The sequence below is a fragment of the Ranitomeya imitator genome, chromosome 1 (genome assembly GCF_032444005.1).
Source record: "Ranitomeya imitator isolate aRanImi1 chromosome 1, aRanImi1.pri, whole genome shotgun sequence".
NCBI classification, from domain to species: Eukaryota; Metazoa; Chordata; class Amphibia; order Anura; family Dendrobatidae; genus Ranitomeya; species Ranitomeya imitator.
In genome coordinates this window covers 994,968,596-995,040,684 of record NC_091282.1, presented here as the reverse complement: position 1 = coordinate 995,040,684, position 72,089 = coordinate 994,968,596, and the positions used below count along the sequence as shown (strand labels likewise).

The window sequence follows — 72,089 nt, the reverse complement described above, 5'->3', positions numbered from 1 at the left end:
TGCTGTGAGACTTTCCTACCTTCGTTTCCAAGAAATTGAAGACTTCACAAGCCTAGAAATGTGTGCTCACAGCAATGAGATGAACAGCAAAATGGCTAATGAGAGGAGGGAGGCAGGAAGACAAGTAGAAGCCACTCCCAGTTTGAATTAACTTAATTGACAGCAACATAAGTGACCAGTAACAACACTGAACAATAGATATCAGCATAACATTTGTAGCTGAATGAACTTTAGTTTCTGAAACCAAGTAAAGTCTTCCCACAGTGGAGGTATATGTGAAGGTACAATTGTACCTATGCAGCCTGTTAAGGTTGTAAAATTATGCAGCCTGACAAGGGTTAAACTGAGTGAATATTTGGGATATCCTTCCACAAGCTTCTCACAATAGTTGGTTGGAATTTGGGCCCATTCCTCCTGACAAAACTGGTGTCACTGATCCAGGTTTGCAGGTCACCTTGCTCACACCTGCCTTTTCAGCTTTGCCCATACATTTTCAATAGGATTGAGATCAGGGCTTTGTGATGGCCAGTCCAAAACATTGACTTTGTTACCTTGAAGCAACTTTGTTACCATTTTGGCAGTATGCTTCTGATCATTGTCCAATTGGAAGACCCATTTCTGCCCAAGCTTTAATTTGCTGGCTGATGTCTTCAGATGTTGCTTCAGTACTGCCACATAATCTTCTTTTCTCATGATGCCATCTATTTTGTGAAGTGCACCAGTCCCTCCTGCAGCACAACAACCCCACAACATGATGCTGCCACCCCCGTGTTTCACACTTGGGATGGTGTTCTTAGGCTTCCAAGCTTCTCCCGTTTTCCTTCAAATGTAACGATGGTAATTATGCTCAGAAAGTTCAATTTTTAGCTTCATGAGACCACAGGACATGTCTCCAAAAATTAAGGTCTTTGTTCCTGTGTGCATTTGCAAACATTAATCTGGCTTTTTTTTGTTTATTTTGCACTGATGGCCTCTTCCTGGCAGAGTGGCCATTCAGCCCATGTTGATACAGCACTCGTTTCACTGCTGATATTGTTACAATCTCACCAGCTTGCAACATCTTCACAAGGTCTTTTACTTTTGTCCTTCTGTTGACATGCACATGTCGGATCGAAGCATGTTCATCTCTGGGACATAGAACCTGTCTCCTTCCTAAGCGGTTTGATGGCTGGACATTCCCATCTTCTTTGTACTTGCATATAATTGTTTGTACAGATTAATGAGGCACCTTCAGGTATCTTGAAATTGTAACCAAGGATGAGCCAGATTTGTGCAAGTCCACAATACTCTTCCTGATATCTTGGCTGATTTCTTGAGACTTTCCCATGATGCTACACAAAAAAGAAGTGTGTTTCAGGTGTGAATTAAAATACATCCACAGGTGTGTCTCCAATTAATGCAGATGTTGACAAAAAACCTATCACAAACTTCCAAACACATGACATCATCATATGGGCTGTCCAGAATTGATTAAAGGCATAGTAATCTTAGTGTATGTAAACTTTTGACTTTGAGGTAAGTAATAAAAATATACAAATAACACTGGCACTCACCACTAGTACCCACTAAATACATAGTAACATAGTAACATAGTTAGTAAGGCCGAAAAAAGACATTTGTCCATCCAGTTCAGCCTATATTCCATCATAATAAATCCCCAGATCTACGTCCTTCTACAGAACCTAATAATTGTATGATACAATATTGTTCTGCTCCAGGAAGACATCCAGGCCTCTCTTGAACCCCTCGACTGAGTTCGCCATCACCACCTCCTCAGGCAAGCAATTCCAGATTCTCACTGCCCTAACAGTAAAGAATCCTCTTCTATGTTGGTGGAAAAACCTTCTCTCCTCCAGACGCAAAGAATGCCCCCTTGTGCCCGTCACCTTCCTTGGTATAAACAGATCAAATAAATGGGAATAAACTATAAAATCCCCCAGCTGCTGGTATACCCAGAAAAATGTGCCACTTCTGTAACAATCAGTACATCTAACAACTGATACCGCGCTTGGGTGATAATAAAAGACCAGCCCTATCTATAGGAATGCAGCCAAACAACAGGGATATATGCTGCAATCAATAATCACAACAACACGCTGCGCGTGGTAATCAATCCAACTTCCAACTGCTGTCTAGACCATAAACCTGCTCACTCCCAGGAGCATATACCGTACATCCAGATATATATGTATTCCATAGACGCATGTGGTGCCTGTACCAGGTAAACTAATACCACTAATAAGCTGCAATGAACTTAGCAATAACAGTTCTTACCATATGGAAGTGTAGTCTGTCGGATAGCATATATTGTGCTGGACTCCCGCCAAACTGCTCAAGGTGGGTACCGAAGGTGCTGTGCGTGTCTCACCGGTGGGATCGGGGGGTACGGGGACAAAGTGATCTGCAGGTGGTAGCGATCAGATGGGCGCACGTAAGCTGTTGCCGCCCTGACCGGTGCTAAGTGTTGCAGCTCAGTGTGGAGCCAGGAGACGTCCCGGCCGGAGGCGTCCCTGGTAACACTGAAGGGAAAAAAATGGCCGCCGCTGACAAGCAGCGTGTGACGTCACAGGCCAACGGAGCCTAGGAGGGACAAAAGGCTAACCAACGCGTTTCGAAGGTGAAACGTCCTTCTTTATCAGAGTTGAAGCCCTATCCAGGAGCTTCTCTATTATATACCTCCCCTACACAACTGTGCCTGCCCCCAGACCTCAAAAACCCGCCCCCCCAGCCTTACTCCATATATCTATAAAGAATATATGCCTCCTGTCAGCTGTTAGTCAGGCCTCTGGACAATACTACTAGCTATAAACGATATAAAAAATTATGTGTATACCATTAAAATTGTTAAAATTGTTAAATATATGTTTATTAATGCGAATGTGTATAAAAATGTATATAAAAATAACTACCTTTATTAACAAAAAGCTTAAAAATGTAAAATCGTACAATCTCCTTGGATTTTCACATTCGAAACGCGTTGGTTAGCCTTTTGTCCCTCCTAGGCCGGGACGTCTCCTGGCTCCACACTGAGCTGCAACACTTCGCACCGGTCAGGGCGGCAACAGCTTACGTGCGCCCACCTGACCACTACCACCTGCAGATCACTTTGTCCCCGTACCCCCCGATCCCACCGGTGAGACACGCAGACCACCTCCGGTACCCACCTCGAGCAGTTTGGTGGGAGTCCAGCACAATATATGCTATCCGACAGACTACACTTCCATATGGTAAGAACTGCTATTGCTAAGTTCATTGCAGCTTATTAGTGGTATTAGTTTACCCGGTACAAGCACCACATGCGTCTATGGAATACATATATATCTGGATGTATGGTATATGCTCCTGGGAGTGAGCAGGTTTAAGGTCTAGACAGCAGTTGGAAATTGGATTGATTACCACACGCAGCGTGTTGTTGTGATTATTGATTGCAGCATATATCCCTGTTGTTTGGCTGCATTCCTATAGATAAAGCTGGTCTTTTATTATCACCCAAGCTGTTATAAGTAATAAAAATACTTTAAAACATTCTCTCTCTCATTATTCTATAATTTAGCAAATATTAATATTCATGTTATTCATAATTGACCTAAAATGGGAAAGGTTTAATCTGATTTCATGTCAGATATTAAGAAAAACATACATATGTGTCTTTTTATACAGGGTGGGCCATGTATATGGATACACCTAAATAAAGTGGGAATGGTTGGTGATATCAACTTCCTGTTTGTGGCACATTAGTATATGGGAGGGGAAAACATTTCAAGATGGGTGGTGACCATGGCGGCCATTTTGAAGTCGGCCATTTTGGATCCAACTTTATTTTTTCCAAGGGAAGAGGGTCATGTGACCCCTAAATCTTACTGAGAATTTCACAAGAAAAACAATGGTGTGCTTGGTTTTAATGTAACTTTATTCTTTCATGAGTTATTTACAAGTTTCTCTTTGTTTACAGCCATTGACATGTCACAGAGGTTAACACATGAGGAGCCGATAGAAATTGTGCTGATGTCTGGTGAACGCAGTACCCGGGTCATTGCAGCAGATTTCAATGTGTTAAATATTAATTATTGGTTATTGATTTATTCTTATTACACTCACTTCTGTACTGAGCATATTGCCTCGTGGAAAGCTGACATTACATGTGCTATTTCTGTATATTTAGCTCAGAGTCGAAGTTAACACCATATAGAAAGAACACGTGCTCTGTGGGACATATATATCACATGATACACAAGAAGGGGGGCTCACTTCACACACCACACAGACTTCAGATGGAATGAACAGCTGGTATGTGAGTTAACCACGTGCTTCTTGATGAACCTCTACCATGCTTTTGACAGAGACAGACGCCATTTACCATTCAGAATCTCAGGAAAGATGGGGAACAATCTTTGATATGGACAAATGGACAATCTCTTTGTAACTATTTCACCTATTTTATGTTTTGCTGCAATGATGCTTTTTGGTGGACAATCCAATAAACCACTACATTTTTTATAAGAAATATCATTACATTTTCTTTAGAGTATCGCACCTGGGAAAAAGTCCAGAATAAATAAATATACAAAATAAGTATTTTTAACACAATGCAAGACATCCTATGCAATAAAACTGTCACCATTCCCATGTTATTTAGGTGTATCCATATAAATTGCCCACCCAAAAAAGTTTGCCTCATCACTGAACATAATGTTCTGTTTAAACTGAGGGTCCTGTTCCAAATTTTGTTTTGCCAATTCTGCAAATTCAGCTCGCCGATCTGGGTCATCCTCGTTGAGATGCTGCAGCAGCTGGATTTTGTAAGGGTTTTGCAGAATGGGCAAAACAAAAATTTGAACAGGACCCTCAGTTTGAACAGAACATTATGTTCAGTGATGAAGCAAACTTTTTTGGGTGGGCCATTTATATGGATACATTGGTATAGAAGAAGAAGAGCACTCACCCTCCGCAAACTTTTTCAGTCTTTATTCTGGCATCATACAAATAGCAGTAACATATAGGGAGAACAGTGGAACCAAAAGATGACGGCCGTTTCGGGCTGCCGCGCTTCTACGGGTCTAGGTGGCAATGACAGAGGGTGTTGTGAATTCTGTGGCAGAGCTCCCTCCTGTGGTCACAAGTGGTACTTCGGCTGATTCTCTCTGTGAGCTTCTGTTGGTGGAGGGAAGTGGTACTGCGGCTTCTGAGTTTCCTCCCTCAGGTGATCTGGTGAGGTCGTTAGGTGCTTCTCTACTTAACTCCACCTAATGCTTTGATCCTGGCTTCCTGTCAATGTTCCAGTGTTGGACTTGCTTTTCCCTGGATCATTCCTGTGGCCTGCTGCTCTGCATAGCTAAGTTCTTCTTTGCTATTTGTTTGCTATTTTTTCTGTTCAGCTTGTCTAATTTGTTGCTGGAAGCTCTGGGACGCAAAGGGTGTACCTCCGTGCCGTTAGTTCGGTACGGAGGGTCTTTTTGCCCCCTTTGCGTGGTTTTCTTTAGGGTTTTGTGTAGACCGCAAAGTTACCTTTTCTATCCTCGATCTGTTAAGAAAGTCGGGCCTCACTTTGCTGAATCTATTTCATCTCTACGTTTGTCTTTTCATCTTAACTCACAGTCATTATATGTGGGGGGCTGCCTTTTCCTTTGGGGTATTTCTCTGAGGCAAGGTAAGCTTATTTATTATCTTCAGGCTAGTTAGTTTCTCAGGCTGTGCCGAGTTGCATAGGCAGAGTTAGGCGCAATCCACGGCTGCCTCTAGTGTTGTTTGGAGAGGATTAGGGATTGCGGTCTGCAGAGTTCCCACGTCTCAGAGCTCATTCTATGATTTTGGGTTGTCAGATCACTGTATGTGCTCTGACCGCTATGTCCATTGTAGTACTGAATTGCCTTTCATAACAAGAGGGGGGCCTTTTAAACATATCCGCCCCAAAGTTACCACCCCTCTATCAGCGTCATCCACATCATAAAACATCCTACTAATCAGATAAAAACAATGATAAAAACATTGCAATGTAACAACAATGTGTGAACAACAAGAATAACAATAAAAAACTCTACACCGTGATAACCGATTAATATCACAAAAACACTGACATGTCAATTCTTTCGTTTAAACCCATAGGTCCCATAGCGTTAACCCTTAAGATCCACCTGCCTTCTCTTCTCAATAGCATTCTTTTATGATACCCTCCTTGCTCTGATAGATTAACTCTTTCCAACCCAGTAAACCGCAACAGAGGCGCATTACCTTCATCATATGTTCGCATGTGACTAATGAGGCAGGGAACTCCTTTACCCATACTGATTGATTTAAAATGCTTCCTGAACCTGACGAACAAGGGGCGGATGGTTTTACCGACATAGTAGAAACCGCACGGGCAAAATAATACGTATACTGTATAAGTGGTCCTGCAAGATATAAAATCTCGGACTTTATGTTGAACAGGGCCAATTGTAATTACCTTGTCCGTTATGTGGTACATACAATAATTGCAGTGACCACACTTAAAATTCCCTTGTGGTAACCCCTTTTGAAGCCAATTGCTACACTTAGTGTCTACTCTGTTACGCACCAAAACATCTTTTAGATTTTTACCTCTACGGCAAGCAAACTGCGGACCCCTGCTGGTGGCCTCGGATAAGGCCGGGTCCTTTTCCAAGATGTGCCAACTTTTCCTGATGGCCGATCTTATATAACTGTCCATGGGTCAGAATTTAAAACTAAACGTGAACTTTTTTGTGCTGATTTTTTACTCAATGCTCCAACCCCTTCATCAACCTCTGCTGATTCCCCCGCTCTAGCCAGGGCATTATCCAATACATTGCAAGGATAACTTCTTGCCCTAAATCAATTATATAGTTCTTGAGATTGTCTCTGACAGCCCTCCAGACTACTGTTGATCCTTTTAACTCTTAAAATTGGCTATAAGGGAGGGAGTTTTTAGTGTACTGTGGATGTGCGCTGTTGTAATGCAGTAAGGAATTGGTGGCTGAAGATTTTCGGAACACCTCCGTTTGTATTGACCCATTGCTGATCCATACCTTGACATCTAAAAACTCCAATCTTGACCCACGAAAACTGACGTAAAACTCATATTCATGGTATTGATCTGTCCCAAATATTCAACAAAAAGTCGGAACGTTTCTTGGTCACCATCCCAAACCATAAAAACATCATCCACAAATCTTATGTATAATTTTATGTGTTTCATGAAGGGATTATTGTCAGCATATACATATCAATTTTCAAAACCCGCCAAATAAAGGTCAGCCAAGGTACAAGCGACCGGTGTACCCATGGCGGTTCCCTCCGTTTGTAGAATTTATATGGATACACCTAAATAACATGGGAATGGTGACAGTTTTCTTGCGTAGGATGTCTTGCATTGAAATCTGCTGCAATGACCCGGATACTGCATTCACCAGACATCAACACAATTTATATCCGCTCCTCACGTGTTAACTTCTGCGACATGTCAATGGTTGTAAACAAAGAGAAACACGCTAATAACTCATGAAAGAATAAAGTTACATTAAAACCAAGTACAACATTGTTTTTCTGGTGAAATTCTCAATAAGCTTGATGTGTCATATGACCCTCTTCCCATTGGAAAAAATAAAGTTGAATCCAAAATGGCCAACTTCGAAATGGCCGCCATGGTCACCACCCATCTTGAAAAGTTTTCCCCCTCCTATATACTAATGTGCCAAAAACAGGAAGTTGATATCACCAACCATTCCCATTTTATTTAGGTGTATCCACATATGTGGCCCACCCTGTATAGTGTATGTAAACTTCTAGTTTAAACTGTATACACAAATGCAAATTCAATCCAGTACAGTAACAGGGATTCTGAACTGAACATTACTTTATATTATGGCTTATTTGCATGACTTTGTGTTAAGAAAGTGAATAATGATTAATGTGTGGTTGCTGGTCAGAAATGGTGTGTAAATGTGGTGGGTGCAATTACAGCATGGTATTGCTTGCTTGCCTGCTGAGACTGGAGTGTAGTATTCCCATGAATAACCAGTCCCACTTGTGGGCAGGACAAAAAGCAATGTCTGATTTTCATTTGTTGATATTCAGTAAATTTTAATTGAAAATTATTTTTGTCAGTTTCATGTTATTTCAGTGACCATGGTGGATTTTTCTTATTTTAATAGAAGGGTACCAACTTTTTTGCCCACAGTTCTTAACATATAAGTATTGTTTAAAAACCTGATTATGATCAGGTGCCATAAATTTGGTCCTGGGCTTCAATCCCCTGCCATTGTAAATGTATGGCATGGGGATAAAGCTCCTGCAATCTAGAGGACCTATTGATCACAGGGTATCTGCACTGATGGGTCCTAGCAGACCCAGAACAGCTATGCCAGTTACCCATGTCATTGTAACAGACTGTTTTTCTCTTAAAATTGATGGTTATATAGATGCCCCAATTACAGTTAAAAAAAGGACATTAAAATAATTAAAAATGTTCCCCGGAGATCTTTTGAGAATCAATTTATGCAAATAATACACATATATAAAATATTTGAAATATACTAAGAAAACAGATTCACTACATATAAAAAAAAGTTTTGCTATTTCTATATAAAACAAAAGTAACTACATACAGTTAGGGCCACAAATATTTGGACAGTGACACAATTTTCGCGAGTTGGGCTCTGCATGCCACCACATTGGATTTCAAATGAAACCTCTACAACAGAATTCAAGTGCAGATTGTAACGTTTAATTTGAAGGGTTGAACAAAAATATCTGATAGAAAATGTAGGAATTGTACACATTTCTTTACAAACACTCCACATTTTAGGAGGTCAAAAGTAATTGGACAAATAAACATAACCCAAACAAAATATTTTTATTTTCAATATTTTGTTGCAAATCCTTTGGAGGCAATCACTGCCTTAAGTATGGAACCAATGGACATCACCAAACGCTGGGTTTCCTCCTTTTTAATGCTTTGCCAGGCCTTTACAGCCGCAGCCTTCAGGTCTTGCTTGTTTGTGGGTCTTTCCGTCTTAAGTCTGGATTTGAGCAAGTGAAATGCATGCTCAATTGGGTTTAGATCTGGAGATTGACTTGGCCATTGCAGAATGTTCCACTTTTTGGCACTCATGAACTCCTGGGTAGCTTTGGCTGTATGCTTGGGGTCATTGTCCATCTGTACTATGAAGCGCCGTCCAATCAACTTTGCAGCATTTGGCTGAATCTGGGCTGAAAGTATATCCCGGTACACTTCAGAATTCATCCGGCTACTCTTGTCTGCTCTTATGTCATCAATAAACACAAGTGACCCAGTGCCATTGAAAGCCATGCATGCCCATGCCATCACGTTGCCTCCACCATGTTTTACAGAGGATGTGGTGTGCCTTGGATCATGTGCCGTTCCCTTTCTTCTCCAAACTTTTTTCTTCCCATCATTCTGGTACAGGTTGATCTTTGTCTCATCTGTCCATAGAATACTTTTCCAGAACTGAGCTGGCTTCTTGAGGTGTTTTTCTGCAAATTTAACTCTGGCCTGTCTATTTTTGGTATTGATGAATGGTTTGCATCTAGATGTGAACCCTTTGTATTTACTGTCATGGAGTCTTCTCTTTACTGTTGACTTAGAGACAGATACACCTACTTCACTGAGAGTGTTCTGGACTTCAGTTGATGTTGTGAACGGGTTCTTCTTCACCAAATTAAGTATGCGGCGATCATCCACCACTGTTGTCATCCGTGGACGCCCAGGCCTTTTTGAGTTCCCAAGCTCACCAGTCAATTCCTTTTTTCTCAGAATGTACCCAACTGTTGATTTTGCTACTCCAAGCATGTCTGCTATCTCTCTGATGGATTTTTTCTTTTTTTTCAGCCTCAGGATGTTCTGCTTCACCTCAATTGAGAGTTCCTTTGACCGCATGTTGTCTGCTCACAGCAACAGCTTCCAAATGCAAAACCACACACCTGGAATCCACCCCTGACCTTTTAACTACTTCATTGATTACAGGTTAACGAGGGAGACGCCTTCAGAGTTAATTGCAGCCCTTAGAGTCCATTGTCCAATTACTTTTGGTCCCTTGAAAAAGAGGACGCTATGCATTACAGAGCTATGATTCCTAAACCCTTTCTCCGATTTGGGTGTGGAAACTATCATATTGCAGCTGGGAGTGTGCACTTTCAGCCCATATTATATATATAATTGTATTTCTGAACATGTTTTTGTAAACAGCTAAAATAACAAAACTTGTGTCACTGTCCAAATATTTCTGGCCCTAACTGTATATTACAATTTCACATTACAGCAGTAACCTGGAAAATTCATTCAAGAGGATTTTTTGTTGTGGAAAAAATATATAAAATATATATGAAACAAAATCCGGTAGCTTTTTTCTATGCAAAAAAAACAAACTAAATTACACAATAATCTATAGGTATCAATGGCTGTTGAAAAGCCGGGGCAAATTGAAGAAAAATCAGCCAGTTATTAAGACCTTTTAAGTCTTAACCCCTTCATGACCCAGCCTATTTTGACCTTAAAGACCTTGCCGTTTTTTGCAATTCTGACCAGTGTCCCTTTATGAGGTAATAACTCAGGAACGCTTCAACGGATCCTAGCGGTTCTGAGATTGTTTTTTCATGACATATTGGGCTTCATGTTGATGGTAAATTTAGGTCAATAAATTATGCGTTTATTTGTGATAAAAACGGAAATTTGGCGAAAATTTTGAAAATTTCGCAATTTTCACATTTTGAATTTTTATTCTGTTAAACCAGAGAGTTATGTGACACAAAATAGTTAATAAATAACATTTCCCACATGTTTACTTTACATCAGCACAATTTTGGAAACAAAATTTTTTTTTGCTAGGAAGTTATAAGGGTTAAAATTTGACCAGCGATTTCTCATTTTTACAACGAAATTTACAAAACCATTTTTTTAGGGACCACCTCACATTTGAAGTCAGTTTGAGGGGTCTATATGGCTGAAAATACCCAAAAGTGACACCATTCTAAAAACTGCACCCCTCAAGGTACTCAAAACCACATTCCTGAAGTTTATTAACCCTTCAGGTGCTTCACAGCAGCAGAAGCAACGTGGAAGGAAAAAATGAACATTTAACTTTTTAGTCACAAAAATTAACTTTTAGCAACAATTTTTTATTTTCCCAATGGTAAAAGGAGAAACTGAACCATGTAAGTTGTTGTCCAATTTGTCCTGAGTACGCTGATACCTCATATGTGGGGGTAAACCACTGTTTGGGCGCACGGCAGGGCTTGGAAGGGAAGGAGCGCCATTTGACTTTTTGAATCAAAAATTGGCTCCACTCTTTAGCGGACACCATGTCACGTTTGGAGAGCCCCCGTGTGCCTAAAAATTGGAGCTCCCCCACAAGTGACCCCATTTTGGAAACTAGACGCCCCAGGGAACTTATTTAGATGCCTAGTGAGCACTTTAAACCCTCAGGTGCTTCACAAATTGATCTGTAAAAATGAAAAAGTACTTTTTTTTCACAAAAAAATTCTTTTCGCCTCCATTTTTTCATTATCACATGGGCAATAGGATAAAATGGATCATAAAATTTGTTGGGCAATTTCTCCCGAGTACGCCGATACCTCATATGTGGGGGTAAACCACTGTTTGGGCACTCGGCAGGGCTCGGAAGGGAAGGCACGCCATTTGACTTTTTGAATGGAAAATTAGCTCCAATTGTTAGCGGACACCATGTCGCGTTTGGAGAGCCCCTGTGTGCCTAAACATTGGAGCTCCCCCACAAGTGACCCCATTTTGGAAACTAGACCCCCCAAGGAACTTATCTAGATGCATATTGAGCACTTTAAACCCCCAGGTGCTTCACAGAAGTTTATAACGCAGAGCCATGAAAATAAAAAATAATTTTTCTTTCCTCAAAAATGATTTTTTAGCCTGGAATTTCCTATTTTGCCAAGGGTAATAGGAGAAATTGGACCCCAAATGTTGTTGTCGAGTTTGTCCTGAGTACGCTGATACCCCATATGTGGGGGTAAACCACTGTTTGGGCGCACAGCAGGGCTCGGAAGGGAAGGCACGCCATTTGGCTTTTTAAATGGAAAATTAGCTCCAATCATTAGCGGACACCATATCACGTTTGGAGAGCCCCTGTGTGCCTAAACATTGGAGATCCCCTAGAAATGACCCCATTTTGGAAACTAGTCCACCAAAGGAACTAATCTAGATGTGTGGTGAGGACTTTGAACCCCCAAGTGCTTCACAGAAGTATATAATGCAGAGCCGTGAAAATAATAAATACGTTTTCTTTCCTCAAAAATAATTATTTAGCCCAGAATTTTTTAATTTTCCCAAGGGTAACAGGAGAAATTTGACCCCAATATTTGTTGTTCAGTTTCTCCTGAGTACGCTGATACCCCATGTGTGGAGGTAAACCACTGTTTGGGCACACGTCGGGGCTCAGAAGGGAAGTAGTGACTTTTGAAATGCAGACTTTAATGGAATGGTCTGCGGGCGTCACGTTGCGTTTGCAGAGCCCCTGGTGTGCCTAAACAGTAGAAACCCCCCACAAGTGACCCCATTTTAGAAACTAGACCCCCCAAGGAACTTATCTAGATATGTGTTGAGCACTTTGAACCCCCAAGTGCTTCACAGACGTTTACAACGTAGAGCCGTGAAAATAATAAATCATTTTTCTTTCCTCAAAAATGATGTTTTAGCAAGCATTTTTTTATTTTCACAAGGGTAACAGGAGAAATTGGACCCCAGTAATTGTTGCGCAGTTTATCCTGAGTATGCTGGTACCCCATATGTGGGGGTAAACCACTGTTTGGGCACACGTCAGGGCTCGGAATTGAGGGAGCACCATTTGACTTTTTGAATACAAGATTGGCTGGAATCAATGGTGGCGCCATGTTGCGTTTGGAGACCCCTGATGTGCCTAAACAGTGGTAACCCCTCAATTCTACCTCCAACACTAACCCCAACACACCCCTAACCCTAATCCCAACTGTAGCCATAACCCTAATCACAACCCTAACCCCAACACACCCCTAACCACAACCCTAACCCCAACACACCCCTAACCCTAACCACAACCCTAATTCCAACCCTAACCACAACCCTAATTCCAACTGTAGCCATAACCCTAATCACAGCCCTAACCCTAACCCAAAACACATCCCTAACCCTAATCCCAACAGTAGCCATAACCCTAATCACAGCCCTAACCCTAACCCTAACCCCAACACACCCCTAACCCTAATCCCAACTGTAGCCATAACCCTAATCACAACCCTAACCACAACACACCCCTAACCACAACACTAATTCCAACCCTAACCCTGAGGTTATGTGCCCACATTGCGGATTCGTGTGAGATTTTTCAGCATCATTTTTTAAAAATCCGCGGATTTCCAGTGTTTTTTGTGCAGATTTCACCTGCGGATTCCTATTGAGGAACAGGTGTAAAACGCTGCGGAATCCGCACAAAGAATTGACATGCTGCGGAAAATACAACGCAGCGTTTCCGCGCGGTATTTTCCGCACCATGGGCACAGCGGATTTGGTTTCCATATGTTTACATGGTACTGTACACCTGATGGAACACTGCTGCGAATCCGCAGCGGCCAATCCACTGCGGATCCGCAGCCAAATCCGCACCGTGTGCACATGGCCTAATTCTAAAGGTATGTGCACACGCTGCGGAAAACGCTGCGGATCCGAAGCAGTTTCCCATGAGTTTACAGTTCAATGTAAACCTATGGGAAACAAAAATCGCTGTACACACGCTGCGGAAAAACTGCATGGAAACGCAGCGGTTTACATTCCGCAGCATGTCACTTCTTTGTGCGGATTCCGCAGCGGTTTTACAACTGCTCAAATAGAAAATCGCAGTTGTAAAACCACAGTGAAATGCGCAGAAAAAACGCGGTAAATCCGCCATAAATCCGCAGCGGTTTAGCACTGCGGATTTATCAAATCCGCAGCGGAAAAATCCGCAGAGGACCAGAATACGTGTGCACATACCGAAACCCTAACCCTACCCCTAACCCTACCCCTAACCCTACCCCTAACCCTAACCCTAGCCCTACCCCTAACCCTACCCCTAACCCTAGCCCTACCCCTAACCCTAACCCTACCCCTACCCCTAACCCTAACCCTAACCCTACCCCTACCCCTACCCCTAACCCTATTCTAACATTAGTGGAAAAAAAAAATTCTTTATTTTTTTTATTGTCCCTACCTATGGGGGTGACAAAGGGGGGGGGTCATTTATTATTTTTTTTATTTTGATCACTGAGATAGATTATATCTCAGTGATCAAAATGCACTTTGGAACGAATCTGCCAGCCGGCAGATTCGGCGGGCGCACTGCGAATGCGCCCGCCATTTTGGAAGATGGCGGCGCCCGGGGAGAAGACGGACGGACCCCGGCAGGATCGGTAAGTATGATAGGGTGGGGGGGAGCACGGGGAAGGGGATCGGAGCATGGGGGGGTGAATCAGAGCGCGGGAAGGGTGGAACGGAGCACGGGGGGGTAGAACGGAGCACGGGGGGTGGAACGGAGCACGGGGGGTGGAACGGAGCACAGAGGGGGGTGGATCGGAGTGCAGGGGGGTGATCGGAGCATGGGGGGGTGATTGAAGCACGGGGGGAGCGGACAAGAGCACGGGGGGGAGCGGAGCACAGGACAGAGGGGAGCCGGAGCAGTGTACCGGACAGATCGGGGGGCTGGGGGGGCGATCGGTGGGGTGAGGTGGGGGCACATTAGTATTTCCAGCCATGGCCGATGATATTGCAGCATCGGCCATGGCTGGATTGTAATATTTCACCCGTTATAATAGGTGAAATATTACAAATCGCTCTGATTGGCAGTTTCACTTTCAACAGCCAATCAGAGCGATCGTAGCCACGAGGGGGTGAAGCCACCCCCCCTGGGCTAAACTACCACTCCCCCTGTCCCTGCAGATCGGGTGAAATGGGAGTTAACCCTTTCACACGATCTGCAGGGACGCGATCTTTCCATGACGCCACATAGGCGTCATGGGTCGGATTGGCACCGACTTTCATGACGCCTACGTGGCGTCAAAGGTCGGGAAGGGGTTAAGAACTGAAAGACGTATGTTTGCACGATCCAGAGAAATGAGTATCTTATGCTGCAACCTTTCTTATGATGGTTAAGTAAGTAAAGGGCACTTTTATTTTACCTTTGAAGAATAATTGGATCTACATATAGGAACCCATTTTACCATGCTGAATGATAATAAGTAAATGACTACGTAAACTTGCTGTGATCAGGAGATAAAACACACAGAGCATAATGCCATCCTCGCTGTATACACATTCGGTCAGTATCAGGTTTATTATCTTTTATTAAGTAAATTCATTTTTGTCTTATTCAATTGTCGTGTGAGCATTTATTTATTCATCACAATTCTTTGAACAAAACAAGTGGTGTCAGAAGTGGGATTTGTGTCTTGAATAAAAATGTTTGCAAAATTGAATAAGTTTGTTAAGAATAGAAAAAGCAATTGAGAGTGTTAGATCCTTGCCAGAATGGGTGTTGTCAGGACCGTGGACCCCAATGGCACAGGAATGTAATAAATATATGGAGGGACAGCGTTTAGCAAATCCCCAGGATGTGGCTGAGAAATTTAATCTTTCAAGGTATGATGCAAAGGAGCAAAAAACAGCAGCGGCCATTGGATGGGTCTGTGTCCAGGCACTGCAAAGTTTGCAAGAGGAGATTGATAATTTGTGTTTAGAGCTGCATACAACTATAGAGCAAAGGATCAGCTTGCAAGTAGCTTTGAGAGATCAAGGGAAACAACATGACAAAATGCAAAAGAGTTTGGAAGAATATGTGATAAAAAATATGAGTAAGAATAAGCGCAGGAGGAGACAGCAGCCAGTGTCAGATATTTGTACTGCACATGTTAGAACCATGATTGCACATGAGAAATTGTCAGATTTGTTAGAATGTGATGACTAAGAAAATGAGGTAGAATTGCATGCCAGACCAATTGTAGCAACAAAGACCAGGAGAGAAGTTACTCAGCATAGGGGAGATAGGATGGATGCAGGAGATGCAGCTGTTGGCGCAGAATCCGCCATGATAGAAGAAACTAGAAATTATACGGCGGGGGAACTATCAGAATTAGCCATCAGATACCGACAAAAAGCAGGAGAGAATTTATTAACATGGATTCTCAGGTTATGGGATTTTGGAGCCGATACGATAATCCTGAACCATCTTGATGGCATAGGAATTGGGAGTATTTGCATTGATCCCATGGTGCGTTTAAAAATAAGATGTGCAAGGGGCACTACAGAGAATTTTTCCCTACTGCATTTGGTGAGGGATTCTGTGGCACAAGTGTATGATTCTCCTATTGAACTACCCTGTTTCCCCAAAAATAGGGCGCCCCCTGAAAGTAGGGCATGCTAGGGGGAGCACTGTGCCTGCTAATATAAGGCACCCCCCCCCCCCGAAAATATGCCATACCTTGTTCTGTGCATGGGGCATGTAGTTGTGTCTCGCTTCCGCTGTCCGGTGCCCGCCACTGCAGCCGCGCTGTTCGCAAGAGTTAATCACAGCCTCGGAGCTGTGTGCCGATCTCTGCCCATGACCCTGCACCAATCACAGCGCAGGAAACATGGGCCAGCTGACGTCATCCATAGCCTCTGATTGTTCCTGGGCTGTGATTGGCCCAGGGCTCCTGTGCTCTGATTGGCCCAGGGCTCATTTAAGGATAGTGCTATTGCTAGACATGAGAGATATGGGCCAATGATTCTGAAAGAATTGGAGTCACAAGAAATTCCACAGGAACTTCAAAGTTTGGATTGTTATGATGATGTTACAGAAGATGATGACATGGTTGTCATTGAATAAATCTTGTTTTGTGTTATTAAATATTGAGATCAGTAAATGAACCATTGTTCGTTGTTTTACACGTTGCACTTGGAAATCCCGTAATTATAAATTATACGGTAGTAACAAGAAATTCTTGATACAATTCACAGTTTTTTTGATTCTACTGTTTTGTGATGACTACTTTTCAGCATACGCTGGTATGTTCATAATTGTTCATTTTTTTGTTAAAAAAAATTTGTCAATAGTTTTTCTTGAGAAAATGAGAAACCTTCCCCCCCCCCCTTCCCGAAAATAAGACATGGTGCAACTTTCGGAGCAAAAAGTAATGTAAGACGGTGTCTTATTTTCAGGGAAACAGGGTAAAACCAAAAACACAATGGGAGTCTCTTGCAGATGGAGTGCAGAGACTGAGAGAAATCGCATGCATAGGTGGTATAACTCACAATCCTTTGCCAGATCATTTTGCTGTTGTCGAGGATTGGAAGGGGCCAGATGCTGCAGTGATGACAGTACTGATGAAAAATAAGTTCATAGAAGGTGCCCCAGCTGCTTACAAATCCCCATTATTCACCATGTTCAGTGCGCTCATGGGAAACTCCACTAATGTATATACAGCATGAGGTTTAATCTCCCAGTTATCTGCTCTGGAAAAATCAAAAGTGTCAAGAAAAGTGTTAGTAGACAGAGTAGATCAAGAGAGAAGGAAAGGCGATAATTCCCAAGTTAGAAAAAACAGATAGGAATTGTTTTGTGACCTTATAGCAAGCGGAGTTCCATTTCAATAGATAGATGGAATTTCTACATGTGACTTGTTCAGAAGATGGCAAGATCTGAGCAGAAATGGCAGATTGAAAATCGCCAGGCCCAGGAGGGTGGCGACAAATGAGATAGGAGTCTGGAAGGATAGAGGTGGGACACCTGATAACAAAGTCCCTACTGCACCCGCCCCTTTGACTCCTCCAATACCATGCCTGTATTCCCTCATGGACTAATCCAACACAGATCTTTAGATAAAAGTTGTGGAACATTCCATGAGCATTGTGATTGAACAGTTTTGCCATATTGTTTTGTGATATCTAATGATGATTTTAATAGTTTTAATAGTTTGATGCAAAGAAAAATCCTGTGAGCATATTATGACACATGCACTGGCTGAAATGATTGAGTTTGGTCTTGGTGGTGCATAAATATGCATTTCTCATTTGAGGGTTTGTAATGCCTTCCAATTGACAGTCCGCCATCATTAGGTGTTAGACCTTGGTGTTTTTAAATGGCAAAAGACCACAACAGATGCAAGATGACTGTATGTGGAAGCGATTGTGAAAAAGACACACAAGGAACAGAGGGTGTTAAAATTACAGACAATGATTAGTTAGATGACAAATAAAAATTATGGGGGGTTGACTGAAGTAATAGATGACATGACTTATTTGTTACATGTTTGTCACTGTATGTCGTTTGTGCAAATCCCTGTATTTGTCAAGGACATCCTTTGTTTAAATTGGCTTATAGCCAAAGAGAAAATCCACGTGGTATTTTTATTGATAATTTTTATTTTTATGAGCTCATTCTTTCAATTACAGTGATTAGTTGTTTTTTTAAGGAGCTATTTTCTCCTTTCAGCCCACCAAATGTTGGATTGGGGGGTGGGGGTGTGTTAATTAACCTTTTTGCTTGTTTGCAGGAATTGAAAGAAGAGACTTTGGCCATTCAATTACCATGTGTGCACTGTTTTGAGTTTTTTCAGGGTTTTATATTTTGGGAATTCTTGGGTTTTTGAAAAAATGTCAATGTTAAAAAGATATGATTTAAGTGAATGTTTGTTAAAATGTTTGTTTCTTGATTTGCATCTGCACTTCACTACAGAATTATTATGTAATACAAAGGTGTGGGTTACCCACAGTGTGATTTTCTTTGATTCATATGTAAATGAAAAAACTTTCCTGGGTAATGAATGAATGCATTGCTGAAAATTCAGGGACAGTGTGTGTATGTAATGTGCTTGTTATTGATGTAAATAATTAATTTGTTAAAATTGGGTTGGGTTGGCATATTGGTTTGGGTTATTGTTTTTAATGAAAAAATGTGGAAACATTTAATGACTGATACTGATTTTGATTATTACCATAATTTTGAAATTCCTTATTGATATTATTATACTTGTAATTATGATCATTATTATGCAAATTTGTTTCATATATATTTGATGCATTTAATAACTGTGTTTGATATTTTGGAGTTATGATATATTTTAATGTATAAGTCATGATATATAATTATGATACATGTTTTATTTAGATAGTTATTATTTAGTATTAGAAAAATGTTTGCTACCGTAGAAAAGTTCAAAGGTTGTTTTGGGCATATTTTATTGGACCAGGTATTTTTGTTTTATTCATTTGATGAAGGGGTGGAGAGACAAGCCACCAGGACCAGAACTTTTGAACTGAGTTATCATGGACCAAGTTAATACATCTTGGATTGTTGCTTTGGACTGAACTTTTTCAAGTGTCACTTTGAATTTCTTTCTAACAGTGCAGGCTGTATCTGTGTAAATGTCCAATTAAGTGCTGAGACCAAGCCCAGCTGCTGCTAAGCCGTGACGAGAGTGAACCTCAGAACCGCTAGCTGACGACAAGCAAGGGGGGGAACTAACCCTAGTAAGCCTGTGCCTGAATGTAAATGGTGTATAAAGTGAGGCCCTGACCAACTGCAGCAATAGAAGATGAAGGGACTCAGCCATGGACACCTGCACCCCCCCCCCTCACCCGTTGCTTTGAAGAAATGTGGGGTTAATGTCATAAGGGCAGGGACAGATTATTTTTTATGAGTCTGTCCTTTGGCCAACCAGGGGAAGCAGTGAAGTCATCTTGGCCTTTAGGCAATGATGATAAGGGCACAATAATCCCCTTGTTTCCCCTGCAACGTAGACCAATCTATATTAGTGGTCTAAAGAAGAAAAGAAGATTTTTTCAAAGACATTTCATTTTCCAGTAACCTTTGGTCCATTGTTTTGTTTTTTTATTTTTGATTTTTATGTCCATTGTTTTTTGTACCAACGTGGTTTTCTATTGGTAGCAAAGAGATAAATATATAGGGAACAATTATAATGGTTTATAAAGAATTTGAATAGTTTAGTGGTAGGATAATTATTTAAAGTGATTGAAATCAGGGGTGGAATGTGTTGTATGTTATATATTTATAATGATTTCAACACTCCAATTAATTAATACAAATGATAGAGATATTGATTGGCTTTATTATAAAATATGCATAGTATAACCTTAAGGTACCGTCACACTCAGCAACTTTGCAACGAGAACGACAAAGATCCGTGACGTTGCAGCGTCCTGGATAGCGATCTCGTTGTGTTTGACACGCAGCAGCGATCTGGATCCCGCTGTGCCATCGCTGGTCGGAGCTAGAAGTCCAGAACTTTATTTCGTCGCCAGGTCGGCGTGATTCGTCATGTTTGACAGCAAAAGCAACGATGCCAGCAATGTTTTACATGGAGCTAACAACCAGCGAGAACGATAAGTGAGTCGCCGTTACATCACTGGATCGCTCCTGCATCGTTCTGGAGTAATTGTGTTTGACGTCTCTACAGCGACCTAAACAGCAACGCTCCAGCGATTGGCTTGTTGTCTATATCACTGCAGCATCCGCGAGTGTGACGGTACTTTTAGGGTATGTACACACGTCAGGATTTCTTGCAGAAATTTCCTGAAGAAAACCGGAAATTTTCTGCAAGAAAACCTCTTTTTTTTTTTGCGTTTTTTTTCCCATTTTTTTCGCATTTTTTTAGCATTTGCAAGCGTAATTAGCTTGCAGAATGCTAAAGAAAACTGACTGACAGGTTGGTCACACTTGTCAAACATAGTGTTTGACAAGTGTGACCAACTTTTTACTATAGATGCTGCCTATGCAGCATCAATAGTAAAAGATAGAATGTTTAAAAATAATAAAAAAATAAAAAAAATGGTTATACTCACCTGCAAACAGCCGATCTCCTCAGCGGCGTCCGTTCCTATAGATGGTGTGTGTGTGCAGGACCTTCGATGACGTTGCGGTCACGTGAGCGGTCACATGAGCGGTCACGCGACCAATCACAAGATGGCGACGTCATCGCAGGTCCTTCACACACACCCTCTATAGGAACGGAAGTGGCAGCATGCACTGCTGAGAGGCGGGAAGAGTCCGGGGCCATCGAAGGTGAGTATATCACTATTTTTTATTTTAATTCTTTTTTTTTACCAATTATATCGTGCCCAGTCCGTGGAGTAGAGTCTCCTCTCCTCCACCCTGGGTACCAACTGCACATAATCTGCTTACTTCCCGCATGGTGTGCACATCCCCATGCGGAAAGTAAGCAGATCAATGCATTCCTAGGTGTGCGGAATCCCCGCTATACCGCAAATTTAATGAACATGTTGCTTTTTTTTCCGCAATGCGATTTTTTCGCGGAAAAAAAATGCAACATTTGCACAAGAAATGCGCAATACACTGTAAATAATAGGAGGCATATGTAAGCGTTTTTTCGTGTTTTTTCGCATTTTTATAGAGAAAAAACGCGAAAAAACCACAAAAAAAACTGAACGTGTGCACATGGCCTTACTGTATGGAGTCCACAGAAGGTTACATGTCAATTGTCCAGAATGTAAAGGTACAGTCACACATAACGATATCGTTAACGATATGGTTGCTTTTTGTGATGTAGCAACGATATCATTAACAAAATCGTTATGCGTGACAGCCGATTCAGCGATGTCTTCACTGGTAACCAGGGTAAACATCGGGTTACTAAGCGCAGGGCCGTGCTTAGTAACCCGATGTTTACCCTGGTTACCATTGTAAAAGTTAAAAAAAAAACACTACATACTTACATTCCTGTCACATCCCTCAGCGTCAGCTTCCCTGCATCCCCCCGATGTCAGCGCCGGCCGGCCATAAAGCAGAGCACGTCACCGCTCTGCTTTACGGATGGCGCTTACACAGTGCAGGGAAGCTGATGCTGGGGGACGCGACAGGAATGTAAGTATGTAGTGTTTTTTTTTTACTTTTACAATGGTAACCAGGGTAAACATCGGGTTACTAAGCGCGACCCTGCGCTTAGTAACCCGATGTTTACCCTGGTTACACGGGGATTTCGGCATCGTTGGTCGCTGGAGAGCTGTCTGTGTGACAGTGCAGCGCCACAGAGACCTGGTCGTTGCAGTATGATGCTCTGCCACTAAGGGGAGTGATGGTACGTCTGATGGCACTATAGGAGTTCTCCTGACCAGGTATCACCAGAACACATTACACTTCACACTCCGGCCACTAGGGGGAGAAAAAGGCTTTATTTATTGGGCCACTCCTCACACTGGTAAAACTAGGGGTTGGGGAGGAAGTTAGAAGCAGACTGGGTTGGATTCAGGCAACATCCCATGGCAGGGGGTGTTGCAGGGAGAAGACACAGGGGGGTCCCTGTCAGGCATGGGAACCTGGCAGGTGCCTAGCGAACAGAGCAGAACATAACGGAACCACGCCTGCACTACCTTGCAGCGGTATCCTAAGAAAGAGACACGAAGGGAAGGATATTGTGGAACAGTGTAAACAAGATCAAGCACAAAGGAGTACCAGTAGGAGTCGTGCCGTGAGACCGAGGCAACATCCTACTGAGGCGCGTAGCCGATGGCCGGAACACCGCGGGAGTAACTGACTCTAGGCCTTACTTCGAACTCCGCAGGACAGTTAATTATAGGTTGGCTGTCTACCTTAAATTTCCTACGAAGATATAGGGGGCAACAGTGGGAGAGGGGCGTCTCTAGGGTCCCGGAAGACCTCCAGGCCTTCCCGTCATACGGGTGCGTCCTAGCCATAACAAACTTGGGGGACGAGAAACTAGTAACACCTGGAACTAAAGAGAGATAGAGCTGTAGAGAATGAACGAACGAGAACAGCAGTTGTGAGGACTATTCCGAATGCTCAGCAGGGTAGGACTACAACACACAGGCGCTAGTGGTAGGCAACGATTTCCATCTGCGAGGGAAACTCTGGAAGTGCCCATCGGACCGGCCGGTCTCAGATAGCCCTGTTAAATGTGCTCTGGATTGAGGATCCTGAAGTCTTCAGTAAAGAGGTAAAGAGACTGCAACCTTGTGTCCTCGTTATTGACTGCACCTCACATCATCACCACCTACCTTACTGGGAAGCCCTGGGGACATACTTCACCTGTGGGAAGGTATACAGGTCCTTCTCAAAAAATTAGCATATAGTGTTAAATTTCATTATTTACCATAATGTAATGATTACAATTAAACTTTCATATATTATAGATTCATTATCCACCAACTGAAATTTGTCAGGTCTTTTATTGTTTTAATACTGATGATTTTGGCATACAACTCCTGATAACCCAAAAAACCTGTCTCAATAAATTAGCATATCAAGAAAAGGTTCTCTAAACTACCTATTACCCTAATCTTCTGAATCAACTAATTAACTCTAAACACATGCAAAAGATACCTGAGGCTTTTATAAACTCCCTGCCTGGTTCATTACTCAAAACCCCCATCATGGGTACGACTAGCGACCTGACAGATGTCAAGAAGGCCATCATTGACACCCTCAAGCAAGAGGGTAAGACCCAGAAAGAAATTTCTCAACAAATAGGCTGTTCCCAGAGTGCTGTATCAAGGCACCTCAATGGTAAGTCTGTTGGAAGGAAACAATGTGGCAGAAAACGCTGTACAACGAGAAGAGGAGACCGGACCCTGAGGAAGATTGTGGAGAAGGACCGATTCCAGACCTTGGGGAACCTGAGGAAGCAGTGGACTGAGTCTGGTGTGGAAACATCCAGAGCCACCGTGCACAGGCGTGTGCAGGAAATGGGCTACAGGTGCCGCATTCCCCAGGTAAAGCCACTTTTGAGCTACAGAGAAGCAGCACTGGACTGTTGCTAAGTGGTCCCAAGTACTTTTTTCTGATGAAAGCAAATTTTGCATGTCATTCGGAAATCAAGGTGCCAGAGTCTGGAGGAAGACTGGGGAGAAGGAAATGCCAAAATGCCTGAAGTCCAGTGTCAAGTACCCACAGTCAGTGATGGTGTGGGGTGCCATGTCAGCTGCTGGTGTTGGTCCACTGTGTTTCATCAAGGGCAGGGTCAATGCAGCTAGCTATCAGGAGATTTTGGAGCACTTCATGCTTCCATCGGCTGAAATGCTTTATGGAGATGAAGATTTCATTTTTCAGCACGACCTGGCACCTGCTCACAGTGCCAAAACCACTGGTAAATGGTTTACTGACCATGGTATTACTGTGCTCAATTGGCCTGCCAACTCTCCTGACCTGAACCCCATAGAGAATCTGTGGGATATTGTGAAGAGAAAGTTGAGAGACGCAAGACCCAACACTCTGGATGAGCTTAAGGCCGCTATTGAAGCATCCTGGGCCTCCATAACATCTCAGCAGTGTCACAGGCTCATTGCCTCCATGCCACGCCGCATTGAAGCAGTCATTTCTGCCAAAGGATTCCCGACCAAGTATTGAGTGCATAACTGAACATTATTATTTGTTGCTTTTTTTGTTTGTTATTAAAAAACACTTTTATTTGATTGGATGGGTGAAATATGCTAATTTATTGAGACAGGTTTTTTGGGTTATCAGGAGTTGTATGCCAAAATCATCAGTATTAAAACAATAAAAGACCTGACAAATTTCAGTTGGTGGATAATCAATCTATAATATATGAAAGTTTAATTGTAATCATTACATTATGGTAAATAATGAAATTTAACACTATATGCTAATTTTTTGAGAAGGACCTGTACTATCCAGCTGCCATTCCATCCCCCAGCGGACCCCACAGCAGCGTCGGTCACCCTGACCGAACACCACAGGTGGCGTCACGAACCCCTGACAGACTGCACCACCTTTATTGGACGCCCCTTAGCAGGGTCACGGACCGGGTCTAGCCACCGTGACAGCCTCAGAACCGAACCAGAGAGCCCGGTACCGAGAACTGTGGCAGGTAATGTGTACCCGCTTCTTATTTTATCCCCCGGATCTATTGAGGCGGCTGTGCCCTGTATATTGGCCCATTGATTGTGGCATATATATTTATTATACCAACCGTGAGTTGGTATTGTGTCAGCATTCCTTTGGACATAGAATTATTGTGTCAACCACTAGCAGGCATTTGCAGATGGTTGCTGTATACACATATATATACCTATACTCATTCTTGTTTTTTGTGGCGTCCCTTTGTACGGTATTTTTTTGCATTCATCAACTGTTTTGTTTTTATACTTATTTATAATAAAATATGATTTTATACCTTTATTGTGGGATCTCTTCTTGGTCCCATTGATATTTACATGGGATTTTGTGTTACATCATATAGCATTGCAATAAAGGAGATATACATGTTCAGAGTACGAGTATTTCAGTGTGAGATGCCAGGAAATAGTTTTGCAATAAATACAGCTGTCAGTTTATTTCTACATTTCCGATATTAAGTTGCAGCTTTCATTTCTATGAATCATTCTTATTGGATGTTGCAGTCACTTTTTGGTCTCTTCTTTTCCATTTATCACATCCTTTGCATATAACGCTCTATGAATGTATGTGAAATGCTGGGTAAATATTCTCTAAAACAGATTTTCCTAAAGTGATTGCAAGCACTGGTTTCTTTGGCCGACCTATGAGAAGTGGGAAATCAATTGAAAAAAAAAGTTAATTTCATCATTTATTGTACATAGCAATTTAACTGTTCAAATTTAATGCACGTTTAAATGAGCCTTGGGGAGATCATAAATAAGAGAAGCTCACTTTTAAACTATCCAATAACCGCAGCAATATTGTGCCGGACCCATGAATCACTTAGTGCAATTGCGGTTTAGCAGTTATCATGACATTAACTGTATCTTTGGCTATTTAATCTTTTTCATTAGAGTCGATTTGCTAAATACATTTCTATCATTTATCACATATTTAATTACAGAGATAGCATATACTTCGCAAATTCAATCTTTCACAAGTTAAGTTTGCAGAGCTTTTAATTCTCCAATGACCAACGTGCACATTTATTTGCATTTCTTCTGTAAGATGCATCCAACTATTTATTAAGCTGAGTCATCACATTTCTGGGGATCGTGTTCATTGATAATGGTTAGACTATTCGCATAACACAGAATGCCAGGAGAAGTTCCTTAGATCTGGTGATACGTGAATCACATTCCTTGGACAACAATGTGGAAGTGTTATTTCATTTAATATGCAAATTGTCTCATCAGAGAAAAAGAGGACTTGAACTCTATAATGCCACCAGTTGGAAGTAGCGATCCTACAAGTCACAATCAACCCTTTAACCCCTTAATCCCATATGACGTACTATCCCATCAAGGTGACCTAGGACTTAATTCCCAGTGACGGGATAGTACATCATATGCGATCGGCCGCGCTCACGGGGGGAGCGCGGCCGATCGTGGCCGGGTGTCAGCTGACTATCGCACATTAACCCCCGACACACCGCGATCAAACATGATTGCAGTGTTCCAGGGGCAAAGGGAAGCATCGTGCAGGGAGGGGGCTCCCTGCGTGCTTCCCTGAGACGATCGGTACAAGGCAATGTGCTCACCTTGTACCGAGCGTCTCCTCCCTGCAGGCCCCGGATCCAAAATGGCCGCGGGGCTACTTCTGGGTCCTGCAGGGACTACTTCCGGGTCCAGAGCAGGCGCTGGTAAGCAAGGAGCAGGGCACGCCAGATCGCTGATCTGACACAGTGCACAGGAAAGTGTCAGATCAGCGGTCTGTCACTATACAGTGACGTCCCCCCTGGGACAAAGTAAAAAAAAAAAAAATTTAGATGTGTAAAAAATTTTTTCAAAAATTCCTAAATAAAGAAAAAAAATATATATTGTTCCCATAAATACATTTCTTTATCTAAATAAAAAAAAACAATAAAAGTACACATATTTAGTATCGCCGCATCCGTAACGACCCGACCCATAAAACTGTCCACTAGTTAACCCCTTCAGTGAACACCGTAAACAAAACAAAAAAACGAGGCAAAAAACAACGCTTTATTATCATACCGCCGAACAAAAAGTGGAATAACACGCAATCAAAAAGACGGATATAAATAAACATTTAACAACAGATCCAGAGGAGGTTCCATCAGCACATTCACTCCCTTTAGACAGAGAACGCGGCGGGGAGGACGCAGGCATCGCAACAAGATCGCAAAGAAAAAGCAAAAGGAAGCAAGTCTCCTGGAAGCCAATGACTTAGATTTTGAGTCACCTAATACAGTGATAAACCTGACTGACCACACTCTAGATTCATCTCATCTCTCCGTGTTGTCAAAGGGTCTTAACTTTTGCCTTCCAGAACCATTTAACTTGGTTGACTTCAAGATTGACATGTATAAAGCGATAAGGAAAATACATCTATATAAAATGTTTAAAACTAATAGTAATAAAAATAATGTAGCATCATTGCCTGGAGAAATCCCGTGTCAAATAGGCCCATTGGGCTTCATGCCCTCAAACGGCCCAATAGATGACACGCGTGAGGATGCCCTTCTGCTGCTAGATCTCGCGGACCCCTTAGCAGAATCTATGCATAAACAAAAGTCTCCAATAGAGCCGTTTATGGGAGGCGTTAAATCCACATATGTTCCACAGGTTGCCCCAGGCAACCCCGTGGATATCTTTGAGGCTCAGGTTATCAAGGAAATGGAAGCGCTTTTGTATCGAACAATGCCATCAAATTTATCCTCTGTTGAAAATAAGGCTTTAAAAGAAATACAAAGCTGGCAGGATGTAGTGGTTCGGGCATCGGACAAAGGAGGCAATATTGTTCTTTTGACAAAAAACTATTATATGTCGGAGGCCCTTAGACAACTAACAGATAGTACAACATACGAGAAAATTGAGAGCAATCCTACACTAAAGTTTCATAATGATTTAAGATCTCTCTTGAGGTTATATGTTGAGGGGGAAGTACTTTCAAAGAGACAAGCAGAGAAACTAATACCAGATTCACCGAACAAGCCCCATTGGTACCATCTGCCTAAAGTTCACAAATCGTCTACTAAACCTCCAGGACGACCAATCGTCTCAGGGGTAGGCTCTCTCACAGAGCCCATGTCCAGGTATCTGGACTGGCTACTACGCCCCCTACTCCAAGACATGCCCTCTTATATCAAAGACACCAACCATCTATTACGAGTTATAAGGAATTTTACCTGGCAGGAAACTTTTAGTTTAGCTTCTATTGATGTAGAAAGCTTATACACCAGGATCCCACAAACTCTAGGGGTTAAAGTCATAAGAGAGATTTTACAAAAAACGCCAACAGACGCCCAGACCATCAATTTCATCTGTGACAGTTTGGAACATAATGCCTTTGTGTTTGACAACCAATGGTATGTGCAAAGGGAGGGCACAGCCATGGGTACGTCAGTCGCATGTACCTTGGCTAACCTGTATTTAGCATTCTTTGAGGACAATTATGTCTATTCAGATACCAATCCCTACTTGAAACATATAAAATTATTTATCAGATACGTGGATGACGTCTTGGTGGTCTGGGACGGCACGGCTGATGATTTCACTAATTTTGTACGTTACCTGTCTGAAAGTAATTCCATGAACATGAACTTCACTTCCCTGTATGGTAACCAAACTTTAGATTTTCTTGATGTCAAAATTTCCATAATAGAAGGTGAAATGAATACAGAAGTGTACCGCAAGCCCACCTCTTCCAATGCACTCCTCCATTTCCGAAGCGCTCACCCTTTTTACACAAAACAGGCTTTACCTTTCAGCCAATTTTTAAGAGTTAAAAGAATTAACAGTACAACAGGAGGTTTTAAAAAACAATCGCATTTGCTTTATAAGCGCTTCGAAAATCGAGGATATCCACGCCCCCTTCTTGATGTAGCCCTAGTGAGGGCAGAAAATGAGGTTCCCTGTCTCAAAAAAATCGGTGTCTCATACAATTGTTAGTGACGTTAAACCATTTGTTTTCAGCTTCAAATATGGCCCAATGGATACGTATATTAGGTCTATTATTAGGAAGAATTGGCACATCTTAGGAAAAGACGTGGATTTAACGGATAAACTCGAAAAGGGCCCATTGTTTGCAAGTCGCCGTAGTAAAAATTTGGGGGATATTTTGGTACGTAACCGAATCACCACTGACCATACTAATTGGCTCAGTAGAGATACCCCCAAGGGCAACTACAAATGTGGACAATGTAACATTTGTACACAGCATATAACGGGTAACACCGTCCAGATAGGGCCAATAAAGCATATTGTTAAAGATTTTATTTCCTGTAAAACTACCTATGTAGTATATGTCATCTTCTGTCAGTGCGGTTTTTACTATATAGGTAAGACTATTCGTCCTCTATACATTCGTATAAAGGAACATTTCTCTTCAGTGCGGACAGGGAAAGGAGTTCCCCAGCTGATTAACCACGTCAGACTAAGTCATGCAGGTAACACCAATACACTACGATTTGCTGGCATTGCACGGGTGCATCCACCGCCACAAGGTGGGAATTTGCATCAACTCCTTCTAAGATGTGAAGCCCGTTGGATAATGCGTACTAACGCCACTGGTCCAATGGGGCTAAATGAACGTATCGACATGTCAGTTTTCTTGTAATTTGTGTTGTGTTAAGTTTTTGTGCCTTCTCTCCTGCTTTTGCTTATTATGATTTCATTAAGCACATATCACGTTGTTTTTAAAGCATTGTTTTTATTGTGTGACAAGTACTCTTTATAGTGTTGTTTTTTTAACAATTGTATTGTATCACTCACTGTGCACGGAGAATGGAGAGAGGTAACTTCACTTGGGTAAGACTTTAAATCCCTCCTCCCCATTTCCGTCCGTCATTAGGACCTGTAGAAGCGCCTGCTGCGCGAAACAGCTGTAGTCCTTCATTTCCCAACACGTTTTCTCCCGCCCGCTTTTTTCTGTAAGATGTTCCAATAAAGTTTACTTTCTCCGTCCGGACCAAGGTGTGCGCTCCATCTTCTTCTCTTGAATTGGCGATACTGATCTTCTCTGGATGCAGCACCCTTATAGGACCGACTACTTTAAAGGTTGGAGTCTCGGCTTTTCTGACAAGCTTCACACACAAGGGGTGAGTGCATCTCAGCGGTGCTGTTTTCTTTCTTCGTTTTTTTGTGCCATAAATAAACATGGTACCGCTGAAAACATCATCTTGTCCCGCAAAAAACGAGCCGCCATTCAGCATCATCAGCGAAAAAATAAAAAAGTTACAGTCCTCAGAATAAAGAGATAGAAAAAATAATAATTTTTTCTATAAAATAGTTTTTATCGTATAAAAAGCTCCAAACATAGAAAAATGATGTAATTGAGGTATTGCTGTAATTGTATAGACCCGAAGAATAAAACTGCTTTATCCATTTTACCAAACGCGGAACGGTATAAAGTTCTGCCTCACAAAAATTGGAATAAAAAGCGATCAAAAAATGTCACATGCCCGAAAATGTTACCAATAAAAACGTCAACTCGTCCTGCAAAAAACAATACCTCACATGACTCTGTGGACCAAAATATGGAAAAATTATAGGTCTCAAAATGTGGTAACGCAAAAAATATTTTTTGCAATAAAAAGCGTCTTTTAGTGTGTGACGGCTGCCAAAAATAAAAATCCGCTAGAAAACCCTCTAGAAAAGTAAATCAAACCCCCCTTCATCACCCCGTTAGTTAGGGAAACATAAAAAAATTAAAAAAATGTATTTATTTCCATTTTTCCATTAGGGTTAGGGCTAGGGTTAGGGTTGGGGTTAGGGTTGGGGCTAGGGTCGGGGCTAGGGTTAGGGTAAGGGCTACAGTTAGGGTTGGGGCTAAAGTTAGGGTTAGGGCTAAAGTTAGAGTTAGGGTTGGGGCTAAAGTTAGGCTTACCGTTGGGGCTAAAGTTAGAGTTGGGGCTAAAGTTAGGGTTGGGGCTAAAGCTAGGGTTAGGGTTGGGCTAAAGCTAGGATTGGGGCTAAAGTTAGGGTTAGGGTTGGGGCTAAAGTTAGGGTTAGGGTTGGGGCTAAAGTTAGGGTTAGGGTTGGGGCTAAAGTTAGGGTTGGGGCTAAAGTTAGAGTTAGGGTTGGGGCTAAGGTTAGGGTTAGGGTTTGGATTACATTTATGGTTGGGATTAGGGTTAGGGGTGTGTCAGGGTTAGGGGTGTGGTTAGGGTTATGGTTGGGATTAGGGTTAGGGGTGTATTTGGCATAGGGTTTCAGTTAGAATTGGGGGTTTCCACTGTTTAGGCTTATCAGGGCTCTCCAAACGTGACATGGCGTCTGATCTCAATTCCAGCCAATTCTGCGTTTAAAAAGTATAACAGTGCTCCTTCCCTTCCGAGCTCTCCCGTGCACCCAAACAGGGGTTTACCCCAACATATGCAGAATCAGCATACTCAGGACAAATAGGACAACAACTTTTGGGGTCCAATTTCTTTTGTTACCCTTGGGAAAATAAAAATTTGGGGGTCTAAAAAATATTTTTGTGGGAAAAAAATAATTTTTATTTTCAAAACTCTGCGTTATAAACTGTAGTGAAACACTTGGGGGTTCAAAGCTGTCAAAGCACATCTAGATAAGTTCCTTGGGATGTCTAGTTTCCAAAATGGTGTCACTTGTGGGGGGTTTCTACTGTTTAGGTGCATCAGGGGCTCTGCAAATGCAACATGACGCCTGCAGACCAATCCATCTAAGTCTGCATTCCAAATGGCACTCCTTCCCTTCCAAGCTCTGCCATGCACCCAAACGGTGGTTCCCCCCCACATATGGGATATCAGCGTACTTGGAACAAATTGCACAACAACGTTTGGGGCCTAATTTCTCTTGTTACTCTTGGGAAAATAAAAATTTGGGGGGCTAAAAAAACATTTTTGTGGGAAAAAAAAATAATTTTTATTTTCACGACTCTGCGTTATAAACTGTAGTGAAACACTTGGGGGTTCAAAGCTGTCAAAACACATCTAGATAAGTTCCTTGGGGGGTCTAGTTTCCAAAATGGTGTCACTTTTTGGGGTTTCCACTGTTTAAGTGCATCAGGGGCTCTGCAAATGCAACGTGACGCCTGCAGACCAATCCATCTAAGTCTGCAATCCAAATGGCGCTTCTTCCCTTCCGAGCTCAGCCATGTGCCCAAACGGTGGTTCCCCCCCACATATGGGGTATCAGCATACTCACGACAAATTGGACAATAACTTTTGGGGTCCAATGTCTCCTGTTACCCTTAGAAAAATGCAAAACTGGGGGCTAATAAATAATTTTTGGGAAAAAAAATGATTTTTTATTTTCACGGCTCTGCGTTAAAAACTGTAGTGAAACACTTGGGGGTTCAAAGTTCTCACAACACATCTAGATAAGTTCCTTGCGGGGTCTAGTTTCCAAAATGGTGTCACTTCTGGGGGGTTTCTACTGTTTAGGTGCATCAGGGGCTCTGCAAATGCAACATGACGCCTGCAGACCAATCCATCTAAGTCTGCATTCCAAATGGCACTCCTTCCCTTCCAAGCTCTGCCATGCACCCAAACGGTGGTTCCCCCCCACATATGGGATATCAGCGTACTTGGAACAAATTGCACAACAACGTTTGGGGCCTAATTTCTCTTGTTACTCTTGGGAAAATAAAAATTTGGGGGGCTAAAAAAACATTTTTGTGGGAAAAAAAAATAATTATTTTCACGACTCTGCGTTATAAACTGTAGTGAAACACTTGGGGGTTCAAAGCTGTCAAAACACATCTAGATAAGTTCCTTGGGGGGTCTAGTTTCCAAAATGGTGTCACTTTTTGGGGTTTCCACTGTTTAAGTGCATCAGGGGCTCTGCAAATGCAACGTGACGCCTGCAGACCAATCCATCTAAGTCTGCAATCCAAATGGCGCTTCTTCCCTTCCGAGCTCAGCCATGTGCCCAAACGGTGGTTCCCCCCCACATATGGGGTATCAGCATACTCACGACAAATTGGACAATAACTTTTGGGGTCCAATGTCTCCTGTTACCCTTAGAAAAATGCAAAACTGGGGGCTAATAAATAATTTTTGGGAAAAAAAATGATTTTTTATTTTCACGGCTCTGCGTTAAAAACTGTAGTGAAACACTTGGGGGTTCAAAGTTCTCACAACACATCTAGATAAGTTCCTTGCGGGGTCTAGTTTCCAAAATGGTGTCACTTCTGGGGGGTTTCTACTGTTTAGGTGCATCAGAGGCTTTGCAAATGCAATGTGACGCCTTCAGACCAATCCATCTAAGTCTGTATTCCAAATGGCGTTCCTTCCCTTCCGAGCTCTGCCATGCGAACAAATGGTGGTTCCCCCCCACATATGGTATCAGCGTACTCAGGACAAATTGGATAACATTTGGGGTCGAATTTCTCCTGTTACCCTTGGGAAAATACAAAACTGGGGGCTAAAAAATCTGCATTATAAACTGTAGTGAAACACTTGGGGGTTCAAAGCTGTCAAAACACAGTTCTATAAGTTCCTTAGGGGGTCTACTTTCCAAAATGGTGTCACTTGTGGGGGGGGTTTCAATGTTTAGACCCATCAGGGGCTCTCCAAACGTGACATGGTGTTCGATTCCTCCTTAGTCCTTAGTGTACAAATCCCTAGTTAGACCGCACATGGAGTACTGTGTCCAGTTTTGGGCACCGGTGCTTAGGAAGGATATAATGGAACTAGAGAGAGTACAAAGGAGGGCAACAAAATTAATAAAGGGGATGGGAGAACTACAATACCCAGATAGATTAGCGAAATTAGGATTATTTAGTCTAGAAAAAAGACGACTTAGGGGCGATCTAATAACCATGTATAAGTATATAAGGGGACAATACAAATATCTCGCTGAGGATCTGTTTATACCAAGGAAGGTGACGGGCACAAGGGGGCATTCTTTGCGTCTGGAGGAGAGAAGGTTTTTCCACCAACATAGAAGAGGATTCTTTACTGTTAGGGCAGTGAGAATCTGGAATTGCTTGCCTGAGGAGTTGGTGATGGCGAACTCAGTCGAGGGGTTCAAGAGAGGCCTGGATGTCTTCCTGGAGCAGAACAATATTGTATCATACAATTATTAGGTTCTGTAGAAGGACGTAGATCTGGGGATTTATTATGATGGAATATAGGCTGAACTGGATGGACAAATGTCTTTTTTCGGCTTTACTAACTATGTTACTATGTTACTATGTTACTATGTTAGTCTTCTTCCGTCGTCTGTTAGAATTTCGTAAGACCGAGGTCCCAGTTTCTGGGCAACCTTTGCCTTTTGCCAGTGTTTGTCAAATGTGGTGCTTGGCTGCAGCCGAATGTAGTCATTTCTCTGGAGCTCAGGCAGATCCTTTGCAGATTTATTGTAATAGAAAGCTTGCCTAGCTTGATTCTTCTGTAATTTAGCTTCGATGTTTCCCAGCAGCTTTGGCTCTAACAGATGACACGCAGTTGGTACTAGTGTCTTTGTACGCCTACTCATGAGCCTCTGTGCCGGACTGCTGTCTGGGCCTTGGGTGGGTGTGTTTCTATGATCCAGTATAGACAGATATACATCAGCACCCGCCTGGTTTGCTTTCTGCATGAGTCTTTTGGCCGTTTTTACTGCTGACTCTGCTTTCCCATTACTTTGAGGATATCTTGGAGAAGACGTCTGGTGTTCAAATTCCCATTTCTTACTGAAAGTTTTGAATTCTTCTGACGTAAACTGTGCCGCATTGTCAGAGAAAACGATATCTGGAATGCCATACCTGGCAAAATGGGCCTTGAGTTTTTTAATCACTGTTCTCGCCCTTGTGTCCTGCACCAAATCAACCTCCCAGAAGTTAGAGAAATAGTCCACTGTAATCAGGTATTCTTTGTCATTCCATGTGAACAAGTCTGTTCCTATTTTTGACCAAGGCCTATGTGGAATTTCATGAGGTTGCAATGTCTCCTTTGGTTGCTTATCATTGCAGGATGCACATATTTCACATTGTGCTATGTAATTTTTTATGTGGTCATTCATTCCTGGCCAATAAACTGATTCTCGTGCACGACGTAGGCATCCTTCCATGCCTAAGTGAGAAGAGTGCAATGTCTTCAATATGCCTCTTCTGAGAACTTCAGGTATAACAGCCCTGTCTCCTTTAAAGATGATTCCTTGCTGCACTGACAATTCATCTCTTATGTGGAAGAATGGTGAGACTTCCCTCGGAGCATGCTGCTTGTATTTTGGCCAGCCCTGCAAGATGACAGTCTTTAAACTCTGGAGACTTTTATCCTTCTCTGTAAAAGTCTGGATTTGCTTGACCTTTTCTTTTGACACTGCAAGGTAGTTACACATATTGATGGTTTCAATGTCTTCCTCCTCATCATTTGTGGTAGGAAGGTAAGCTCTGCTTAGCGTATCTGCAATCAGTAAGTCTCTTCCTGGACAGTACCCGATGTCAACATCATATTTCTGAAGTCGCAACAGCATGCGCTGTAGTCTCTTTGGGGCATTTAGTAATGGTTTCTTTGTAATACTCTCCAATGGTTTGTGATCCGACTGCACTGTTACCCGTCGACCATAGGTGTACTGGTGAAACTTCTCCATCCCAAATACCACAGCCAGTAGTTCCTTCTCAATCTGCGCATATCCCTGCTCTGTTGTTGTAAGGGCTCTGCTTGCAAATGTAATTGGCTGTTTGTTCTGCATTAATGTGGCTCCAAGGCCTTTTTCCGAAGCATCACATTGTACCACCACTTCTCGATCTGGATCGAAATACTTTAGGGTTGCTGTATCTGCAATGGCATTCTTTACTGCTCGGAAAGCAGTCTCCTGGCTTTCTGTCCATTCCCAGCGCACATCTTTGTGGGTTAGCTTTCTCAGTGGCTCACACATGTCTGACAGATGTCTGCAAAATTTTGAGAGATAATTCACCATGCCCAAAAATCGTTGTACTCCAGAAACATCAGTAGGGGTAGGCAAATCTTGTATTGCTCTCACCTTTTCAGGATCCACTTTGACCCCAGTTGAAGTCAGTCGATGACCAATATAGGCCACTTCTGTAATTTTCAATTTGAATTTGTCCAAATTCAGCTTTATGTTTTTTTCTCTGCATCTGTCCAAAAATTGTATCATATTCTGATCGTGATCCTTGATTGCAGATTCCATATTTTCACCTTCTCCCACTACTAGGATATCATCCGCTATTGTCTTCACTCCAGTAAGTCCTTCCAAAGCCTGCATCAATTTCTGCTGGAATATCTCTGGAGCAGGTTTTAGTCCCATGGGCATTTTCAGCCATTTAAAGCGTCCAAATGGTGAAGAAAATGTTGTCAATAAACTTGAATCTTCAGTCAGGTCCACATGCCAGAATCCATTTTTTACATCACATACAGAAAATATTTTAGCCTTTGATAAATCTGGTAGAACATCATCTAATGTTGGGATTGGGTAATGATTTCGTTTCAGCGCCTTGTTGAGTGGCTTAGGATCAATACATATTCTTAACTTGCCCGATGGTTTCTGCACTATGACCAAACTGCTGATCCAATCTGTGCTCTTCTGGACTGGTGCTATCATGCCTCTTCTCTGTAGATCTTGCAGTTCTACTTTCAGCGGTTGCATTAAAGCTACAGGCACTCTTCTTATAGGTAATCTGGTGGGCTGCACTGTGTTGTCAATTTCTAGCCTATATTTACCTTCAAAGCATCCATCACCTTCAAATACATCAGCATACTCTGCTTTTATTTTCTGCATGTCCAAGTTGTGCTCTGCATTTAGTTTTGGATTTTGTATATCCTGGGCAACTTCAACAGACATAATGTTCTGAGACTGTACTTTTATTAAGTCCATTGCCTGAACTGCTTTTACTCCCAGTAATGGTACATGGTTACCACCCCGTAACACGGTAAATTCAACTCTATAACTCTTTCTGTTACATGGGTTTCGTATTTTTAGCTTACATGTACCCATTGGTTTCAGAACACTTTTGTTGTACATCACCAGTACCTTGTCAGTTGGCTCAATAGAAACCTGTTTGTTTAGCAGATCAAATGAAATTACATTGCAGCTTGCTCCACAATCCAGCTGAAATCTAATGGGCTTCTCATCCAACAAGAATGTTGCATAAAGCTGCTTGGCATCCTTCACTACTGACTGCCCGACTACATTGACTTTCTCTGTTGTAGACTGCATTTGTAGCCATGTAATGTCCTCTGCACTGTCAGTGTCTGGTGTCACAGTGTGGAGCTGTCTGTACTGTTTGCCTCTTCCTTGCCTGCAGACAGCAGAGGGATGATTCTTCTTGCCACATGACCTGCTGGTTTCCCCATATGCTGGACACTTGGTTTTGTCTCTCTCATGTCTTTTCCCACAATACTTGCAGTGGACAGTGTTTATAGGGTAGTCTGGTCCTGTCTTTCCTTTCATAGATACTGCATGTACCTTGTCATCATCATTCTCACTGGTGCCTGCCATCATCTTCAGGCTATGCTTTGTGAGCTCAGCAGCCCTGCAGATTTGCATACATTTTCTAAAGTCATGCCTTCCTCTCTCAGTAATCTTTCTTTGAGATGACTGTCCTTTATGCCACACACCATTCTGTCCTTGATTAGACTGTCCCTGATCTCTCCAAAGCCACATGTTTCTGCAAGTCTCCTCAGCTCTGTCAGATATCTGTCCACATTTTCACCATCCTCCTGATGTCTTGTGAAAAACTTATATCTTTCCACTGTCTCATTCTTCTTTGGGTCACAGTGCTTATCAAATGCCTGCACAATGTCTGCTAGGAGGAGGTTGTCTGTGTCTGGGAGCAAGGTGTGGGCTAATTCTCTGCCATTTTCCCCAATTAGGTAATAAAACAGCTTTACTTTCCGTTTGTCATCAGTGGGGCCCACAGTCAGATCCACATACAGTGTAAACTCTTCCTTCCAATGTCTCCAAGTCTGGGACAGATTACATGAAGTGACATCCAGTCTCTGAGGGGGCTTCAGACCAGTCTCCATTTTTCTGTACTGTCAGGGAATCTGTACTTACAGTTGCAGTGATCTGTACAGTTCCAGCCTCATATAAGCTCTAAGAATTTGCAGGTTCTGTGCCCGGCTGCCACCATGTTCTGTTTGATGGATCCTGTCATAAATCACACTCTGTGAGTATCTCCAGGCTCTTTATTCACATCTTGTCTCAACCTCCATTACATGAATTCCGAGTACAACAACCTCCAACAAGTTCCAAACAAAGAATATAGAACACACATAAAAGTAGTGAGACCCCTAGAGGCCACATGAACATATAACATATTGCTACAGTGTCCCATCTCAATTCCAGTCAATTTTGCATTGAAAAGTCAAACAGCGCTCCTTCCCTTCCGAGCTCTGCCAAGCGCCGAAACAGTGGTTTACCCCCACATGTGGGGTATCAGCATACTCAGAACAAATGGCACAACAACTTTTGGGGTCCAATTTCTTCTCTTACCCTTGGGAAAATAAAAAATTGGGGGTGAAAAGATCATATTTGTGAAAAAATATGATTTTTTATTTTTACGGCTCTGCATTATAAACTTCTGTGAAGCACTTGGTGGGTTAAAGTGCTCACCACACATATTGATAAGTTCCTTAGGGGGTCTACTTTCCAAAATGGTGTCACTTGTGGGGGGTTTCAATGTTTAGGCACATCAGGGGCTCTCCAAACGCAACATGGCATCCCATCTCAATTCCTGTCAATTTTGCATTGAAACATCAAACGGTGCTCCTTCCTTTCCGAGCTCTGCCGTGTGCCCAAACAGTGGATTACCCCCACATGCGGGGTATTGGCGTACTCAGAACAAATGGCACAACAAATTTTGGGGTCCAATTTCTTTTCTTACCCTTGGGAAAATTAAAACAATTTGGAGCTGAAGTAAATTTTTTGTGAAAAAAAAGTTAAATGTTAATTGTTTTTTAAACATTCCAAAAATTCCTGTAAAACACCTGAAGGGTTAATAAACTTCTTGAATGTGGTTTTGAGCACCTTGAGGGGTGCAGTTTTTAGAATGATATCACACTTGCTTATTTTCTATCATATAGACCCCTCAAAATGACTTCAAATGTGATGTGGTCCCAAAAAATATTGGTGTTGTAAAAATGAGACATTGCTGGTCAACTTTTAACCCTTATAACTTCCTAAAAAAAAAATTTTGGTTCCAAAATTGTGCTGATGTAAAGTAGACATGTGGGAAATGTTACTTATTAATTATTTTACATGACATATCTCTGTGATTTAAGGGCATAAAAATTCAAAGTTGGAAAATTGCAAAATTTTCAAAATTTTCACCAAATTTCCATTTTTTCACAAATAAACGCAAGTTTTATCAAAGAAATTTTACCACTCTTATGAAGTACAATATGTCACGAGAAAACAGTGTCAGAATCACCAAGATCCGTTGAAGCATTCCAGTGTTATAACCTCATAAAGGGACAGTGGTCAGAATTGTACAAATTGGCCCGGTCATCAACGTGCAAACCACCCTTGGAGCTTAAGGGGTTAACGAGTCTTGCAATATGACTTAGGATAATAGCCAAATCAATATCTCAATTTGTAGACACAGTGTTTTGGGCTGTTGGCCCTCGTCAGTGCGAAGCATGAGAACTGATTTGGCTAGATGAGAGGCTCTGGACTGAGGAATTTAGTGATAATAGCAGCTTACTTTTTGTTGCCGGAGGGTATGTGCACACAATCAGGAACTGGATGCGCTTTGGACGCAACACATGTCCGCTGGGTCCAAGCGCTGCCGGCTTTTGAACGCAGGTGAATCCACATGTGTTCATTGAACCGTGCGTAATCACCGCCTCCAATACATTAATACACTAATATGTCCTATTTAAAGTGGTAATCCCTTTAAATTAGGTGCCCACTCCCAATTTCAAGATTAAATTTAACACAGCATCCTAGGTAAATCAAACACCACTGAAGGAGTGAAGCTTATATAAATTCAAAAATTATCAAATTTTTATTGAATCAATCACATGATGAAATACAGAATAAAAATATTAATATTAAGAAAGGTGCAGAAAAAGGAAAGGAGGGACTTGGGACTCAAAATAGTGGAGTTTGCTACCTGGTAGATAGCATGACCAAAACTAAAAACTCATAGTAATGGAAATCCAATCACTGAGACCATAGTGGATTTTATGCTATAAATAATGAAAAATAATTGACACACCTTTAATGAATAAATAGTATATAAACTATCTAATATATAATTGTCTAAGGGTTACTTCCGTCTGTCTGTCCTTCTGTCTGTCCTTCTGTCTGTCACGGATATTCATTGGTCGCGGCCGCTGTCTGTCATGGAAATCCAAGTCGCTGATTGGTCGCGGCAAAACAGCCACGACCAATCAGCGATGGGCACAGTCCGGAAGAAAATGGTCGCTCCTTACTCCACGCAGTCAGTGCCCAGCGTCCGCATACTCCCCTTTGGTCAGCGCTCACACAGGGTTAATGGCAGCGTTGACCGCGGTGTAACGCACTCGGTTAATGCTGGTATTAACCTTGTGTGACCAACTTTTTACTATTCATGCTGCCTATGCAGCATGAATAGTAAAAATATTTAATGTTAAAAATAATTAAAAAAATAAAAAATAGTTACATACTCACCATCCGGAGCCCCCGGATCGAATCGGCCAGTTACCGATGCTCCTCGCAATGCCCCAGTGACCGCTCCATGCATTGCAGACTCGCGAGACCGCTACGTCATCATCTCGTGTCACCGCAATGCACTCTTCAGACCGGAGCACGCGAGGAGCGTCGGTAACCGGCCGCTTCGATCCGGAGGCTCCGGATGGTGAGTATGTAACTATTTTTTATTTGAATTCCTTTTTTTAACAGGGATATGGTGCATACTACGTTACTGGCCAATATACTACGTGACTGGGCAGTATACTACGTGTCTGTGCTGTATACTACGTGGCTCTGTGCTGTATACTATGTGGCTGGGCAATATACAATGTGGCTGGGCAATACACTATGTGGCTGGGCAATATACTATGTGGCTGGGCAATATACTACGTAACTAGGCAATATACTACGTAACTGGGCAATATACTACGTGGCTGGGCAATATACTCCGTGACTGGACAATATACTACGTGTCTGTGCTGTATACTACTGACAGAAAAAAGACTCGCACATCCAAACTAGTGTGAATAGGTGCATACCAGGAGCAGCTACCTCCATACATAAATATACAAAAAAGGTTGCACTCTATCGTGCAAAAGCATGTCTAATATGAAATATATGAAATATGAATAGCAAAATGGCTTATGAACATTAGGAAAATATTTAAGAGACGCTTTGCACAGAATTTGATATAATCAAATAGTGTGAGCCCATCAACCAATCGTCAAGGTGGTCTCATAAAACTGATGGGTCCCTGATCTCCCTGTCCAAATGTGAACACTTACCGAAGGCCAATGTCTGTATGCCTGGGTGAATGTGGATACCTCTGTTCAGCAAAGCCTACATATGGGTTGACCGGGACCAAGTGTGATGAGATGCAATTAAAAACCACATGGTGATGGGAGGACCTTGACGATTGGTTGATGGGGATGAGGACCTATGAGACCACCTTGACGATTGGTTGATGGGCTCACACTATTTGATTATATCAAATTCTGTGCAAAGCGTCTCTTAAATATTTTCCTAATGTTCATAAGCCATTTTGCTATTCATATTTCATATATTTCATATTAGACATGCTTTTGCACGATAGAGTGCAACCTTGTTTGTATATTTATGTATGGAGGTAGCTGCTCCTAGTATGCACCTATTCACACTAGTTTGGATGTGCGAGTCTTTTTTCTGTCATTTCTATGTTAGCTGACTGACTGCGCACTCCTCCCATCACCATGTGGTTTTTAATTGCATCTCATCACACTTGGTCCCGGTCAACCCATATGTAGGCTTTGCTGAACAGAGGTATCCACATTCACCCAGGCATACAGACATTGGCCTTCGGTAAGTGTTCACATTTGGACAGGGAGATCAGGGACCCATCAGTTTTATGAGACCACCTTGACGATTGGTTGATGGGCTCACACTATTTGATTATATCAAATTCTGTGCAAAGCGTCTCTTAAATATTTTCCTAATGTTCATAAGCCATTTTGCTATTCATATTTCATATATTTCATATTAGACATGCTTTTGCACGATAGAGTGCAACCTTGTTTGTATATTTATGTATGGAGGTAGCTGCTCCTGGTATGCACCTATTCACACTAGTTTGGATGTGCGAGTCTTTTTTCTGTCATTTCTATGTTAGCTGACTGACTGCGCACTCCTCCCATCACCATGTGGTTTTTAATTGCATCTCATCACACTTGGTCCCGGTCAACCCATATGTAGGCTTTGCTGAACAGAGGTATCCACATTCACCCAGGCATACAGACATTGGCCTTCGGTAAGTGTTCACATTTGGACAGGGAGATCAGGGACCCATCAGTTTTATGAGACCACCTTGACGATTGGTTGATGGGCTCACACTATTTGATTATATCAAATTCTGTGCAAAGCGTCTCTTAAATATTTTCCTAATGTTCATAAGCCATTTTGCTATTCATATTTCATATATTTCATATTAGACATGCTTTTGCACGATAGAGTGCAACCTTTTTTGTATATTTATGTATGGAGGTAGCTGCTCCTGGTATGCACCTATTCACACTAGTTTGGATGTGCGAGTCTTTTTTCTGTCATTTCTATGTTAGCTGACTGACTGCGCACTCCTCCCATCACCATGTGGTTTTTAATTGCATCTCATCACACTTGGTCCCGGTCAACCCATATGTAGGCTTTGCTGAACAGAGGTATCCACATTCACCCAGGCATACAGACATTGGCCTTCGGTAAGTGTTCACATTTGGACAGGGAGATCAGGGACCCATCAGTTTTATGAGACCACCTTGACGATTGGTTGATGGGCTCACACTATTTGATTATATCAAATTCTGTGCAAAGCGTCTCTTAAATATTTTCCTAATGTTCATAAGCCATTTTGCTATTCATATTTCATATATTTCATATTAGACATGCTTTTGCACGATAGAGTGCAACCTTTTTTGTATATTTATGTATGGAGGTAGCTGCTCCTGGTATGCACCTATTCACACTAGTTTGGATGTGCGAGTCTTTTTTCTGTCATTTCTATGTTAGCTGACTGACTGTGCACTCCTCCCATCACCATGTGGTTTTTAATTGAATCTCATCACACTTGGTCCCGGTCAACACATATGTAGGCTTTGCTGAACAGAGGTATCCACATTCACCCAGGCATACAGACATTGGCCTTCGGTAAGTGTTCACATTTGGACAGGGAGATCAGGGACCCATCAGTTTTATGAGACCACCTTGACGATTGGTTGATGGGCTCACACTATTTGATTATATCAAATTCTGTGCAAAGCGTCTCTTAAATATTTTCCTAATGTTCATAAGCCATTTTGCTATTCATATTTCATATATTTCATATTAGACATGCTTTTGCACGATAGAGTGCAACCTTTTTTGTATATGTGCTGTATACTACGTGACTGGGCAATATACTACATGGCTGGGCAATATACTACGTGGCTCTGTGCTGTATACTACGTGACTGGGCAATATATTATGTGGCTGGGCAATATACTACGTGACTGTGCTGTATACTACGCGTCTGTGCTGTATACTACGTGGCTCTGTGCTGTATACTACGTGGCTCTGTGCTGTATACTATGTCACTGGGCAATATACTATGTGACTGGGCAATATACTATGTGGCTGGGCAATATACTATGTGGCTGGGCAATATACTACGTGGCTGGGCAATATACTATGTGACTGGGCAATATACTACGTGACTCTGTGCTGTATACTACGTCACTGGGCAATATACTATGTGGCTGGGCAATATACTATGTGGCTGGGCAATATACTATGTGGTTAGGCAATATACTACGTGGACATGCATATTCTAGAATACCTGATGCGTTAGAATCAGGCCACCGTCTAGTAGCATATAAGTAATTGTCTTACAGAGACAAAGATGCGCCACAGAATTACTGCCAAACTCGTATCACAGGTCTATAGTAAGTGCATACTAGTCTATGCAAGGCAATACCAACCACTCAGCCTCTCTCCTATTAGAAACAAATACAGAATTCTGGAGTTGCAGGATCACCAACAAAGATACTTAGATATAATGATGCACAGTGGCATAATATTCAAGGAAGGTCATGACATCATTACCTGGATCCTGGCTGTGTAACAGAGTTTTCACTGAGTCCCGTCCCTCTGCCCCGATGCGCACGTTTCGCCCTGCTTCTTCGGGGCGCGTGCACACCGATCAACAATCAGGAACTGGCAGCACTTTGAACGCAACACATGTCCACTGCGTCCAAAGCACTGCCGGCTTTTGAAAGCAGGTGAATCTACAATGCCTTGCGAAAGTGTTCGGCTCCCTGGAACTTTTCAACCTTTTCCATATATCATGCTTCAAACATAAAGATACCAAATGTTAGTTTTTAGTGAAGAATCAACAACTAGTAGAACACAATTGTGATGTTGAACAAAATTTATTGGTTGTTTTAAATCTTTGTGGAAATTCAAAAACTGAAAAGTGGGGCGTGCAATATTATTCGGCCCCTTTACTTTCAGTGGAGCAAACTCACTCCAGAAGTTCATTGTGGATCTCTGAATATTCCAATGTTGTCCTAAATGCCTAATGATGATAAATATAATCCCTCTGTGTGTAATCAAGTCTTCGTATAAATGCACCTGCTCTGTGATAGTCTCAGGATTGTTTGAAGCACAAAGAGCATCATGAAGACCAAGGAACACAACAGGCAGGTCCGTGATACTGTTGTGGAGAAGTTTAAAGCCAGATTTGGATACAAAATGATTTCCAAAACTTTAAACATCCCAAGGAGCACTGTGCAAGCGATCATATTGAAATGGAAGGAGTATCATACCACTGCAAATCTACCAAGACCTGGCCGTCCCTCTAAACTTTCATCTCAAACAAGGAGAAGACTGATCAGAGATGCAACAAAGAGGCCCATGATCACTGTGGATGAACTGCAGAGATCTACAGCTGAGGTGGGACAGTCTGTCAATAGGACAACAATCAGTTGCACACTGCACAAACCTGGCCTTTATGGAGTGGCAAGAAGAAAGCCATTTCTCAAGATATCCATAAAAAGTTTGCAACAAGCCACCAGGGAGACACATCAAACATGGGAAAGAAGGTGCTCTGGTCAGATAAAACCAAAATCGAACTTTTTGGCAACAATGCCAAATGATATGTTTGGCATAAAGGCAACACAGCTCATCACCCTGAACACACCATGCCCACTGTCAAACATGGTGGTGGCAGCAGCATCATGGTTTGGGCCTGCTTTTCTTCAGCAGGGTCAGGGAAGATGGTTAAAATTGATAGTAAGATGGATGGAGCCAAATACAGGACCATTCTTGAAGAAAACCTATTGGAGTCTGCCAAAGACCTGAGACTGGGACTGAGATTTGTCTTCCAACAAGACAATGATCCTAAACATAAAGCAAAATCTACAATGGAATGGTTCACAAATAAAAGTATCCAGGTGTTAGAATGGTCAAGTCAAAGTCCAGACCTCAATCCAATCGAGAATCTGTGGAAAGAGCTGAAAACTGCTGTTCATCAAACTTCACTGAGCTCGAGCTGTTTGCCAGGGAAGAATGGGAAAGAATTTCAGTCTCTCGATGTACAAAACTGATAGAGACATACCCCAAGCAACTTGCAGCTGTAATCGCAGCAAAAGGTGGCGCAACAAAGTATTAAGTTAAAGGGTCCGAATAATATTGCAAGCCCCACTTTTCAGTTTTTGAATTTCCACAAAAAATTTAAAAATAACCAATAAATTTCATTTAATTTCACAATTGTGTTCACTTGTTGTTAATTCTTCACCAATAATTTACATTTGGTATCCTTATGTCTGAAACATGATATGTGGGAAAAGGTTGAAAAGTTCCAGGGGGCCGAATACTTTCGCAAGGCACTGTACGTGTGTTCAATGAACCATGCATAATCACCTCATCAAATACATTGTATGGGTAAAATTTATTTTATGGAGGCTCGCGTCTCCACAAGATACATAGACATGCTGCGGTCTGGAGAGACGCGCAGCATGTCCGTCTCTGTGGGTGATCCACGCGCGTCTGTGCACGCATAGTGGAGATGGGATTTGTTGAAATGTCATCCACATTTTAAAGCATAGGCATCATAGCGGCAGAGTATGCGGCATGCAGCTGCTATGGGACCCTACGAGAAAGCAAGTTGGCTGAATGCCTTTGACTAGGTGTAAACTGTGTCTGTTCACTTACTCTACAAGATACCATCAGAGCTTTTGATTGCCTTAAAGCTACAGAAACAGGGACTAGGGGAAACGATATGCAGATGGGTAAGGAATTGACTAAAAGACGAGGAGATAAAGTCATCATAAATGGTACATTCTCTAAATGGGATATAGTCAGCAGGGGGTAGCGCAGGGAACTGTACTAGGACCATTTCTTTTTAGAAACTTTGATGACCTTGTGGATGGGATTGAGAGTAAAGTGTCTGTCTTTGCTTAGGACACTAAACTACATAGGATATTAAAATCTTACCTGACATAACCAGGGGCGGACATACCACCAGTGCAGCTGCATCGGGGCCCGGAGATGAAGAGAGGCCCCTGCCAGGCAGCAAATACTGAGGGCAATCTGGCCTCTGGATTCAGGGGGCCCATGACCAGATTGCCCTCATGTGCTCTGCTGCCTACAGGAGAAAATGGCAGCAGAGCAGAGCTGCAGGGATCCGTCCTCTACTTCTTGCCCGGCGCTTTCTGTCTGACACAAGTTGGAGGAAAACTAGTCTAATGATCTCTCAACTTTTTGATAAATTAGATGTTTTTAATCAGGACGATAGCATTCACGATTTTACCTCTAGCATTATGTATAAACTAAAAGAAAAGGATATTATTAATAAAAAAATGCGGAAATTTGCTCGTGACAATATCCCATTGGAAGACACACCAACAACCTTGCTACCAGAAAATCGTGAAGACCAGAACACAAGTATAACAACTAAATATGTCACTTTGGATGAGGTAAACATAACCTCAGCCCACAATTCCACAAACGCATCCCTTGTTTTCTCAACATATAGCAACTCCACACAATATACACCAGTATCCATTCGGAATAATAATCATCCAGTACATACTAATTCGCTTCAAGATGAAACACTTAAATATAATGAGGAAGATCTTCTATCCTCAGAATCACCTATCACGGAAATTATCGAAGTCCCAACACAAAACCAATTCTCCCAATTAACCTCACTGGTTGAGGAACCTAATAATATTGAGGAATGGGAACAATCCACTCCATCCACGAGCAATCATCGTAATTTTCCTTTAGGATCAACCATTAACAGATTTAATAAGCCAAATCGCAATTTTCTGAAATCCGTTAATCCTATTAATAAACGAACATTGGTAATCAGTTCAAAAACGATCCTGAGTAAAGCCACCATGCCTAAGGTTCATCCTAATAAGACAAATAAAACCAACAGTAAAGTACATATATCCACAAACCGGGATTTTTTTCGGGTACAAGGTCCAAAACAAATAGAGGTAAGAGGAGTGGGAAACTCTCCAAAAAGAAAACAACAAAGAAAAGCACAATTAATCTAAACAATCAGAAAATTTTTAATTTAAGTTCCCATGAATTATCACCAAACAAACAATCCCTCTTGCAAAAAGGTTTGAAGTTTGCTCCCACCTCCAATGTGAACCCATTTAATCTGTATGTAGACATACAAAAATTTCTCCGCAACCTAGCCATAAAAAAATACTTTTTAAAGAAAAATGTAATTATTCCTGGTAGGCAGTATTCGACCTCCACCACCACTTCTGAATATATTCATACCAACCTTTCACAACCATCGTTGTTTAATCCCGCCCAGGAATATTCCAACTCCTTCAAAACTTTTGAGACCATGGTCACTAAGGACATTAAAAAGCTTAGCAGGAAAAATCCCAAGTTTTCTTATCATAACTTAAATCGTCAAGAGAGACAGTCCATTATCGATCTGCAGGAAAACAACAAAATAATTATCCGTCCGGCAGACAAGGGAGGTGGGATTGTTGTAATGGACAGGTCCATGTACCACAATGAATCGCTAAAACTCCTAAGCGACACTATTACATATAAAAAAAATCCCTTCTGACCCTACCATTCAATTCACCAGGTATCTAGACATATTAGCTGCAAAAGGAAAAACCTTGGGTATTCTTAATAAAAAAGAACATCAATTCATCAACAACAAAACCCCTAGCACAGCAATCTTTTACCATATCCCCAAGATTCATAAAAATCAAACACACCCCCCTGGCCGGCCAATTATTTCTGGCATTAACTGCCTAACAGCAAATTTGTCTCGCTATGTGGATTCACATCTACAACGCTGTATGCCATTAATACCGGCATACCTGAAAGACACCAACCACACGCTGCAAATTTTAGACCAATTAGAATGGCAGGAGAACTTCACCTTAGGCACTCTTGATATAAGATCCCTGTACACTAAAATTGACCATGATAAGGGTTGCCAAGCAGCAAAGTTTTATCTCCAGGCACTTGGTTTATACAAAGAACCACAAATTGAATTCATTACGGAGAGCATCGAGTTCATTTTAAAACACAATTATTTTAGTTATGAACAACAGTACTACCTCCAAACGCATGGGACCGCGATGGGTACGCGCTTCACGTCCGGGTATGCTAATCTATATGTAGGCAAATGGGAGCATAATCACATATATAAGAATGGCAAACTGCGGGATGGACTAATACTATGGCGTCGCTTCATTGATGACATCATATCCACAACTTTACAACTATTCATCTCAAAATTAAATGACAACAATTATGGCTTGGAGTTCACACCGACTGTAAGTAAAACCAGTGTAAATTTTATAGATTTAACCATCTGTGTGGAAAACAGAAAAATAATTACAAAGTGTTTTCGTAAGGATGTGGACTCCAACAGCTTTATTCATATGACCAGCTGCCATTTACCCATTTGGCTGACAAACATTCCAAGGGGCCAATATATGCGAATCAGACGGAACTGTACCAACACAGAGGATTATAACAAAGAAAGCGATCGTCTGACAGCCGAGTTCGAGGAAAAGGGGTATAACCCACTGGCCTTACCCCAATCCAAAAATGAAATAATGCATATGTCAAGGGAATCGATGATATTCAAACCTCTGAAAATCCTGGTCCATCCACGCTTCAGGAACAGATATGTAAATTACCCATAGTCACCCAGTTTTATCCCGGGTATAAAAAGTTCAATAATATAATCCGGAAACATTGACCTATATTACAGGGCGATAAACATATTGGGGATCTTTTACCGCAAAATCCAAGATTTGTATATACAAAAGCCCAAAACTTGGGCCTTCTGCTTGCTCCCACCACTAAACCAGTATTAAGCAATCTCACAAATACAAACAAGGCATCAACTACTAAAACTATGGGGTTCAAATCATGTGGCAAATGTTTCTGCTGCAAGCACACAAAATGTGGCAGAAAAATATACACGTCTTTTACAGATGCAAATAACACTCATGAATATCCCATTAAGTCCTCAATCACATGTGACTCTGTAGGGGTCATCTATATCCTTAGTTGCCCATGCGAGAAAATTTATGTCGGGCGCACGAAAAGACCCCTAAAGGTCCGTATAAAGGAACATCTGAACAATATCAAAAAGGGTTTCAAAGGTCATCCTTTATCCCGACACTTCTATGAGAAACACAATAAATCATGTGAGGGGATCTCCTTTTACGGTATCCAAACTGTACCTAAGAACCCAAGGGGTGGCCGCTACATCAAAACCATGTCAAGAATTGAATCTAAATGGATCTTCTCCCTTGACAGCCTGGCAGGGCTAAATCAGGAAATTGAACTTTATGCCTTTTTTTTACGTCAATAATAACATCATCCGTTTTGAACACAGGCTAAAACGATGGAGCTCGACGAATACCCCGGGCTAACATTATTAATGGGTGACTATACATAGAGGCAAGTGTCTAACAAGGGTTATAGAGCTCTAATATTTTATATTTCATACATAAAATGACACATTTTATGTATTCTTAATATTTGTGTACATTTATAACTCCACACATACTGATGTGGTTATATGTTCAGTCAGTCTAATTAAGACACAAGATTTTATTAGTTTTTTCATTTTTAAATGCAGTATATACAGATATACTTTTTAAGCTTTTTACTATAATCAATAAAGAATTTTTTCCCCTTTTAAACACTTTCCCAGTTCTTAATTCACCTGTTTATACACTTTAATTCCCAACCAACAGACAATTCAATTGAGTTCCACAGCTCAATACCTAATTACATATCAACAACTTTCTGCATTGGTGCACAAACAATCATCCAATTAAAGATACGATTCACTAATTGAATCAGCACTGGCAGCAATTACACATAAGAGGGGAGGGCATATCACTATAAAAAAAAGCAGGAAGACATGCTGTCAGCATTAACCCTGATGAAAAGGGCCAGAGCCCTTGAAATGCATTGGTTTGCTGACTAGCTATACTAGCACACCTGTCCTCTTTAGCCCCGTAGCGTGGTGACGCCACCAGTAGCTCCGCCCCCACCCATCCCGACCGCTACCTCAGCGCTGCAACCGGCCGGGGCACGCGAGGTCTCGCGGTCGCACGGCTTCTGCCGCCACTCTCTCCTTAACCCACCGCTCTGTCATAGCGGTACTCCTAGCGGTGGCTCAGACTTTCCGGAACCGTTTCCCTCCGCACTCAGCACCGCAGTGAGTACACCATATTTTATGTGCACATAGCAATTGTGGCATATTAGTGCTCCAACATACTAGGGGAGCATTTCTCCTCATCTCAACATATGGGCAATCAATTCTAATCACAGTAATCCTTGTTAGCCACCACCTGATGGTCATCTTACTACCTTAACCTAACGGAATCCTGCGCTACTCCCACCAGCAGTAAGTTTATTGTGTACTGGGAAAACTAGACCACATTTATTTAAAACCACACCTATAAAGGTTGTACATTTATTTAAGCAGGGGCATCTATTATAAACCTCTGAAGATTAAGCAACCGTGGTCATCACAATACCCGCTTCAATTGCAGATACACAGAGTTCACGTCTCTTCATTGCACATTTCCATTTAATATGTGAGTGAGTATATATTATAAATCTATTTAGTCTCACTATATTCACCAATACAAACATTTACCCTTTTTTTTTTTCTCTCCTCATTCCCCTAAGATTCTGGTAGTACTTTAACCCCTTTCTGACATCAGACGTACTATCCCGTCGAGGTGGGCCCCTATGACCACGGACGGGATAGTACGTCCAGCGCGATCGGCGGCGCTCACGGGGGGAGCGCGGCCGATCGCGGCCGGGTGTCAGCTGCCTATCGCAGCTGACATCTGGCACTATGTGCCAGGAGTGGTCACGGACCGCCCCCGGCACATTAACCCCTGGCACACCGCGATCAAAGATGATCGCGATGTGCCGGCGGTGCAGGGAACCATCGCGCAGGGAGGGGGCTCCCTGCGGGCTTCCCTGAGCCCCCCGCAGCAACGCGATGTGATCGCGTTGCTGCGAGGGTCTTACCTCCCTCCCTGCCTGCTCCAGACCCGGATCCAAGATGGCCGCGGATCCGGGTCCTGCAGGGAGGGAGGTGGCTTCACAGAGCCTGCTCAGAGCAGGCACTGTGAAGCCTGCAGTGCTGCAAGTCAGATCGGTGATCTGACAGAGTGCTGTGCAAACTGTCAGATCACCGATCTGTGATGTCCCCCCCTGGGACAAAGTAAAAAAGTAAAAAAAAATGTTTCCAAATGTGTAAAAAAAAATTAAAAAAAATATTCATAAATAATGAAAAAAAAAAAAATATTATTCCCATAAATATATTTCTTTATCTAAATAAATAAAAAAAAAACAATAGAAGTACATATATTTAGTATCGCCGCGTCCGTAACGGCCCGACCTATAAAACTGGCCCACGAGTTAACCCCTTCAGTAAACACCGTAAGAAAAAAAAAAAGAGGCAAAAAACAACGCTTTATTATCATACTGCCGAACAAAAAGTGGAATAACACGCGATCAAAAAGACATATATAAATAACCATGGTACCGCTGAAAGCGTCATCTTGTCCCGCAAAAAACGAGCCACCATACAGCATCATCAGCAAAAAAATAAAAAAGTTATAGTCCTGAGAATAAAGCGATGCGAAAATAATTATTTTTTCTATAAAATAGTTTTTATCGTATAAAAGCGCCAAAACATAAAAAAATGATATAAATGAGGTGTCGCTGTAATCGTACTGACCCGAAGAATAAAACTGCTTTATCAATTTTACCAAACGCGGAACGGTATAAACGCCTCCCCCAAAAGAAATTCATGAATAGCTGGTTTTTGGTCATTCTGCCTCACAAAAATCGGAATAAAAAGTGATCAAAAAATGTCACGTGCCCGAAAATGCTGCCAATAAAAACGTCAACTCGTCCCGCAAAAAACAAGACCTCACATGACTCTGTGGACCAAAATATGGAAAAATTATAGCTCTCAAAATGTGGTAATGCAAAAAATATTTGTTGCAATAAAAAGCGTCTTTCATTGTGTGAAGGCTGCCAATCATAAAAATCTGCTAAAAAACCCACTATAAAAGTAAATCAAACCCCCCTTCATCACCACCTTAGTTAGGGAAAAATTAAAAAAATGTATTTATTTCCATTTTCCCATTAGGGCTAAGGTTAGGGCTAGGGTTAGGGCTAGGGTTAGGGCTAGGGTTAGGGTTGGGGCTAGGGTTAGGGCTAGGGCTAGGGCTAGGGCTACAGTTTGGGTTGGGGCTAAAGTTACAGTTAGGGTTTAGATTACATTTACAGTTGGGAATAGGGTTGGGATTAGGGTTAAGGGTGTGTCAGGGTTAGAGGTGTGGTTAGGATTACCATTGGAATTAGGGTTAGGGGTGTGTTTGGATTAGGGTTTCAGTTATAATTTGGGGGTTTCCACTGTTTAGGCACATCAGGGCTCTCCAAACACGACATGGCGTCCAATCTCAATTCCAGCCAATTCTGCATTGAAAAAGTAAAACAGTGCTTCTTCCCTTCCGAGCTCTCCCGTGTGCCCAAACAGGGGTTTACCCCAACATATGGGGTACCAACGTACTCAGGACAAATAGGACAACAACTGTTGTGGTCCAATTTCTCCTGTTACCCTTGGGAAAATACAAAACTGAGGGCTAAAAAATAATTTTTGTAGAAAAAAAAAAGATTTTTTATTTTTACGGCTCTGCGTTATAAACTGTAGTAAAACACTTGGGGGTTCAAAGTTCTCACAACACAACTAGATAAGTTCCCTGGGGGGTCTAGTTTCCAAAATGGTGTCACTTGTGGGGGGTTTCTACTGTTTAGGTACATTAGGGGCTCTGCAAATGCAATGTGACACCTGCAGACCATTCCATCTAAGTCTGCATTCCAAATGGAGCTCCTTCCCTTCCGAGCCCTCCCATGCGCCCAAACAGTGGTTCCCCCCCACATATGGGGTATCAGCGCACTCAAGACAAATTGGACAACAAATTTTGGGGTCCAATTTCTCCTGTTACCTTCGGGAAAATACAAAACTGGGGGCTAAAAAATAATTTTTGTGGGAAAAAAGTTTTGTTTTATTTTTACGGCTCTCCATTATAAACTTCTGTGAAGCCCTTGGTGGGTCAAAGCGCTCACCACACAACTAGATAAGTTCCTTAGGGGGTCTACTTTCCAAAATGGTGTCACTTGTGGGGGGGTTTCTACTGTTTAGGTACATTAGGGGCTCTGCAAACGCAATGTGACACCTGCAGACCATTCCATCTAAGTCTGCATTCAAATGGCACTCCTTCCCTTCCGAGCCCTCCCATGCGCCCAAACAGTGGTTTCCCCCCACATATGGGGTACCAGCGCACTCAGGACAAATTGGACAACAAATTTTGGGGTCCAATTTCTCCTGTTACCCTTGGGAAAATACAAAACTGGGGGCTAAAAAATAATTTTTGTGGGAAAAAATTTTTGTTTTATTTTTACGGCTCTCCATTATAAACTTCTGTGAAGCCCTTGGTGGGTCAAAGCGCTCACCACACATCTAGATAAGTTCCTTAGGGGGTCTACTTTCCAAAATGGTGTCACTTGTGGGGGGTTTCTACTGTTTAGGTACATTAGGGGCTCTGCAAACGCAACATGGCGTCTCATCTCAATTCCTGTCAATTTTGCATTGAAAAGTCAAACGGCGCTCCTTCCTTTCCGAGCTCTCCCATCCGCCCAAGCAGTGGTTTACCCCCACATATGGGGTATCAGCGTACTCAGGACAAATTGTACAACAACTTTTGGGGTCCAAATTCTTCTGTGACCCTTGGGAAAATAAAAAATTGGGGGCAAAAAGATAATTTTTGTGAAAAAATATGATTTTTTATTTTTACGGTTCTGCATTATAAACTTCTGTGAAGCACTTGGTGGGTCAAAGTGCTCACCACACCTCTAGATAAGTTCCTTAGGGGGTCTACTTTCCAAAATGGTGTCACTTGTGTGGGGTTTCAATGTTTAGGCACATCAGTGGCTCTCCAAACGCAACATGGCGTCCCATCTCAATTCCTGTCAATTTTGCATTGAAAAGTCAAACGGCGCTCCTTCCCTTCCGAGCTCTCCCATCCGCCCAAACAGTGGTTTACCCCCACATATGGGGTATCAGCATACTCAGGACAAATTGTACAACAACTTTTGGGGTCCAATTTCTTCTCTTAGCCTTGGAAAAATAAAAAATTGGGGGCGAAAAGATAATTTTTGTGAAAAAATATGATTTTTTATTTTTACGGTTCTACATTATAAACTTCTGTGAAGCACTTGGTGGGTCAAAGTGCTCACCACACCTCTAGATAAGTTCCTTAGGGGGTCTACTTTCCAAAATGGTGTCACTTGTGGGGGGTTTCAATGTTTAGGCACATCAGGGGCTCTCCAAACCAAACATGGCGTCCCATCTCAATTCCAGTCAATTTTGCATTGAAAAGTCAAACAGCGCTCCTTCGCTTCCGAGCTGTGCCATGCGCCCAAACAGTGGTTTACCCCCACATGTGGGGTATTGGCGTACTCAGGACAAATTGTACAACAATGTTTGCGGTCCATTTTCTCCTGTTACCCTTGGTAAAATAAAACAAATTGGAGCTGAATTAAATTTTTTGTGAAAAAAAGTTAAATGTACATTTTTATTTAAACATTCAAAAAATTCCTGTGAAGCACCAGAAGGGTTAATAAACTTCTTGAATGTGGTTTTGAGCACCTTGAGGGGTGTAGTATTTAGAATGGTGTCACACTTGGGTATTTTCTATCATATAGACCCCTCAAAATGACTTCAAATGAGATGTGGTCCCTAAAAAAAAAATGGTGTTGTAGAAATGAGAAATTGCTGGTCAACTTTTCACCCTTATAACTCCCTAACAAAAAAAAATTTTGGTTCCAAAATTGTGCTGATGTAAAGTAGACATGTGGGAAATGTTACTTAAGTATTTTGTGTGACATATCTCTGTGATTTAATTGCATAAAAATTAAAAGTTGGAAAATTGCAAAATTTTCATAATTTTCGCCAAATTTCCGTTTTTTTTCACAAATAAACGCAGGTACTATCAAAGAATTTTTACCATTGTCATGAAGTACAATATGTCACGAGAAAACAATGTCAGATTCACTGGGATCCGTTGAAGCGTTCCAGAATTATAACCTCATAAAGGGACAGTGGTCAGAATTGTAAAAATTGGCCCGGTCATTAACGTGCAAACCACCCTTGGGGGTAAAGGGGTTAAGGACCTATTACAACATCCACTGCATAACCAATGATTACTCATTAAGTAAGTGCTCTCTTATTCATTTATTCATCTATTTTTCATCATATTGTTCGTTTTTGTAGACAGCGCAGGTGAATACCACTCTTTTTCATTTTATATACTTTACAGGTCTACACAGAACCTGTCACAATTACCAGCAGCACTCTACATTCAGCAATTTTGTTTCCCCACTAGGGACTATCAGGAGCGCCAGTGCTTTTTACTTTTTTTTAATATATATATTTGTGTCTCACTGACATATATTTATATATATATACATATATATATATATATATATATACATATATATATTATATATACACACACAGTATACTGTATATGTTTTTACGATTATTTGAGCCCATGGATCCATTGTATGTCCGTATGTCGGTTTTGCAAGCCTGCGAGAAAATCTCGCAGTACGGATGCCATACGGATTACATACGGAGGATGCCATGCGCAAAATACGCTGACACACCCTGCCTACGGATGACATACGGATCACTATTTTGGGGACTTTTCTGCGTATTATGGCCGTAAATAAGGGACCGTATTTTTATACGCTGAGTGTGAGGCCGGCCTTAGACCCCAGTCCAGAGCCTCTCACCTAGCCAAATTAGTTCTCATGCTTCGCACTGACGAGGGCCAACAGCCCGAAACCCCCGTGTCTGCGAATTGAGATACTGATTTGGCTTTTATCCTAAGTCATATTGCACGACTCTTTAAAGGGTTGATTGTGACTTGTAGGATCGCTACTTCCAACAGGTGGCGCTATAGAGTTTGTCCTCTTTTTCTCAGAAGAGGCAATTTGCATATTATATTTCCCAGAGGAGCATTGCATGGCGAATAAGCCTCCTTACATTGACAAGCCAGAGATGGTATGTCACTCTCCATAAGGAGAAACGATACCCCTTAGACCCCTATACAATTTTAGTATTTATTTTTTTTAATTCTTCCTCCCAAAAATCGTAATAGAAAAAAGAAATGTCATGTGCACGAAAATGGTACCAATAAAAACGTCAAGTTGTCCCACAAAAAACAAACCCTCACATGACTGTCAGCCGAAATATGGAAAAATTATACTTATCAAAATATGGCGATGCACAAACTTGTTTTTGCAATAAAAAGAGTCTTTTAGTGTGTGACAGCAGCCAAACATAAAAACCTAATATAAATCTGATATCGCTGTAGTTGCACCGACCCGAAGAATAAAGTCGTCTAATCACTTTTACCGCATGAGAAATGGCGTAAAATAAATAAAATAAAATTTTCACCTGCCGTTGATTCATATTTGTCCTATGCTCTACACTGAGCGCTTACACCAGGATTTCCGTGTAAATCTCTGAAATATGTGATTTAGATGGAACCCCCGGTGGAAGATTCCCTATAATGAGACAGATAGAGTCACTGTGGACGCCATATGGTCGCCTATGATCCGGCAGTGTCTATCTGTTAAAGTGTGCTTAAAAGCACGGTCCGCCACAGTTTTGTGCTGAACAGAGGCCAGACAGATTCCAGAGTAAATCTGCTGCCTCATTATAGTGAATAGATACCTTGGGGATTTCATCTGAATTATGTCACTTGGAGATTTAAATGGAAAACTGATGCACGGCACCAAATAAATGTGATCCCAAATATGTAAAATGTTCCCAACAAAAGCTTCAACTCAGTCCACAAAAAAAGCAAGTCCTCGTTCAGCTCCGTCATCTGTAACGGAGCTTCCACGTTTCTCGTAGTACAAAGGATCTGGAAAAGCGCTATAGCTCTTCACCTCCCCCAAAAATTTCAGCAAATTCTGGGTTCCCAAATCCAAATGCCCAACTCCGTTCTGAGCCCTAGTGTGCCTAGACCACATTTAGCGTCCACATGTTTGACATTTCTGTAATGATGGCAGCCGCCTATTTCACCGCAGTGTGGGCAGTACAACGTACTGGTAGCTACAATGTACTTGTGACTGCAATGAGCCACATCCACTGCTGCTTGTTTCTGGAAAACACCCATGGAGTCAAAATTGTCACTACACCTGTAGATAAATTCCCACAGGGGTATAATTTCCAAAATGGAGTCACTTAATGGGGGATTTTGCTTTTCTAGCACTCATGGGCTCTGTATATGGAGTCTGCAAACTATTCTAGCAAAATCTGAGCTCCAGGAGGCAAATAGCGCTCCGTCCCTCACGATTCTCACCATATGGCTAAGCAATACTGAACAATTTGTCAGAATTTTATTATTTTTCTAATAATTTTGTAGCAAATTTGAATAATTTGGAATCAATTCACTCATCTCTAGTTGGAAGTCCTTCTTCTACATCAGATGGTCATGCCAAAATCAGTGGATTTTATCAACTCCTAACACCCCACATTGCTGAACTAGAAAGCTGTCTGTTATTAGATGAGCAAACCCCGGGCTGGAATGTATGGGTGTGACCTTTTCCACTCAGGCTCTTTTGGTCGCTCTTAAATAATGGACCCAAAATACTGTCCACTAAAAAATCCTCTCAATAACCTATTGTTACTGGTGTACTTTCTTCCAGTACTTACAGAAATGGTGCGTTGCATTAGAGGTGCCAATTCTGGCACTTTACCCAGCTCTTCCTGATTGCCCTGGTGCAGTGGCAATCAGGGTTATGGGCTATGGGATTGATGTCAGCTGTGTAATGTCTGCTGGCATCAAACCTTGCAGTTAGTAATGGAGAGACATCTAACAGACACCCCCATTAATAAACCCACTAAGTTTAAAAAAAATACCCACTAATATTTCACCAATTTATAAAAAAAAATAATAATAATTGAAATGAAAAAATCCAAGAAGATCCGAAGTAGTTCTGGAAATTCGAAGTATTCCACAAATGGGAATCTGAAAGACATAAAAAGAGAGAATTAAATAAATAAGACCCAGACCCTCATTCATCAATTTATTATTTAAAAAAATAACAGCAACTCTGGCATAGTCCATTGGGGTTCTGTCACACACACAGTGTAGGACAGACTAAGTACAACACAAAGGGGTAAGGGGAAGGGGGACGCAACACTAGGGAAGCGGGGAAGTGGAGAAGTGGAGACCCCTAGGCAGATGTAAAATCACCCTGTCTGCCCTAAGAGACCCTAAATAGGTTCCACACCTATCACCAAGCAGGATACCTAGTCCATGTCAGACCCTAGCGGTAAGCCCTGCCTAGGGAAGGAAGGGGTGCGCTAGTCAAACCCCACTAACACTAAAGACAGCTAGGATACACAAAACAAGGGGAAAGTTAATGTAAATAGACTCAGAGAGAAACACAATCAACCTTCAAACTCCAAAGAGAACACTAGCCTACTGCTGCAGCTCCAAGCCTCAACAGGGAAGTACAAATAGAAAATATCACCCGCAACTCCCAACAGCAAGATGGGAGATATAAACACCCAATTCCAGGTGTGACCATTAGAGCTGGGGGAGGTGGCCACTGGGTTCTAGTGTCAGATGGACCAGGCAGAAGACTGCAAAGCAAAATGCTGATACCTTCTGCAGACAGATGCAACGGTCCGCACCCTTAGACACATCCGTGACAGGTTCCCACGATGTCCAGTGCTTCTGTACTGCAACCTATGGAGCATCTGAGAACATTTCATAGGTCACTCCCAGTCATGTCTCATGCTCAATGACTTCAGTAACTCAGTAACATCATCGTTCGTCAAAACAACGCTCAATAGGTTGCAGTACTGAATCAAAGTTGGCCGATCTGAACAGAGGTGAAGTCAGTAACTACTCCGCTCATCAGAGTTGCTGAGTCTCATAGAGGAGGTCATATCTCATGAGTGATGATGTTACTGAGTTATTGAAGTCATTGAGCATGAGACATGACTGGGAGTGACCTATGAAATATCGTTCTCAGAACGACACTTCACAGGTTGCAGTACAGAAGAGCTGGATGTGGTGGGAACCCCAATGGACTACGTCAGAGCTGCAGGGATCTACGTCAGAGCTGCAGGGATTTTTTAAAATCATAATTTGGTGAATGAGGGTGTCACAGCCACTCCTTCTGCGGCCGTGCCTGGTGCCGAAACCACTGCCGCTCCCACCGCTCATACTTACCCGCTGTGGCGCTCTCCTCCTGCAGGCGTGCGTCCTCTCCTTCATTCTTCTCCGCTCCCTGGTTCTCGTCGAGTGCGCGTGAGCACTGCCCACTCCAGCACTTCCTCTTTCTGATTTACAGGCGCTCGGTATCTCCTCTCTGTGATCCTGGAGGACCGTGACCCGGAAGTCCTTCAGCACTCCATGTATTTATGGCGATTCCTTCCTCTGCTCCTTACCTGTCTGTCATTTGTGCTTCCGTGACTCAGGTCCACCTTTGTCTTTGCACTGCCTGTTCTGAGTCTCCGCTCTGTTCAGCCAGTTCAGCTTCTCTGCCTTTTCAAGGCTTCCTTGTCTCCTCATCCAGTCCAGCCTTCCCAGTGTCCGTTCCGTACTCTGTTAGTCTGGTGTCTGTCCTGTCCTGCATCCTTTGTGTCTTCCCCTTTCCAGTGCTCCTTTGGTCTCACCTGAACCCAGCTCTTACCTAACTGTACTTCATCTTACCCCGTTCTGTCTGTCCTACGCCCAGCTTCTTTATTTTGTACCTCCTACTACCTGTCTCTGGGTTCCAGCTTCTGCGGCAATAGTCTCCCTTGGGTCTGCCCCTAAAGCTCCCTGTATAGGGGGTGGTCTACCTGGTCATCTCACCCTTGGGAGGTTCGTTGTCGTGGATCTACGGGTCCACCCCAGGTATTCCAAAAGATCTCACAGAGGGGCTGTGTCTTCTCTTTATTTATTTAATTCTCTCTTTCACGTTCCCTTTTGTGGACTACTTCGGATTCCAAGTAATTTTTTTTATTAAATACATTTTTTTTGTCTTTTACCTTAGTAGATTAGTAATAGAGGTGTCTGATAGACACCTCTCCATTACTAACCTTAGGGGTTTATGCCAGCTGACATTACACATAAACATTACACATTAACCTGATTGCTACCACACCAGGGCAATTTGTAAAAACCGTGCAAACCACCAGAATTGGAGTCTCTAATGTGATGCGCCAATTCTGGGGTGGATGCGGGCTTGTATTTTTAGGCTGGAAAGGGTGCAATAACCAGGGACCATCCCAGCCTGATGATATAAGCCCCAACTCTGCTTTACAAAGGCTGGTTATCAAAAATAGAGGGGACCCCACGTCATTTTTTTAATTATTTGTTTAATAGGTTAAATAAGCCTAAAAAAATACATATACATCTATTCAATCTACCGTATATACTCGAGTATAGGCCGAGCTTTTCAGCCCAAAATTTTGGGCTGAAAGTGCCCCTCTCGGCTTATACTCGAGTCACGGTCGGTGGTGGGGTCGGCGGGTGAGGGGGAGAGGGCGCTGAGGCATACTTACCTGCTTCCAGTGATCCTGGCGCTCCCCCTGCTGTCCCACGGTCTTCAGTGCTGCAGTTCTTCCTCTATCAGCGGTCACGTGGGACCGCTCATTAGAGAAATGAATAGGCGGCTCCACCTCCCATAGGGGTGGAGCCGCGTATTCATTTCTCTAATCAGCGGTAACGGTGACCGCTGATAGAGGAAGAAGCTGCGGCACCGAAGACCAGCTGTCTGGAGAAGGAGCCGGACGCCAGGACCAGGTAAGTATGTAATATTCACCTGTCCGCGTTCCAGCCGCCGGGCGCCGCTCCATCTTCCCGGCGCCGCTCCATCTTCCCGGCGTCTCTGCGCTCTGACTGTTCAGGTCAGAGGGCGCGATGACGCATATAGTGTGCGCGGCGCCCTCTGCCTGATCAGTCAGAGCAGAGAGACGCCGGGACCGGACGCCGGAACGAGACGCCGGGAGCTGCAAGCAAAAGAGGTGAGTATGTGTTTTTTTTTTTTTTTACTGCAGCAGCAGCGACAATGGCAGAGCTTTCCATGGGGCAATATGAACGGTGCAAGAGCACTATATGGGGCAGAGCTTTCTATGGGGCAATATGAACGGTGCAAGAGCACTATATGGGGCAGAGCTATAGGGCAATAATGAACGGTGCAGAGCACTATATGGGGCAGAGCTATAGGGCAATAATGAACGGTGCAAGAGCACTATATGGGGCAGAGCTATAGGGCAATAATGAACGGCGCAGAGCACTATATGGGGCACAGCTATAGGGCAATAATGAATGGTGCAGAGCACTATATGGGGCAGAGCTATAGGGCAATAATGAACGGTGCAGAGCACTATATGGGGCACAGCTATAGGGCAATAATGAATGGTGCAGAGCACTATATGGGGCAGAGCTATAGGGCAATAATGAACGGCGCAGAGCACTATATGGCACAGCTATGGGGAAATAATGATCTATTTTTATTATTGAAATTCACCTGTAGCTGCTGCATTTCCACCCTAGGCTTATACTCGAGTCAATAAGTTTTCCCAGTTTTTTGTGGCAAAATTAGGGGGGTCGGCTTATACTCGGGTCGGCTTATACTCGAGTATATACGGTACTTATTTATCCTACATACAGTGGGGAAAATAAGTATTTGATACACTGCCGATTTTTGCAAGTTTTCCCAACTACAAAGAATGGAGAGGTTTGCAATTTTTATCATATGTACACTTCAACTGTGAGAGATAGAATCTAAAAATAAAAATAAGAAAATCACATTGTATGATTTTAAAATAAATAAATTACATTTTAGTGCACAGTCCTGTTAGTTTTTCTTTAAGAAGCCCTCCTACTCTGCACTCATTACCTGTATTAATTGCACCTGTTTGAACTCGATACCTGTATAAAGGACACATGTCCACACGCTCTATAAATCACACTCCAACCTCTCCACCATGACCAAGACCAAAGAGCTGTCTAAGGACTCCAGGGACAAAATTGTAGACCTGCACAAGGCTAGGATGGATTACAGGACAAGAGGCAAGCAGCTTGGTGAGAAGGCAACAAATGTTGGCACAATTATAAAAAAATGGAAGAAACACAAGATGACTGTCAATCTTCCTTGGTCTTGGGTTCCATGTAAAATCTCGCCTTCTGGGGAAAGGATAATTCTGAGAAAGGTCAGGAATCAGTCAAGAACTATTCATGAAGACCTTGTTAATGACCTGAAGAGAGCTGCGACCACAGTCTCAAGCATTACTGTTAGTAACACACTTCGATGTCATGGATTAAAATCCTGCAGGGCACACAAGGTCCCCCTGCTCACTCCAGCACATGTCCAGGTCCATTTGAAGTTCGCCAATGACCATCTCCATGATCCAAATCAGGTATGGGAAAGGGTCATGTGGTCAGATGAGAACACAATAGAGTACAACCCCACGAACACCATCCCAACAGTGAAGCATGGTGATAGGATGACTTCACCGTATTGAAGGGAGGATGGATGGGGTCATGAATCTCCTTCCATCAGTAAGAGCATTGAAGATGGATAATGGCTCAGTCTTCCAGCATGACAATGACTGGAAACACATAGCCCGGGCAACTAAGGAGTGGTTAGGTAAGAAGCATTTCAAGGTCCTGGAGTGACCAAACCAGTCTGCAGACCTGAAGCCAATACAGGATCTTTGGAGGGAGCTGAAAATCAGTGTTGCCAAGCGACAGCCCTGAAACGTGAAAAATCTGGAGAAGATCTGTATGGAGCAGTGGGCCAAAATCCCTGCGGCGGTATGTGCAAACTTGGTCAAGAACTACAGGAAAAGGCTGAATTCTGTAATTGCAAAGAAAGGTTTCTGTACCAAATATTAACTTATGTTTTTCTTTTGTATCAAATACAATTTTATTTATTGTATCAAATACTTATTTCATGTGGATCGCCCCCAGACACAGGGCCATGCGTTCTCGGTACCGGGCCTCTTCTGGTTCGGTTCTGGAGCTGTCACGGTGGCTAGACCCGGTCCGTGACCCTGCTAAGGGGCGTCCAATAAAGGTGGTACAGTCTGTCAGGGGTTCGGGACGCCACCTGTGGTGTTCGGTCAGGGCGACCGACGCTGCTGTGGGGTCCGCTGGGGTGATGGAATGGCAGCTAGATGGTATACCTTCCCACAGGTGAAGTATGTCCCCAGGGCTTCCCAGTAAGGTGGATGGTGATGGTGTGAGGTGCAGTCAATAACGAGGACACAAGGTTGCAGTCTCTTCACCTCTTTACTGAAGACTTCAGGATCCGCAATCCAGAGCACGCTTAACAGGGCTACCTGAGACCGACCGGTCCGATGGGCACTTCCAGAATTCCCTTTGCAGGTGGAAATCGTTGCCTACCAATAGCGCCTGTGTGTTGTAGTGCTACCCTGCTGAGCATCCGGAATAGTCCTCACAACTTCTGTTCTCGTTCGTTCGTTCGTTCTTTCTAATATGTTCCAGATGTTTCTAGTTCAACGTCCCCCAGGTATGTTATGGCTAGGACGCACCCGTATGACAGGAAGGCATGGAAGTCTTCCGGGACCCTAGAGTCGCCCCTCTCCCACTGTTGCCCCCTATGTCTTCCTAGGTGTTTAGGTTAGACAGCCAACCTATAATTAACTGTCCTGCGGAGTTTGAAGTAAGGCGTAGAGTCAGTTACTCCCTCGGTGTTCCGGCCACCGGCTACGCGCCTCAGTAGGATGTTGCCTCGGTCTCACGGCACGACTCCTACTGACTCTCCTTTGTGCTTGATCTCGTTTCTCACTGTCTCACAATATCCTTCGCTTCGTGTCTCTTTCTTAGGATACCGCCGCGGGGTGTGCAGGCGCGGTTTGGTAACATTCTGTTCTGGTCGCTAGGTGCCTGCCAGGTTCCCACACCTGACAGGGACCCCCCTGTGTCTTCTCCCTGCAACACCCCCTGCCACGGGATGTTGCCTGAATCCAACCCAGTCAGCTTCTGACTAACTTTCTATCCAACCCCTAGTTTTACCAGTGTGAGGAGGGGCCCAATAAATAAAGCCTTTTGCTCCCCCTAGTGGCCAGAGTGTGAAGTGTAATGTGTGCTGGTGATACCTGGTCAGTGGAATTCCTTCAGTGCCATCAGACGTACCATCACTCCCCTTAGTGGCAGAGTGACATACTGCAACGACCAGATCTCTGGGGCGCTGCACATGCAATAAAATGCAAATTATGCAAAAATCATACAATGTGATTTTCTGGATTTTTTTTAGATTCTGTCTCTCACAGTTGAAGTGTAACTACGATAAAAATTGCAGACCTCTCCTTTCTTTGTAGGTGGGAAAACTTGCCAAATCGGCAGTGTATCAAATACTTATTTTCTCCACTGTACTGTATCTATCTATCTATCTATCTATCTATCTATCTATCTTGGTATATAAGATTGTTTTATCGATTTGCAAATTAGCTTTATATTACATAGATTACATTCATGATGTTAAAAACGCATTGCATATGGATTACATACGCATGTCATACAGATGATGAGGAAAAATGTGCACAATCGCATAGTACTCACATGACATAGATGAGTGGTATCCATATGGTTCAATCTAACTTTTCAAGAGCAATTTTTTGTGCAGTGATGTGAGCAAGGCCTAAAAGGTTGGGATCCAGGGGTCAGAGTTTCCAATGGTGATTTCCATTGTTTAGCTTATGAGTTTATAGTAATATCCTGTGGGAAATTTACCGTTACTGAAATGCAGTCCTGCTGATTTCTGAGCATTATATGGATCCCGCCAGGCTGTAAGAGACCTGCAAATGTTCCTGTATTAATAGTCAAGTCTCTATGTGGACCTGGGCTGTGATGTACACTGAAGATAAAATCAGAATGAAACAGCCATATTTTCAGAAAGTTACACCAGTTGTAATGAACTGAAAGCAGTGCTGTCATGTCAATGTATATTATATTTATTAGTTGTGGTTAAAGTGCTAGTAATATTCAGAATCTACGGTTAGAGAATAAAATGAACTTGTTGGCTTTCTCCGGCAATGATACCTGCATCCTATTACTTACATAGTGAGATACCTTAAGGCCGGATTCGCACATTTAGATGTAAAATGCAGGTGGGAATTCAGAAATTCATATTCACACATATCTAGTGACTGCTCAGCAGCGTGTTATTTTATGTAAAATAATGCATCAGACAACTGCCTTACTGACGCCTGGGAATGTGACTGAATCATGCAAAGTACTTAAAATGAATTATCAAAAAATTATTTAATATCAAGATCCACGCTGACATGTTCACAGCTGCGGAGACGTGTCGCTCAATCCCCCTCTACCCTTTACTGCTGCTGATCTAGACTAAATATAGGCACAGTCATGTTTACTCTCCACGTGTCAGTCACAGGCTTTAATAACCGCTGCTCTTTCCTCTTTCAACTTGAATCTAGGTATCTCACGTCTAATTTATGCTCTCATTTTATATGGGCTGTGACTCCAGTTCTGCTCTGCAAAATTCAGATTTCTTGACGACTGTTCATGACATTTGCCCCTACAGAAAAAGTTTATTTCTAACATTTAACCACTGCAGGTCATATTATATACAAATAAGTATAGGATGCTAAAGAATGTTATAATAATTAAATTACATGGCTGCTTATCAATCATGACCTTCTTTACGCACCCTCCCCGGGTCCAGCATGAGTACACGCTTAAACGGAGACAGTTAGCTGATTCATTCTGCCCGAACCATCAGCTCCTTTATTGGCTGCAATTTGTTTAAAATCCCCAAACTGAGCTTTACTCACCCTCTCCTGGCCCGGTGCTGAGTCTCCACCGCTTTCCCTGGTGTCTGTTACTGTCTGCACCACTGATGTCACTTGGATCACGCTGTATCCAATCACTGAGCTCAGTGATTGGCTGCAGCACTCAAGACTACAACAGACATCAGGAGCTGCGTGACCTGGGAGGGTAAACAATATAACAATATAAATAAATCAGCTGACTGGTTTCCTTTAAAGATGTATTAACATCTCTCTGAGATCCTATCCTGAGTAAGGCCATGTTCACACAATGCGTTTTTTACTGCGGAACCGCCGCGATTTTGCCGCTGCGGGTCCGCAGCTGTTTTCCATGCAGGGTACAGTACAATGTACCCTATGGAAAACAGGAACCGCTGTGCCCACATTGCGGAAATTCACTAAAAAAGTCGCGCTGAATAGCTGCGGTAAAAAAGAAGGACCATGTCACTTCTTTGTGCGGAACTGCAGCGGTTCTGCACCCATTGACCTCCATTGTGAGGGTCAAACCCGCAGTAAAACCCGCAGACGAAAAAAATATCTGCGGGTTTTCTGCGGTTTGTGGTGCAGAACCGCTGCAGCAGGAAGTGCATGGGCAGAGTGTGGCTGTCCCCCCGTGCCCCAATCCCACCCCCCCATGCTCCGATGCCACCCCCCGTGCTCTGACAACCCCCCCCCCCCCCGTGCCCTCATCTCCCCCCTTATACTTACCGGGCCTCCCGGTGTCCGTCCGTCCGTCTTCTCCCTGGGCGCTGCCATCTTCCAAAATGGCGGGCGCATGCGCAGTGCGCCCGCCGAATCTGCCGGCCAGCAGATTCGTTCCAGGCACATTTTGATCACAGTGATCAAAATAAAAAAAAAAGTAAATGACCCCCCCCTTTATCACCCCCATAGGTAGTAACAATAATAAAATAAAGAATTTATTTTTTTCCCCCCCCCACTACAGTTAGAACTAGGGTTAGGGGTAGGGTTAGGGGTAGGGTTAGGGGTAGGGTTAGGGTTAGGGGTAGGGTTAGGGGTAGGGTTAGGGGTAGGGTATTTTTAGCCATTTTAACACTAAAAAAACTTCCTAGAAAACACACAGACTCTGCAGAGAAAACTGCATAAAAAACCGCACTAAAAAACGCATCAAAAAATGCATCAAAAAACGCACCAAAAACGCACCTGCATTTTCTGCCAAGAGCTGCGGATTTTAGTGCAGAAAAAACAGCAGGGAAATCAGGAACGTGTGAACATGGCCTAATGCCGTTACAAGATGTCAGATATACAATCTGATGTGACATACAAGAAGAGGAAGTACGGCCATGTTATTGACAGTCTGCAGTTATTGAGAATTAAGAGAGGACATGCGAGAGGGGAAGCCCTCGACATCCTCTCATGGAAGCATCCCACCAAGACCAGAGAGCTGGCAGAGTGGAGCTGATCGTGACTATGATCAGAACCTGTCCAGATGTGAGAAGATTCCTACCAGGGATGCTGCTGAGAAACGGAAAATGCAGGGACCTAGCGTGAGATGTGTTGGACCCTGCTGAGGAGTTAAGTCACAGTCACTAACGGTACCGTTCACATGCTGGAGGGATCCCACACCCGTCCATATACTCCGATTGTTTGTCTGGAGCAGACCTGGGTCAGTAAGGCTACTTTCACACTAGCGTTAACTGCAAACCGTCACAAAAACGTCTTTTTTCCGAAAAAACGGATGCGTCAAAAAAGTGGAAAACGTATGCAACGCATACAGCATTTCGACGGATCCGTCGCAAATCCGATAAACGGTTGCGTTGAAATGCTGGATGCGTTGCATACGTTGCATCTGTTTTTACCATCCTTTGCATCCATTTTTACGACGGATCCGTTGTTAAAATGGGAGGCACCAAAATTTGATTGGCTACTGGAAAATAAGGGAAATCTATATACTGACTGTATTTACAGCCCATCTTTGAGGGTTTTAGTTTAGTGGCAAGGATGGATGGTGTACTTGGGAGGATTGCGAGTTTGGTTACTGACGTTATATTTGAGACGAATCGCCTGGATATCATAGTGCGGGAGAAGGAGGCGGCAGCAGAAAGACGGAGGATGCAACGGAGAGTGCGACGATTCTGGATACATCCAATCAATGAGCTGCGGATGACCAGGGGTGTCCAGTCCACTCTCTATCTGGAGTTGCGGTGCAACCCACAGAAATTTTTCAATTATATACGGATGAGGATGGAACATTTCGATTATTTGGTTGGAAAACTAGAGGATGTGATCCAAAGGCAGGACACAAGGATGAGGCTTGCCATCACACCGGCGGAGCGGCTCCTGGTGACACTGCGGTAAGCATCTTTTTTTTATGTGATTGCTCATATTGAATGTTATTACATGCTGCAGACAAAACAGCGCTGACACATTGCGCACCATTTTCTGCAGCATGTAATTTTTTGGTTTGTTTGAGGCCATTCCACTGGTTTTTTTTTCTTATGTCATTGCTCATATTGAATGTTATTACATGCTGCAGACAAAACTGCGCTGACACATTGCGCAGTATTTTCTGCAGCATGTAATTTTTTGGGTTGTTTGAGGCCATTCCACTGTTTTTTTTTGTTGATGGTATGTGCAATTTTTTTTTACATTTTTTTTTTTTCCTGCAGCTTCCTAGCTACGGGTGAGTCTCTGACTTCACTCCATTTCCAATTCCGGCTGGGGATTTCCACTATTGGCGGAATAGTGAAGGACACATGTCGGGCTATTTGGGACACTTTACAGCCGGAGTATATCCCACAACCATCAATGGAGATCTGGTTGAGAAGTGCAGAACAATTTGAGAGAATTTGCAATTTCACAAATTGTGTTGGTGCCGTGGACGGCAAACACATAAGGATTGCTAAACCGGCAGGAACAGGATCCGAGTACTACAACTATAAAAAATATTTCTCCATTGTACTCATGGCTATTGCAGACGCCAACTGCCGATTCCTTGCTGTGGACATAGGAGCGTATGGCCGGTCCAACGACTCCCAAGTTTTTAAAAACTCTCCAATGGGTCGCTGCCTGTATGGAGATACATACAATTTCCCGCCAGCCAGACCGCTCCCAGGAACAAGTGAACCAGCCATGCAATATGTTTGTGTAGGTGATGAAGCCTTTCAACTGTTGCCGCACCTACTGAAACCATACAGCAGCCGTGAATTAAACCGTACCAAGCGGGTATTTAATTACCGTCTTACTAGAGCAAGAAGAGTAGTAGAGTGCTCTTTCGGTATATTGACGGCAAAGTGGAGAGTTCTGCTGACGGCAATAAAACTGGAAACCAAAACTGTAGACGATGTTGTCAAGGCATGTGTGGTGCTCCATAACTTTGTCATTTCAAAGGAGCCCGTTACCTTGGATGACGAAGAATTGGAGACAACCTTGTGGGATTACCGTAGTGCCTCTGTTCGCTCCACAGGTTCTGTTACTAAGATGAGGGACCAGTTTGCGGATTATTTTTTGTCACCTGTTGGGCGGATTCCATGGCAAGACATCATTGTGTGACATGTTTTTCATGGCTTTTGTTGTTTATGTAAAAATTGTGTTTCTAGCAAAAAAAAAAAGAAATCCCAAAGCGTGTTTTGCTTGGTAATATAAAACCATTTTGTTATACCTTTCAAACGTCTGGTGTTTCTTTTCACTTAACCTTTAATATTTACCCTATTACCTTAATGAATCAACACACACACAGAGTAGATTTTAAATCAGAAAGATTTTTATTTTAAACCTTGTTTTTTTTATCATTTTCAAAAAAACATTTTGTTTTTCTTTTCAAAATAACTGTTTTTCTTTTCAAAATAACTTTTTTTTAACATTTACACAAACTTATAATTTTTGGACTACAAGTCTTGGTAGTGTCAGGTGGACTAACTATGGGAGGAGGGGCTGGAATGTTGGACCACGTCGGTAGGTGGGATTGGGGAAACCCTGCTTGTTTGGTCTGCAGTGGAAGGGTGGTGAAAAGCAGGAGGCTGACCAGAGGGGGGTTGTGTTGGGGTATTTGTATAACTGAATGGGGAAGGAAAGCTGGGCAAGGAAGAAGAAAACACTGGGGAATACATTTGGGTTGTGGGCCTGGTTTGGTATTGGGACTGACATTGATATTGTGGGGCATGATGTTGAAATGGTGACTGGGATGAGTGGGGAGGTGTGGGGGTAGATTGGGATTCGTGGAGGACCTTGAGTAGAGCATTATGGCAGCTATTCATTACCCGCATCTGCTGATTAAAAGAAAGCTTTTCCATGCTCATGAGCATGGATTGAAAAAAAAGATTGGCCAGAGATTGACTTACATCTAAATGCAGCCTATCCAAGCGACTGCTGGTTTCATGGTGGGTTTCACTGATGCGTGATTGCACCATGTTGAAACCAGCAGTCACTTGTTCTCCCAAAATTTTAAAAGAACTTTGGAAGGATGCATTTAGATGTAAGAACTCAGGAGCATAGCTCCTTTCCTGACCCCTCTGTCGCTGCCGCCACGAACCTAACGGTGGTGTAGAGGTGGCAGGGTCAGAGGGGTGGGGTAAATGGAACGCTATCTGTTGACCATCAGATGCGAGTAACGAAGGCTGCGCTCCAGTGCCTGAGGTGGATGAAGTGGAGGGGTCAGAGGTGTGGGGCCTACCGACGTGGTCCCCGGTGGCGGACTCAGGAGGGATCGTTCCAGAGGGCGCAGAGGAAGATGCAGGCGCATGGTGGCTGGAGAAGGTGCTGTGAAAGAAAAAAAAAATTAATATATTGATATGAAAAAGCCCGGACTGAAACAAAAGCTTTGTGATTAGACAGGTTAACATGGTTATTACTGGGATGCTGAATACTTACACTCTACTCAGCATGGTTCGCCTCAGGAAGGAGAGGGCAGGGGCGTATCTGTAGCTCCTCTTCTTCCTTCCTGCTGAGCCACTCGGGGCCTGCATCTCCTCGTTGAATTCTCTCTTAAAGCAACCCCTCAGTGACCGCCACCGATTCCTAACCTTGCCACCTGTGAAGACAGGAATGAAGAAAAAAAAAAAGGTAAATGCAAGACATTACATTCCGCTCTAAACATCACTGAAAAGTGAATACTTACATAGTTTGCTCTGCTGCTGTGGAAGAAGGTTCTCCCACCTTGGAAAGATGTTATGGCATACTTCCAACCAGAGCCGACGGGTGACACTGGTATCAGCATGCCTGCGGTCAGCCATGTTCCAATCGAAGCCCCACAAAAAACCAACTCACTGATGGCCGACCGCGGCGTCGATTCCGCCGACTCTGGGAGCGCCTGGGAGAACCTTCACGCTGTGCTGGAAGTTCAGCAGCAGCAGCAGGAGACTGAAATAAAGGATAACAAAAATTAGCTTTAATGTATGTATATGTTTTCTGTGTTACGTTATATATGAAATTCTGTTTTGTGTATGGTGCAGTGTGATGTGTGAAGCAAGTGTTTCGCCACTACTTACACTTGGTTCCTCCTCCACTTGGATGTCTCCACCCGTCTCGGTCCCTTCTGACAGCTCCTCATCGGATTCTGATTCCTGTTTAAACATAATAAATGCATGTAGTGAATAAAAATTATGTAAATTTAAAAAATAAATAAATAAATTTGTTTACTTACCGATACGCGCTGTTGCTGTGGAGGAGGGCTGTCAGAAGAGGACATTGTGTTCCTGGTGTTAAGGCCGGTGGCTTTGGTCC

General features: G+C 42.7%; 1 long non-coding RNA gene across 2 annotated transcripts; it reads right to left on the bottom strand.

Moving 5' to 3' along the window:
* Positions 1 to 25,139: 25,139 nt before the first annotated feature.
* LOC138658257 (uncharacterized) lies at positions 25,140 to 66,501 on the bottom strand. 2 transcript variants are annotated; one of them, XR_011317416.1, is made up of 4 exons: positions 66,417 to 66,501; positions 65,182 to 65,417; positions 58,516 to 58,620; positions 25,140 to 25,516 (listed from the first exon to the last, which is right to left on the bottom strand). It is a non-coding gene; the product is annotated as an uncharacterized lncRNA (long non-coding RNA). The 2 variants fall into 2 exon arrangements; XR_011317417.1 differs by lacking the exon at positions 58,516 to 58,620 and having other exon boundaries at positions 66,417 to 66,488.
* Between the last annotated feature and the right edge of the window lie 5,588 nt (positions 66,502 to 72,089).